This window comes from Megalops cyprinoides, chromosome 11, assembly GCF_013368585.1.
Source record: "Megalops cyprinoides isolate fMegCyp1 chromosome 11, fMegCyp1.pri, whole genome shotgun sequence".
NCBI classification, from domain to species: domain Eukaryota; kingdom Metazoa; phylum Chordata; class Actinopteri; order Elopiformes; family Megalopidae; genus Megalops; species Megalops cyprinoides.
Window position 1 is genome coordinate 35,039,890 of NC_050593.1, and position 72,089 is coordinate 35,111,978.

Here is a 72,089-nt window from a genome sequence, read left to right on the forward strand (position 1 = left end):
TCAAAGTGGCTTTCAAAGCACTATGGGTAGACTGATGTTTACATTGGGCTATTAGTTACCTGTACCTACAAGTATTGCATGTTGTAGGCCAGCTTTTATTGGCATAAGCTATGCTGACTTAGTGTAAAAAAAAAACAAACAAATTATTATTTGTTTAAATTCTTATTAATATTTATGTGAAATATCTCAAACCATTGTGTAATGATCAAATTTAGATGACGAGTATTCAACAGAGCCAATACATTTGCGAGAGGGGACAAATGAATATATATTTTGGAAATTCTGAAGGCAAAAAAAGAAAAAGTTGTCTCTGTTAAGCTTAATCTGTCATAGCTATATTCTCTCTTGAGGACAAGTGGCTTTTGTGTAAATATGATTTTATATTTTTACAGCTAGGTGAGAAGAAATTGGATTATATGGGCTTGATGCTGGACATGATAAGGCCTCTGTGCAGCACCAGTTGGGTTTGCTGCTGAATATTACTGCTACTTCAGTTCTCCCAAAGAGCTCTGTGTTACAGAGGCTGAGATGGAATGTAATGTTTTGTGAGAAGCCGATCTCACGGTGAGAGTGAATAGGAACACCTCCAGTTCACTTCTTATGTCTGAAACCAGCGGTTTTAGTGCCATAAAGCACACATATTTATAACGTCCATAAATAACATTAAGCATCACCACAACAATTTACAACTAGTAGCAGTAAAATCAGATGTAATCTTTTCTTCGGAGTTTCTGGGATGGAGATGTATTGGATTTGGACCCACACAGTCCGTTCTGATAAGACATTTTATTTGTACTTTAAAACATACCGTTTTACCAGAGTGAACCCTTTTTCCACCCCATATGAAAAGTGAATATATGGGATCTGTCTGTAGCTTTGGCATGAATGGTTCATACACCTCATTGTGAAGTTATTCCAGCATGGAGCATCTGGCAGGATTTAGAGGGGGCGTCTCTGGGCCGGTGTAAATGCGGGTTTTCGTAGGAGCGTCTGTTGCAGAGATGGAACAGGCCCTCAGTGCTTCATGTTCATTGTGTTCTATTCAGTGACCGGAACTGTGAGACTAGACTGTTGTTCTCCTTGCGTTACTATGGAGAAGTGGAGAGTACTTTTCAAATGATTAAACAGGCTGTGTTTTCTAGTATCCTCTCTCTGGTCTTCATTATCATCATCCTCAGTGAGAATTCAGGATGGTTATTTGTCATTAGTTTAATTATTTCTCTGTGTTGTGTGACAGGACAGTGCCATCTGGGTCCTTTTGTATGGCAGGAATTAGGAATTTTTGGGCTTGGTTGAAATGGGAGGAGCTTGGCGCTTTGCCTTTGTTTTGTATGTGTGTGGTTTTCAGAAAGCAGTTAACAACACAATTGTTCATGCTTAATTTATTTACTCTGGGGAGTATATGGCTATGACTTCAGGCTTTCCTTGTTAAAAAAAAACAAAAAAAAAAAAAAACAGTAAAACACAGATCAACACTGCCTTTGCTGATCATACCATGTCTGTGGTAGATGTCTATAACTAATGTCCCCTTCTGATATAACTGAATATATATACAAAAAAGGTTAATTTGACCACCGTGAATTTCTACAGTCATTATATCAGTAAAGTGAACAAGAAGTTAATTTGATTCGATTGAAGTGGGCTGAAATAAGTCTTAGTTATTTAAAGATTTAAAGAACACAGTTTTTGCACTGGAATTCACACTGATGTTAAAGTGGAAAAAAATGAGAAGTTTTTTTTTATATATATATATATATATATATAGCAGTTAAATGTGTGTTAACCTTGCTGCCCCCCCCCCCCCCCATTGCACAATATGTTAACAGTAGGTCAGCAGTAAGGTTCAGTTCGTAGATCCATAGTTCTGTATGTTTGGTAAGAGCTTTACTGTAAGCTCAAAGATCTGTTTTTTTTTTCTCCTTTCTGTTGTTGTAAAAGGTAGTGAACGGTAGATTTCCCAGCAGCTGTTGCTCTCGCTGTGCCTTAGCACGTCGCTTGTCCCTGCATGCGCGGTATGGACTGGCTCTCAGTCTGCAGCAGAGCGGGGTGCAGTCTGTTGCGTCTCCGTTTCTCTGCACTTCACAGGCTTGCACACCCGTCCCCGTTCTGTTGCGCCTTAATCAGCGGCGAGTAGAGTTCCGCAAACGGTCACGCTCCCAGGTGGGATCGTTCACAGTTCACCGACAAAGTGAGAGAGAATCTCACCCAGCCAAGCAAGTATCGCGAGCAGTGAATCCTGGCAGTCTTGAGTCAGGGCTGGAGGCGTGACTGGCTTGGAGTTTGGTAGAAAAGCTCTGCTGTCATTTTGAATGTATGAGAGGAAACGTAGCTCTTTCCTCTTTCTCATTTGAATGTCCCGTCCTGAGTTTCAGAAATTTAGAGCTGGTGCGCACAGAATCCTGCACTGCTTTCTCATCTGCGACCCACATTTGATGAAAGTTGTCCTCATTTTAAAGAGGGGAAAAAGCAGTTGTGTGTTATTGTGAAAAGGTCTGTAGTGTTTTTTTTTTCCTTTCTGAGGAGCTGTAGCACTGTGTTGGACTGGTACAGAGCTTTATCAGTTCAGTGACTATTGTTGCTGGCACATTCGTCTGGAATATTCACTTAAAGCCATTGCTTTCTCACAAACAAAGCTGTCGAGAAAAGTCTTTGTGATAGAAAGGGAAGCGGGAGATGCCCTTCCTTGTATGACTCCCTGTCAGGCAAAGTGCTGAAACTTGCCAACTTCAGACAGTTTGCTTTGAAACTTAAGTTATAACAACATAAAATTTACAACTTGAAGATGGTAATTTGTTCCATGATATATGGTTGAACCCTGGAGAGATGCATTCTCTTGAAACTACTGGCAATCACACAAAACATTTCAGTAACATAGTATAGAAACATATCACCCATATTTGATTTTGAAATCTCTTCTCTTCCCTTCCTCCACTGAAATGAAAGCAAAATGTTACAGATAGTCCAGTTTTTATTTTCACCCACATTTCATTGAAGTAGAAGAAAACACTTAGGCTGTATCTCACACTATAACAGCAATTATACATGCATGTGCAAATGACATAGCCTGCCAATGAATGTTGCAAATGCCTTATGAAATGTTTCTGTTTTCTCCTATTGTTTTCAGACTGACAGCCACCACGTTGCGTTGGGCTGTCAGATTATTTAAATCCATTTTTTAATGGGTTTCTTCTAAAGTGCAATTGTGTAATTACATATACATATCTTTTCATCAACACTTGTACACTGCTGCTATATAGTGCTTGTTCGAATAAAAAAAAAAAAAAAAAAAAAGCATCTAGTCTGATGGTCTTAATGTTTGCAGATGAATGAAACCCCGGTAAGTACATCAAAACTTTATTCAGGACTTGAGTTTGCTCCTTTGTAAGGTTTTATAAACAAAAGCAGAATGTTGGTGACTTTATGTATATTTACTACGTGAATAGATCACTTGTTCTCTGTATGTGTAACATAACCATTCCTATATCAGACACAGCAATTCTTTGAACACTTATACAAATGAGAACATTTGTGCATGCTTCTTATCTACTCTTAATGCATCGATCAAATATGATTTTCAATGTATAATTTTCAGTTTTCTCAGTGAATTTAAACACTGTGGTGAAAGTTCTATTCCAGCATTTGGATTTCGTGTTCCGGCAATTGGATATCTCAAAACTTTTATAGCGACATATGAATTGAAATACATGAGTAAGCCAAAGCAGGACTCAACACGGAGTTTAAATACCCCTTTATTTCAGAAATAAACACTCGAACACGACATACTCGGGAATTACCTTGGATGAACTGTAAGCCAAAAATCACCTTTTAATGAGCAATTTCAACACAGCATTCAGAAGGCCTGGGTGAAAGCCATTGTTTGTGCTTCAGAAGAATTCACCAGAATGATGTAACCCAGAGGAATGCAAGAAGTGCACTTGGGTGGCAGCGGGTACCGGAAAAGTATTTTGCTTAGTTTTGAAGTATGAGTATACTAATATCGAGCCCAGTATCGGAGTATTGTAAACAAAACAATGTCCTCGTACCTAGTCCAAACATTTTCCGTAAGGCAGTATAGCATTAGCTCAGACTCAATTACACACAAATCAGAATCACATTTTGTAAGGTAAAGTGCTTTCTTTAATGTGTTGGATGAAACTTGAAAAAGGTATATGAAATTACAAAAAAAAAAAAAATAGGCAAATGAAGGAATTTAAAAAAAGAAGGAATTAATAAAGCAGTAATTTAAAGTAGTAAAAACTGCTAATGCATGATTTAGTGTTTTTAAGGCATGTTAACATGTTACTTTGTGACAGTCAAATTACACATATCTATCTTTAATAGCAATATGATTTTGTATGTTTTTTACTAAAAGGGAGCTGATTTAAACCAAATTATGATCAGTTTACCCAATATGGGTAACAAAGTATAGTCTAGATCTATTTATACATTCCAATATATATACAAATATAAACAGTGACACAAATGAACTGAGGGCTGGAAGACTACATATCTATTGGCTACAATCAAAAAGATAGGGTTGGCATTTCCAAACATTTACAGCTGAAACTAAAACTGAAAGACAAGTCCGATTAAAAAAATCAACCAGGAAGTAGTTGTCTGATTAATACCACTATATCAAAGTGGGATGCAATGCCTGAAAATGTCTTGTGTTGTTTAGCAGTAACCATCTTTGATTTCCATAATTTATGTGCAGGGTGCTTGAATGAATGATGGATTAAAGGTGACTTGCTTGTAATGTAAAGGTAGATTTTGCTGGAATCATATACTACCTACTTGTTCCAAGGTAAGATTCACATCAAACCTTCCCTGACACACGGTACCCACCAAAACCAAAGGGATCACCATACCAAAAACATAACCAACTTTCAAACAAACAAACTTCCACTGTAAATCATGTACCTAAAGTTACTTAGCTAGCAGCAGTTACTTAGTCAGGTAGCTAGCTAGCTAACACCAGCTGGCAGGTGAGGATTACTTCTAGCGTTCCTTTCTTTTTCCCTCTTTTTATTTTCTTCGCTGACAAACCCGTCTAAGTGAAAGTCTAGTTGAACTTTAAACCTAATTATGTACCCTGCAGGGAGTTTTGACTTGTGTTTAAGACAAAACAGTACCATGGTTATGTTTGCTTGGAATGCAAAAATCTATATTGTGACACAAGAATATTCTGTTTTTTTTAAATATCCTATGTTTTTGAAATGGTTCTGAATATCTGGTTAAATCCACTTTTAAAAGCAAAGCAGTTAAAGAGTGGTGACATGAATAACGACACAGCTTTGAGGCTGCAGGGCCTCAGCTCTTTCTTCATGTTACCATATTCCTCACCAAGCAAATATTCTTCATGTATCATGGCTTCTCAGGCCTTCATGTTTGATAAAAATCAAGTAAAAAAAAAAAAAGAAAGAACTGAACTGTTCAGTGGCTGCAGTTGCAGAGGTTCCAGTCCTCTATACTCTCTAGCGCCCTCCAGTGACTGACCACCATTACTGCCGGAGCAACTCAGTCCGCAAGTTAGTTTGGGACACGACTGTTCCTGGGGCTCCTCATTAAATCAGAGCCGAAGTCATATCGACATTAGGATAATTAAAATACATTTCGAATATTTAAACTGGCACTTCAAGATTATTAAAAAGCCCACAACGTGCCATCAATAGTACCAGTACTCATTTACTGGAGTATTAAAGCATGAGTTTATACGCAGCACCTCTGATGACACTTTGTCTCCTGTGGCAACAGGGCAGGCCTGAAATTCTACGCTGGTAATAATTTCCTAAAATAGTGTTTCTCATTCCTAGTACTGGGGACGTATGCTGTTATTAAATTTCATATGAGCTCTAGATTAATCAGGTTTGACTGAGCCGTTAACTAAATACTGATCTTTACTTTTTTGATCTTCTGTAAATTCTTTGTGAATGAAATGTCCCGTTGGAGGTGCGTCTTTGCTAGTATGATGATGAAGTAATGCTGTATACATAAAATGGTGCATGTTAAAATGCCTCTTGCACAAATTCACTACAGCTGAGTTACGTTTAATAACCTAGTATATAAAACTAGCACATAAAAGTATTCTTAGATTTGAATTTGCATCCATAACACTAATGTGTCTTCAGAGCTCACATGGAAGAAAAAACAGCATACAGAGGAAGTTTGAGAAAGTGTCATTAAGTTCAAAATTCTAGTTCCTTCAAATTAATTTCATCTCACTACATCTACATAAAGTAGGACATATTAGCCTCATATTTTAGTTATGCGTGGTAACAGCAATGATCCTAAAATCAATTTTGTTTAAATCAGTGCACTAAGATGCATAGAGGTAAGCAGCAGGTAGGCGCACACACTAGGCCAGGACTGTAGGCCTCAGTAAGGCTTGAGTGATGTGGTACTTCAAAGCACTGGATCTTTAACTATCTGACTGTAACTCTGGTCCTTACTGCACTGTTTCACACGCAACAGTATTGTCCAAAATGAACTTTAAAGCAGCATAGCCTCGACTTGCTACACACTCTGAGCCGGAGATGCTGCATCAAACTCGCTCCAGTCTCAAAGAGAAAAAACGTACGAGCCCCTCTGTGCGTATTACTATACCACCCCCCCCGCCCCCCCCCGCACCTCAGAGCGGCAGCGAGGGGGACGAGATGGCGGCGCCCGCAGGAGCCGTCAGGCCTCCGTGTTCCCCTCTCCGTTCTCGTGTGGCTGCAGCTGCTCCTTCTCTATGCAGTCCTCCTGGGGGGGGCGCACGCGCTTGAAAAAGCCCATCTGGGGGGGGGGGGGGGGGTGGGATTGGGAGTGGAGAGCAAGCACACATCCTGTTAGACTCCGCAGCCTCCTTCCACCAGGGGGAGCCGGTGAGAATGCAGACCGCACGCAGGAGGGACGGGCTCACCTTGTACATAACGAAGATCAGCAGGGCCAGCAGTAGGAGTCCCGCCAGAACGGCCAGGGCGATGACCCACCCGGGAACGGGCTGCTTGGAGTCCGTCTTGACCCAGATCACGGCCGTGTTCACCTAGGATCAGGGCAGACAGTTACCATGGATTCCGTTTCAGTGTGTCTGTAATGCTAACGAGGCGTCTCGGGGGAAAGACGCTCACCACTGTGGAGTTGGCCGGGAGCTCTGACACCAGCTTTGTATAGGGCATTTCTATGACACTGAAGGAGGCCATGGACCTCACCATGTACGAGTGGTTCTGGCTCTCAGCCTGGGGAGAAACGGAGTGGGGTTAGGGACAGGTTTTCACGGATGAGCCTCCGAAACGTGGCTCTGTTAGCCTGCGAGGACGCAGCAGATGAGGTGTGTCAGCCGGGTCCAGCCTCACCGCCAGGAAGGTGGCCACGCCCAGCCTGGCGCGGATAAACAGGATGGCACTTTTGCCCCTCTCCAGACGCCCCACCTGGCACTTGATTTTCAGACACTCGGCTTTCACGCAGTCCTGGATACGAAAGGAAGACACACACACACACACACACACACACACACACACACACACACACACACACACACACAGACACACACACACAGACACAGACACACACACACACACACACACACACACACACACAGAGACACACAGACACACAGACACACAGACACACAGACACACATACACACATACACACACAGACACAGACACACAGACACAGACACACACACACACAGACATAGACACAGACACAGACACACACACACACACACACACATAGACACACACACACACACACACACACATAGACACAGACACACACACACACATAGACACAGACACACACACATAGACACAGACACACACACACACACACACACACACACACACACACACACACACACACACACACACACACACACACACACACATAGACACAGACACACACACACATGCCGTGACTCAGGGCTAATGGCAGGTCATGGACACACAGACACATGAGATCATTTCTTTCCGTCTACAGAGTCAGCATTACTTCATAAGAAAGGGCGTGGCTGCACTTACAGAGAAAACATACAGTACCGGTCAAGTTTGGACACACCTGTTTAAGATAATGGGAAACATGCATTCAAAGACATTTTGGTCTAAAGACTTATGCTTAAATACTTGAAATACTTAAATACTTAAAATTTGTTTCTTAGGCAATTATAAATAGTGAAAGTTTCAATTCTAAATTTCTTGGCTACGCTGAAGAATCTAAAACATAACATGATTTTGATTTGTTTTTTAACACTTTTTTGATCACTGCATAATTCCATTTGTATTATTGTAGTTTTGATGTCTTCACTGTCATACTAAAATGTGAAAAACAGTAAAAATAAAGACAAAGTAGATGTGTCCAAACTTTTGACTGGTGCTGTACTTATTAAACCTTTGACTACTCATAACATTGAGAAAGAAACAGAGACACACTGAAATCCAGCACTGCCAGGTTGTGTTGAAATCTGATACTTAACCTTTCCTAGATCTTCTAAAAAATCACAGTACTCCTTCCCTATGTTCTGTCCCTGTTGCTGCAGACTTTAACTGGCCTGCAGGACACCTTGCAGGCAGGGCTCAGTGCATCTGGGGGTCAGACTGAATGGGAATACCAGAGTCTCCAGGTCTCCCTCCAGCTGCTTCTGCTTCTCCTCCAGGTCCCGGCGGTGTACGTGACTGTGGCTTCGGCCATCCGTCCTGTCTCTCCTTACTGCCGTAGTATTCCTCACAGCTCTGGGATTCTGGGAAAGAGGAACATTGGGCCAGGCACCTACATTACCACACTGGATCATCTACGTGGTGTGGTGTAGGGTGCTCAGCAGTGTCACATCACTAGCTTTCTCTCCCTGTCTGTTCCATTGCAATGCATTACATTACTGTCATTTAGCAGATGCTCTTATCCACAGCGACTTCCACAGGTTACAGTTTTACACATTACCCACTTATACAGCCAGATATTCAACTGAGGCAACTCTGGGTTAAGCACCTTGCCCAGGGCTACAGTAGCAGTATCCCAGCGGGGAATTGAACCGGCAACCTTTTGTTTACGAGCGCTGCTTCTTACCACTACGCCACACTGCCGCCCACTCCTACGACACCGCTGTTGCGTTTGTATGGGTATGTGCAGATTGCATGTGTGACTAACGCACAGTAGCATTATTGTTAGCGGTTTATGCAATGAAAAGGAGAGCGCTGCTGAGGACGTACAGAGACGTTGAGCGGGTTGATCTCCACGTCCGTGCTGCACCTCATGGGCCCGTCCACCTCGTACTGGGTGATGTAGAGCAGGGAGCCGTTGCGGAACTTGTAGGGCCACTTGATGTCCAGGATGGCCTTGCTGAACGTGCTCGGACCGTTGTTTCGGAGCTGGAACGGAGACGGCGGGGGGTTATTCTGTGGCTGCCTGCGACGACGGGTCTCAGAACGAGCTGCACGGCTGTGTGATGCAGTGACAACAGACTGTGCACTCACACTCATTACATTACATTACTGGCATTTAGCAGACGCTCTTATCCAGAGCGACCTACATTGGCCACGGTTTTTCCACAATGTTATCCATTCATACAGCTGGATATTTACTGAGGCAATTGTGGGTTAAGTATCTTGCCCCAGGGTATGACAGCAGTGGCCCAACAGGGATTCAAACCAGCAACCTTTTGGTTATGAGTCTTGCTCCTTGACCGCTATGCTACACTGCTGCCGTCATCCGGCTGCACTGAGGTTCGGAAGGAGCGGGGTGAGAGCTGACCTCGTAGATGTGCTGCACCAGGGGGCCGATGTCGTCCTCCAGAACGGGGTTCTCTTTCGGCAGCCAGTTAGCGATGGGCAGGAAGACCTGGTCAGGAGCGGACACTCTGCACGGGGGAGAGAAAACAGTCACATGCGGATAACTCCACCAGTTCAACTTCAGGTCAGGCTCACACTGGATAATTGCCTGAGGTCAGCTTCAGGCCAGTTAGAGAAAGGAGAGTTATTACATATTACATTACTTGCATTTAGCAGACACTTTATCCAGAGCTGCTTACATCAATTACAGGTTTTTACAACGTTATCCATTAATACTACAACAGCAGTAACCCAGTAGGGAATCGAACCAGCAACCTTTCGGTTACGAGTCCTACTCCTTCACCGCTATGCTACACTGCCAGTGTAGCCTAAGATTAAATTCCCCTTGGGGATAAATGCTCATAGCTAATCGTCACAACATTCATACATTTACAAAGCTGCCTTTATGTACATACCCTCGAATCTCCACTTTGGCTAAAACTGCAAGCTGTGTGATGCTGGACACCAAACTGCTGGTATTATTAAACTGGTTGGAACTGCAAAAAATGAGAAAAATAGCAACAGATCACAGAAACAAAAGAAAGTTTAAAACAATTGTTAGGTGAATCTTCATCACTGTTCAGTTCTATGCTGTATGAAATTCTAACAGAGGGTGGCGCTATTGCACTGTAACGTGCTTCCAGCAGTTTGAACAATGGCAAGTCTCATTTGAAACTCCCCTTGGAAACTTCTCGTGTGTTAGAACACAGAGTACAACACATTTCAACTGTTCTCAGCAAAAAATGAAAGAAAACAAATGGCTTGGTTAGATTAACCTTTAGTTCTTGACAGAGCAGGGCACAATGCCACGTTCAAAGCCAACATCCCTTCAGATCTCTGCAGACGCAGACTAAAGGTTAATCTGAAGATTAAGCCCACCATCGCAAACAGAAACATTCAGTCTAGCCCTGTCTCTTACCTGTGGAATAGACTTTTAAAAGGTGGATTAGGTAAAGGCAACCTGAGATCTGGATTTGCCTGTTTGCCTGATTTTGGGCAACTGAACCTGGTGTTATGCCGTGGCATTTCCGATACCATGAACATTCCAAGTAGCAGATGCAAGTTTGGAGAAGCACTAATGGCTGAATGTTCACATTTTTTACAGAAAGTGTTCATAGCTAGTGTACCCCGTATTGACAGTAGCCAATTTACTACAGGAACCGTATTTATTTCTAAGCATGCCTTAATCACATACTTCCCACAAACAGAGCACACCAGGAGACATTCACTCCACAGCACACGAACCCCCTCTTGCGCCCCCACATCCCACACCCCCCCCTTTCTTTGTACCTCTGGATCTGCAGGTCGAACTTGACAGAAGTGTCCTGCTCAGACAGCTGGTGCACGCTGAAGCGCAGTCCGGCCAGCAGCTGGGAGACAGGAAGTGACACGTGAGGGCACTGTCTGCCACACAGGAAGTGGGAGAGGAGTCTGGGAGACAGAGCATATCCACCCTGTCTCCAGCTCTGCAGCTTGAGGAACCTTCTCTCCACTGCTCTCTTCTGTTTTCAAACCCCTCCCCAACTCCCTGCTCTTTCCCACTCTTCCTCTACCGCCATCATTTTTACTGCTGTCTGGCCTACATAACAACCCCACCCTCTGACCCTGTCTGTCTACTCCCTTTCTCATTGGCTCCTCACAGCACTCTCTCCCTTCTCTTCCCTTCTCCAACAGGAAACTGGCTGGGGAACAGTCTACAACTGGGCTGGGTCCTGCACTTAAAAATTATTTTTTTTTTTTTTTTTTGCACTGTTTCAGAACTGTGAAAATAGACAGTTGTCTGCAGATTAGCAGTGGTGCTAGTTTTAATGATTTCTTTGCGATTCAATTCGCAAAAGTGCTTCATTCATGTGTTGACATTCATCTTCCAGGTATCCCTTGTTTTCAGTACTGTAGCATTCTGTACAATCAGCCCCACAAAATCCCTCTCAGCAAGAGAAGGCAAAGAGAGCAAGATCCCTCTCTGTTTTTGAAGATACTGACATTTTTCCATTTCTCTGTGAATATGAAGGACACGCAGACTCACTTTAGTCCCCCCCTTCATGGGGTTCCCCAGGTCACACACCACCATGCGGGTCTGGTTCTCTCGCTTGTAAGCACAGGACAGTCTAGACAGCGTCTGTGAGAGAGAGACAGAGAGAGACGCAGAGCGGACATCAGCTGACCCGTCATCACACGGACCCGACTCTTTCTCACCCTCCAGCACAGCACCAGGAAACTAAACCCCGGCGCAAGACCACAGATTTATGACGTGGGAGTCACCCTGAGCCATAAAGTCCCGCCACTGACTGCAGGCGAATGCTACGCTCGAACCATCGGCGCATCTCCCTTTCCTGTGAGAAAATCCCATCCCCTTCCCTCCAAAAATAGAAACGACTCGGCTACTCCAGTCACTGACAATGCGCCATAATTTAAAAGTGTTTTCGAGGACAGCTGAAGTCATCTGAGGAAAATACACGATGTCTAGACCCTATCTGTCTCTGATCCAAAGCTGTTTCACCATGTCGTTTTCCATGTGAAACAAACAAAATAATTTTTCTCGGTATTACTGGATTCTGTTCTTCTGTTGTTAATGAAGGATGTAGCACTGTTGGCTGAACAGACCTTTCCCTCCACAGTGGAGCCACAGCATACTTCCTTCCAGCCTTTGCCAAGAGACTTAACCACCGTTTACATGCAGTTTAGACTTTTCTCACTTTGGTAATCTTATTGAGCTGCTAATGCTTTTTGGTTATTACGTAATAACGTCCTGTGTGCTTGTTTCAAAGTTGAACAAAGGGTTTTTGACTTCCAAAAAAAAGCCCTAAAATGTATCCTAAACCGAAGGCATGGTGGGGCGTTTTGGGGGAGTTTTGTCCCACCGTCTGACCTCGCTGTTGCGCACCACCCCGATGAAGTCGGCCTGGGGGGGCATAAGGACGTTGAGCTCGGCCTCGTAGGCGCCCTCCCCGCCATTCTCCGCCGTGACCTCCAGCGTCAGCGGGTTGTCGTCGCCGATGTAGATCTGCTTCTGGCTGCTGCTCGAGATCGGGGGAGACACACGCAGTGCCGTCAGCACCCTCACGGCGGCAGCAGCGAGCGGCCAGGTGGAGACAGGTAAACTTTCGCTCACCTCACGACGGACAGCTTCAGGTCAGGCTTGCAGATGTTGTCGTCCCCGCAGTCAAGCAAGATGTGGGCCTGAGAAACCAGCCAGCGTTCAGAGCATCTCAGCACAAATCCTTTCTGACTTTCTGTCTGAACCTCACACGGAGGTCTTTTCGCCAAACTAAGAGTGCTTTTATCCAAAAAAAAAAAACCTCAAAATCTGTTTTCATAGGTTCTTTAGCTCTGTGGCTTCATGGTTTAACTTAACTACTGCTTTTGAGATGTATGCAGCATCTTTAAATACTCAGTTGTCTTATATATCATATAAAGTACTTTTTCTTTAACATGCCTCTACACAATGTATTTTTAATTGTCCTTTAGCATTGCTTTTACCATATACTGACTAACAATAATTCAACAGCCCATAGTGGTGTTTGCAGTTGCCCCATGTGTTCTCAGTCCATAAAGAACCTGCTTCAGGCAGGAGGAAACACACAGCCCTCAGGCTCAGTTACAGTTCACATCCACAATCACTGAGCTTTGGGCTCAGATTCTGGCTGTGTGCTTCCCCTCCAGGCGGATCCAGGCTAGGGGCGTGCCTCCTACCTGCTTGGACACGTTGGCGGGGGTGAACTGGTCCAGGATGGGCAGCAGTCCGGTCCGATCAGCGGCGGTTTTGTAGTCCAAACTGTACCCCATAAAGATGGTGATGGGCGTGATCTTATCCCTGAACTCAGAGTCATCCTGCACAGCAAGGATCATGGTGAGTTCAGGTGTGGGGGATATTCCAACACCTTAACAAATAACACAGCTATTCAAATGCCTTTACAGATCAACACAGTTATTCAAACACCTTTACCAAATAACACAGATATTCAGACACCTTTACAAATCAACACCGCTATTCAAACGCCTCCATCAATCTGCACAGAATAGCCTCTATTCTACATACAGTCTCATAGACAGCCTTTTTACATAGACAGTCTACACAGCCTTTTTATTTCAAAGTAATACTTCTGAAAACTATATTATTTTATATACAGTACAGCAACAGAAATTGTGAAGTACAAAGAAGGGTGAAGTGATTAAAAGTAAGAACAACACTACAGCAGAAAACATGATTTTATTATTGATATAAGCTATGAATATAACTGACACACCATTTATCACGCAACATGCCTTGAACGCCCTTTAAGCTGTTAGGAAGAGCAGTTTCACGGGTCACTCACGATTAAGAAGGCCTCCAGCTCCTCGCAGGCCGGGCCCCTGTCGTTGCTGACCGTCATGTTCTTGGCATACTGAGACAGCCTGCTGTGCAGGAACAGAACTCTCTTTATCGCCCCCTTGTGTTTGAGCCTGTCCAGCACCAGCTCCACCTGGAAGTCTGCAGGACAGAGAGCCAGAGACAGGCGCCACCCATGACTGAGAAGAAAGGATTAACAAGCAAGGTGCACCCTCTCCTTTTAACTGTGCACTTTCACCACAACGCTATGCCACAATGGTCTTGTACTTGTGTAATTACACACGTACCTATTATGCACAGTGCACCTTGTTACACAGTAACTGCACCGAAAAACCTCAGCGCAAACACATGTATCTTTATAGTTATATATACTAACGCTAATACGGTTTTGGGGCCCAGCTGTTTTGACAGCCTGGAGAAAGGCTGTCGGCCTGGCCAGTACATCTGTGGAAGGCAAAATTCCATGAAGATATGCAATTGGCTGACCATTTTACACAAAACATTTCCTACCCACAGAGTTAGCCAAAAACTATCACTTATATTGGCAGCAAAGCTGAAACAATCAGAGCTTAAACTCACGCAGTGCTGAAGGAGCCCCCTTTCCACTGGCCTTCAGGCAGTACTTCACTTTAAAACTGACGGGAGAGGAGAAGCAGATCAGCGCGGTAGAAACATGACTGTAGATCAGCAGAAAATCTGCAGACATTTACATTTACATTTATTCATTTGGCAGACGCTTTTATCCAAAGCGACTTACATAGGTTACAGTTCTTTACAATGTTATCCGTTTATACAGCTGGATATTTACTGAGGCAATTGTCGGTTAAGTACCTTGCCCAAGGGTACAGCAGCAGCGGCCCAGCGGGGATAGAACCGGCAACCTTTCGGTTACGAGTCCTGCTCCTTAACCACTATGCTACACTGCCGCCTCATGTCCATATCAGAGGAGTTCAAGCAGACTTCAAACACCACACTGTAAAGCTTCCCTACTGCCGCAGGCAACACACAGTTTGATCCCCAGGACACACCCACTAATGACCGTAATTACAGCTACTGCTGTAAAAGACGTACCCTCAGCTGCATGGAGCACATCATGTGTGTCATGCCTTCTTATTGTTTGCAGTGCATGGGATTACGCAGTATGTCCGCAGGGACCTGCTGAATGGGTATGCTTTGACAGAGACCTAATGGAATGGCTGATCCCGTCCTGAGATGCGCAAACACATTTCTCATGTAAAGTGAGTGCCAGGCTTCATCTATTCCGGTCTACTAAAGTTTTGACATCTAAAACAACCACACACTGGCCCCCCCTCCTGGGCTCACATAAATCACATCGGCAGTGTTGTGACTGTTACAGCGTCAGAGCAGAGCCAAGAACTGCTCTTGCGCTTGCGTGCAGCTTTGTCCTGCTGCACAGCCCAATGCTTCCCTATCGGTCTGATCACTAAAGCATTTCATGCCGCCTGCAGGCAAGATGGCAGTGTCTGTGAGGCTCCATTGTGCAGCTGAAGTTCTGCTTTGTGTAACAGATTCAGGAGCAAATCTCAACTGGCATGTAAACTCTTAAAACGATCAGTCAGTCAGTCATTCACTAAACGATAACCGTTGATAAATCATTCCAGTTTTGTCAACGATAGCGAGAGATTTTTTTTTTTCCGTCTTTGCTAAAAATGAAACCCGTCCGTTTCTGGCCTCTGTTCTTGCTGCAGGGCGGGTCCAGACACAGAGGTGGGGACAACAGAAGAATGTCACCTCTACGAAACGACGAAAAGCAAACAGCAGCTCTGACTCACAAAGAGCAACAGCCTCCAAACAGATTGGCTTTGGTCGAATGGGCACAGGTATGCACACTGCCGTCAGTATGACTGTTAGTAGCCTGTCAGGCTCAGAGGGGGGGCAGAGCTGCAAACTGCCTTTGATCAATCTGAGCTAAAGATACTACCATGCACAGAGCAGATCCAAAAATACCATTTTAATGGTAGGGTTGTAAAACAGTAACATTTCATTCCATGGAGATTTTACTCCATTTTCTTTGGACATACAGCTTTTGTATAATGGAATAATGAGCAGGGGTCTTTGACTCTTACTGGTGAAAATATGTGTTTTTTTGAGAGTGAGTGGTTAAAACAGGCGGATCTGAGTGAGTCCTGAGAGAGACCTGAGCCCTGGATAGGCACGCTCTCTCACCAGGACACAGAGGAGGAGGTGCCAGGCAGAGCACAGCGCTTATCCTCCGGGTTCAGGATCTGGGGGCTGACGTCCAGGGTGGCGTTCACACTGATGACCGGCCGAGCCCTGGGGTCAGAACACAGCAGACAGGGGTCAACATCTGGCACCGCACAGGAGAGCGGGGGAAGCAAGGAGAACAGCTCCCTCCTTACACTGTATCTCTGTCTCATACTGTATCACTGTCTCACACTGTATCTCTGTCTCACACTGTATCTCTGTCTCACACTGTATCTCTGTCTCACACTGTATCTCTGTCTCACACTGTATCTCTGTCTCACACTGTATCTCTGTATCACTGTCTCACACTGTATCACTGTCTCACACTGTATCTCTGTCTCACACTGTATCTCTGTCTCACACTGTATCTCTGTCTCACTGCAGAGCCCGTATGAGATCAAAGGCTGGTTTGGCTCTCAAATGGGTCATGACTGCTTATACATCATAATATAATTATATTATTTTATGTCACTACCTGTTAAGCAGAAAAATTAAAATGGATAAAAAAATAAAATATCTCCAATGATAAAATCTATCTCCTGATTATGCTACTTGATAACAGCTAGACAGGTACGCACCTGTATAGAACAGCTTTGTCTGCTCCAAAAGCACCAACAATCAAGTCTGCAGGACAGAGCAGGAGAGGAAGGAAGACTCCATCATCATCATCATCATCCATTTCCAGTTCAGTACAACTCTCACTGTCCTGCTATTCAGACACAGTGGTGTTCAGTCCTCTTAAATACGACCAAGGTTTTGCCCATATTGTCCATACTGTAATCAAGTCACACGACAGACATTCTTATCCAGAGAGACGTGCAGGGCATTTAAGAGGGTCACACAAAAAGCACAAACACTGGCAGACCGTCTGAGTGTGTGTGAGTGTGTCCCGCAGTGCGGTGATACCTGGGTAGCCGTTGAGGTCGACGTCGGTGGCACCATGCATGGCGTAACCGAAGCTGGGGGGCATGGAGCTGGCAGCCCACTTCCCCTCCAGCACCTGGGACGCCGCCGGGTCGGGACCCGACGCCCTGCCGTTGTGGATGTACACCAGACCCCGGCGCTCCGGGCCTCCGTAGGGGGCTGCGATGGCGATGTCTGAAACAGAGCGGGGGTGGGGGGTCGGTCACCACATGCGGGTGGGGTCTCAGCCACTCCAAGAGGTCACATAGGTTACAGTTTTACATGTTATCTACTTATACAGCTCCATATTTACTGCGGCAATTTTGGGTTAGGTACCTCGCTCAAGGGTACAACGGCAGTGTCCCACTGGGGAATCTAAACGGCAACCTTTCAGTTACAAGCCCTGCTCCTTACCACTATGCTACACTGCCAACACCAGTTGTAACCTTAAATAGGATCAACTGTCAGCTCTGATAAAAAATGTCCATGGGCTAGTTATGGGCTAAAAATGACTGCCACACTGCTGCCCAGGTCAGGTAACAGGTGGCTGGAGGTGAGATGGGCGGGGTCAGCAGGGTGGGCGGGGTCAGCAGGGTCGACGTCCTGTCCTACCGTTGAAGCCGTCCATGTCTAAGTCTCCCAGCGGGGCAAGGGAGCTGCCGTAGCGGGAGTAGATCTCGGAGCCCGTCAGCCTCTGTGGGGGGTGGAAGGAGAACCCCCCCTTCCCCAGGTACACGTACACCTGGCCCACCTCCCGCAGCTTCCCGTCCGAGCCGCGATCCATGAAGAGAGGCGCGCCCACGAAGAGGTCGACCGCTCTGGGGCGGGGACACAGGGATGAAAACAGAGATATTCACACTGTTGGAGCACAGGGCAGGAGCAGAGATATTCACAACGCTGCAGTCAGGCCAGCGACGCCCGCAGGAAATCCTCTTATCTCTTCAATGAAGTCACATTTATCTACGCTTGCCTGAGATAAGGGACCGCTTTCGGTTCTGAAGCAGAATGCGCTTGCTTTATCAGATCGCGCAATCTCGCTGTTTACAGAAGCTGACTGGAGATCAGTTCCACTAAGATGTTCTAAGGGGCATATAGACCGAGTGGTTTCCAAGGAGACCACGTCAGCTTGCCACACCAGGTGTGGACTATGCTCACCTGGCCTGGTGCCAGGCCATCTCCACTGGCGGTCTGGTGGGGAACAATCTGGCTGCATGCAGTGAAAGGCATGATGGGTATTATGACACACACTGTCAAGATTTATTATATTTATCTGCTCATGTTCCAGCACATTAAGTGGTTTTGCCAGTTTGTTTTGATCAGCTGTTTACATTCTCAGGAGCTGACGTTGCCAAATATCATACCCAGTTCCTCTTTATGGACTGTAACTGAAACAGATGTATGTAATAAATGCCTGAAAATAAATGTCTGAACGTTCTTCTCAGATCTGTTTCATTCCTTTTGCATGTGTAAAACGTGATTAAAATACAGCACTCAGAACTGTCTTTTGTCTGCTTGCTGTTTGCTTCACTTCTTGTCCTCCCAAAGAATTTAAACAATGAGTGATGCTTCTGAATTCACATGAGAATTCATCATCTCTCCTATGAACTGAGTATTCACACGAACAGATCGAGCCAGACAGACAGAGTGCTGTACCACCAATGATGGGAAAAGTTCTTTTTTTTTTTTTTTTTCTTACTGCCAATAAATTAACAATAACAATTTCTACTACTGCCCCACTAAAACAGGGAAATGCCTTGTTAAAACCTCAAATAGATTAATACAAAGTTAGAAATGAAGTGGCAAGAATGTGACTGATAAAAAAAAAAAACACTTTTTTGGGGGAGTAGGGGGTGGTGGTGGGGGGTTTTGTGATTGCTTGCATCCAGACAGATCAGTACATTCTTTGCTGACCTTTGAGAATCTGTAAACAGCATTCATCGATTTCGGAAACCACTTACGCTCACTAAATCCAGGCATCACACGCAGCAAAAGCAAGCTGAAAGACGCCTATTGCTGACTGGTAACAATGAGACAGTTTTTCTTGCCTCGTCTTCTTTGCTTGTCCATTCAGGTGGTAGATAATAGCAACGTAAACACAATTACATACCCGTCATTATTGATGTCCACTGCTGCCACGGAATGGCCAAAATAAGCAGCCATCTGCCAGAGACACAGAGAGAAAAGGGGAATGAGCAATCCTGTCAGGTGACAGCATTCAAGCCCTGTACTGACATCACAACACTCCACACAGAGAGGACAAAAAAAAAAAAAAACAAGCCAGAGTTTCTGTTCAACCTCAAATTCTCTCAACTCCACGTCTCCACATCACAGAGCGTGCAATTACAGTCCAGTCCGGCCTCTGAATAATAACCACAATCCCACGCAGCCTACGGGATACCCACAATGCACTGCGGCGTATAGGATAAGCCCCGCTGCACTCAAGGGCCGGGGCCTGGCTGCTGTGTGGGTTTCCTCCGCAGCCTCACGGCCTCTCTGTTTACCGAGCGCTTATGAGAAAAACTCGGGCAACAATAACATTAACAAACAACATATCAATTACATAAGCATTCCTGCGCTCCCGCCCGGGGGCCACGCTTTGGAGATCTGTGCCGTGCCTCCCTGCCACCGCAGAGGGGTCAGGGAATGAAACGTTGCAACTTTACGAGCCATTAAAACGACTGTGTCTTTGTTGATTGAGAGGGAATGTACTGTAAGCTTCAGGTCAGCACGTTGCCTGATACCAGATTAAGTATGGACACACAGACACAAGCTTTGAAGAGCGTGAACCCTGACCCTTTTATAGTCTGTCAATGGCTGGCCATTAACTCGCACAGAGAACACAGACCTCTGTCTCTCTCTGTGTGTGTTCTGATAGAGAGGGGCAGCGTGAGCTGAGTCAAACAGTGTGTCTACAACGACAAAGAAAGCTTCTGATATTTATTAACTGTACAGCCAGTAGATCTGTAAAACTCTACTCTCTATTTAGATTTAGACTCTGTTCAGATTATTTCTCTATTTCACACTTGAATCTAAAACGGTAACCTCTGTAAATCGCTCTGGATAAGAGCATCTGACAAATTACAGTAGTGTAATGTGATATACTCTACTCATTTCAACGCTAAGACTGAATGACATTCTTCAAGCCTTTGAAGAAGAACTTCAACTATATTTTACTGTCAGTAAGTTCAATTAGCATGGCATTTTTAGAGCCTTCTCTTTATATAGGAGCTACGATCACTGGTACAGAATCTAACTGTCCTGTCAGGGGTGACCTGGAGTGACCTCATGACCTCACAGAAAGCAGATAAAGATCAGCTCAGATTCCATCTAGTAAACAGAAAGGATGTGAAAGATCACTGAACATTCTGTGATGATCACAGTATAGGAAATGTAACCATGCTCTGACTACAGCCCCCACCCAAGTCAGTTACATTGAGGAACATGGGGAAGGATGATGTATAGGGATTTTTCCTCCAGAGGCAACAATCATGTGAACAACAGAAATGTTTACAGGGTGTCTGAACACAGCTTACTCCCGATGGCATGGCCTTCCCTCTCTGGTGTTTGTAACTCCCTTCCCACTCATATACTACTGTCACCGGGCCCTGATTGGCTGAGGGAGCTGACCCCACCCCTTTTCCTCCTTCTCCCCTCCCACTACCATGACACACTAACAAAGACAAACCTGTGAATCTGCTCCAGATGCAGATTCCGGACACTAGTTCATGGTGTGAGAAGTAAATACCAAATGTAACAGAGTCCTGACTGCAGGGACACTTCTGCTCATATCTGTGATGTGTCACTTTACACATGAAGAGCAAACAGAAAATCTGATTGGACACAACAAGAACATCATTAAAAGGACAGACAGGTAAAAAAAACGGCCAATCACAACATCAGAAAGCCGAGCCTTGACTCCAGACAAAACTCCTTCTGCAGTTTACCTGCATTCCGGTGAAATTGACCATGGACTCCATGTTCTTTCCGTTGAAAATGTTCACCTGTTCAACCATAAGCAGATATTAAACAAGCTACTTCCTTAACAAGATGTACAGCGTGCTTCTTTATCTAAAGGGCACGGAATTCTTACATAACCAAGGGCTTTCTGTCCTCTTGGAACCCCTGTGATATAATCTGTGGAAAGAAGCGAGGAGGATTACATGCTAGAAATTGTTCTGTGACAGCATTTGAAATATTATCATGACTCCCATCTTGCCCCACCAGTGTCTAATATATCTGTATCTAAGTAAAGGATAAAACTGAAGGAAAATAAAGTTTTAATGTCAAAGGACTATTACGACATGGTTTTATAATGCTAGGCACCTGTGTTGAGGTTGACCTGGAGAGGAATAATACATCTTCCCGTCCTGATTCAGTGCATTGAATTCAGCATGAAGAGCTAACAGACAGGGGGGGTCCACTTTCTCCCATAAGAAAGCAGGGTATCTGAATGACCAAGGGCATTGCTGTCTAACTGGAGCTAACTATTAGAAGTTTCTGTCTCCCAAAAGTGTATTTGTATCTACAATTCAACCGCATAAGGCAAAGAACAAACACTCAAGTAGAGGCAAACTGCTCTATGTCACTGTAGAGTACAGATGGTTTTTTTTTTCCTGTCTAGACCTACAACAGTAGCAATATGGCCTAAATTGAAAAGCTTAAACAGTGGATTGGGGACAGAGGGATTCACAAGGAAACACCATGTGGACCATAGACCAGGTCTCACCGTCATCTCCGTCTCCATTGAAGTCCCCCACAGTCACAGAGTAACCTGCCAGGTGGGATGAAACAGGTAAGAGTATTAAGGTAGAGAGGAGGTGAGAATGTAGCAGCACTGAAGGTGGATCCTCTGTATGTTCATGAATTACAGTCTGCTGCAGACTGCTGCTGTGTACAGTTGGGCGTGTACGCAAAATTATCGACTACATAAATCCCCTAATCCAACTAATCGTTCCTAATGATAGCCCAGGGTGCTATTTCACAGGGACAGGAAATAAAATGTGTAAACAGAAGTTTGGAACACGCCACCGAAAGGGAAAAATGCAGAGCTAAACAGAAAGACCGTACCCAAATAGCTGTCATCAAACTGAGCGCTGGCTGGCTTGGTGGACAGCTGGTTGCCATAAGGGGTGTAGAATTTTTTATTGTACCGGCTGATAATTTCAGAAATGTCATCGGAGATCAGTTGTCCTGGTGAGAGAATAAGGAAGCAATTTCAGGCTTAAGAAGTCTACATTAGAATCACGAAGCAATCATCACGAGAACAACTCTTAGAAAACTCCTCTAATTGATCTTACAATGCCAGTCATTTTCTGAATGAGGGGAGACCTGTCAGGAGATGGATTTTTTTTCTGTGGGCTTACTTGAGTTCAATCCTAAATCTTTGTTAAGGGTTAAAGTGTTTCTCATATTGCTGGGTGGACGTCTGTAGCTTTAGTATCTTTCCTGCTTGTTCTAAAACTGAGCAAAAAAGGTCACACAAACTACACTGTAAGCAGCCCTCTCATGAGTAGGTATAATTATACTGGTACTACAGCAATGCAGAGCAGCATAAAAACAAACATGCACACACTCCTTGTCATTTACTTCCTGCTCTTGCTGTTGCTGCTGCCAAAATAGCACAGGGCCCACTGTCAGCTCCTGGGAGGTGCCTGCTGTCGAAGGGCAATCAGACTCCAAAAAGATCCTCTGGATTACCCTCCAAACTGTGCCAGTTTGGTGTGATCCATGTCCAGGACCATTTTTGAACAGTCCACTTACTGAGAAAAAAACAACCTGACCCATCTCTGGAGTGTTCAAGAGGGACTTGCATGAAAACCCTGTGGTCACTTACAGTAGAAAATGCTTTTTGAAAGGAAAAAAAAAAAAAAAAACCAAACCTAGCTACTACCAAATGAACTATGAATTGCACGGTACAAGCTATAAATGATTGACATTTTATTACTGAAAGGATAATGCCATGTTTTACTAATGCTTTCCGCTAATTATTATTAATACCGGGATCCTGGGATCCTGGCGGTGGCTAACCACAGTGCACTGTGGGGATTTACTGTGGTGAAGTGTATCTTTCCTAGCAAACGCCCACCCACGACGATGGCCCCCCTGGCCACCTGCCCAGCTATAATCTCCTCAGAACCTCCATCGCATTCTTTGTCTTGGGGTTCAATTCAAAATAGAAAAAAAAAGAAAAAAAAAAAAAAACGTAACACCAGCAAGAATCATGGAAGCGAAGCTCCAGTTTCAGAGAGAATAGGGTGCTTCTTAAATACCGTTCTTTGTGAACTTACAGCCCCCTAACAACACACAACAGACACGACATCGCCCTCTCTCTCTGTCTGTCCGAGCTCTTCTCTCTGCTGCCAGGTCTGGGTGTAAGGTGTCCTCATGGCGGAGCCAGAAGCTGAGCTTGAAAATGTTCTGACGCTGTCAGCTAACTACCGCAGTACTACGCACAGCCTCACAGCACTAGACTGAGCTAATGTCCGCACTGTAAGACATGTGTACATGTCTCAGACTGAATTTTACCCTCAGTGGAATTACATTATCTTAACCAGGAACAGCACAGTCTTTCTCAGACTCCCTGTATAGCAGGTTTCTCTGTAACATGTCCAAATAAAATAAAGTACATTCATTTGCTGTTGTACAATAAAGGTAATCAAATATCAAACTTTATACAGTTTTAGTTATTACATTTATTACCTTGCCAATAAAAGCTTCCAGGGCCTCCAACCACAACTCTGTTATTCTGTTTGAGGAAAGAAAAAAATCTTTGGATTTTCCTTGCAACAGGTTGATACAGTTGATAGGTAATTAGCACAGATGTGATCCTCTACATTGAGTTTATACATTACACTGCATTACATTCATTTAGCAGACTCTCTTATCCAGAGCAACTTCCAGCACAATAGAACATAAGTGTATCCATTCAGGCTAAATGAACAACAGTGTCAGACCAGGCTAACAGCACTCTCACACCAGTGAGTATGAGCACAACGCCATTCAAACCCTGCCCGAGGTTAACTTAAACTTGAACTTTTCGTAGATCACAAAAAGTCCTACCGATCAGTACCAGTATGCATGTGGTAAGCGGGGATATGGCTTTTAGTGTATGAAAGTAACCCTTACTTTCACAAAGTCAGCGCTGAATCCTGCCTGGCAGAAGCCTTGTCCTTCCGGAGTGTTTGAAGCTGGAACAGAGGAAAGCATAGACATGGATGGACACGTACACACACAAACACACACACACACACACACACACACACACACACACACACACACACACACACACACACACACACACACACACACACACAAACACACAAACACACACACACACACACACACACGCACACACACACACACACACACACACACACATACACACATACACACATACACACACACACACAAACACACACACAGACACACACACAGACACACACACACACACACACACACACACACACAGACAGATGACAACAGGATTACATCATAGGAGCAATCCTCTAATCTCACAAAAAGCAAAATTAAAACTAAACAGTAGAGAGAAGGATGCAGACAGTCTGCAAACATGCATCATCATTTCCATGTGTACACTCGTCCCTTGATAAATACCTCTTACTGACATACTACACTTGTGACTAGCCTCTGTATGTGTGTGAAGTGACTATCTCAGCTCTGTCCTATTTCGCATACTGTATCTTAAGAATGAGATCAAGTAATCAAAATGAGGTACCTGTAAAATGTCAGAAGGTTCCTGATCTCACCGTTATTACTCAGTGTAATTAGCGATGTGTAAATTCAAAAAGGTAGCTATGTCAGCGGTCACTATAGCTGGCACTACAGGAAGTTAATGAGATGAGGAAGCTGCCCTTGAGTTAGCTATTCAAGCCCTTTACAACAGCTAGCAAGGACATATTAACAACAAAGCAATTCCATGCTTCACATGAGGTGTGTAGGTGTGTGTGTGTGTGTGTGTGTGCGTGTGCGTGTGCGTGTGCGAGAGAGAGAGAGAGAGAGAGAGAGAGAGCGTGTGTGTGTGTCTGAGAGTGTGTGCGAGCGTGTGCGAGCGTGTGCGAGCGTGTGCGAGCGTGTGTGAGCGTGTGTCTGTGAGCGTGTGCGAGCGTTCAGCCTGGAGTTTCTTATTCCGACTCTTATCCCACACACCTGTCCGACAGGGAGAGTATTCCACTACATCTCCTCCTTTCTTCAGAAAGCAGGTTCCCACAGGTTCCCTCTCTGTGAACGTGAACGTACTCCACTGGTAAAGCGGAGCACATGCCTGATTTAAAAAAAATAAATAAATAACCATTAGACTGCCACAATGAACCAGTCGATACTCAGCAGACAGAAGCAGAGAGATGACATTTGACTGGTAATGTTGTGAATCGGTACTTGAGGTCAGTGTCTCCGGTCCCGTTGAGAAAGCTCAGAGAGAGGCCTCACCAGTATGTGTTCACCATCTGAACGCACTGTGGCCCCAAACCACTGCTTGGACTTAAACTCCATCTGCTCCCCTTTCGGGTCGGTCCGCTCATCTGTTTGTAAAAGAAACAGATGTAATCTAACAGAGACATCAACCTCAGACAGGCAGACCTCACAGACATACTCACAGCCTTTTCAACTGATGGAAAACTATATTGTTGAGAGCTGATGCAACAGATTCTATACAGTGAAGCCTGTGGGTAGCCATCCACCCACAAAGCTTTTAAGTTTTAGAGATACCACCTATTGAAAGATGGGGGAGGAAATGTCACTTGGAACAATGGAAATAGTACTATCTGTAAAATCTAAACTCTTTAAACTCTTTAAACTCTTGCAGGTATGATATTAAACTGTGTTAGCAGCGCTAATTACAGAGTAGCATCGCTGTTTAATTTCAGAGATGTGACAAATTCTATGACCAGAGGATGATGCAGTTAATTAGAGTCAACAATTATGGCAGTATGGTAAAAATACAGACGGTATGGTAAATGCCTTAGTAATGCTTTGCAAAAAATGTTTTTTAGTGTGATGTGTTCAGACTGTGTCATTACAGCGCAGCAAATTTCAGGGACAGACCTCTAAATGACTTATTTAGTGACGTTGCTCTGTACATTAGCCTCTACCAACCATGGTTTTTCCCGCTCAGATGAAGATGCAATCCTGTAAGTGCCTAATCTCATAATCCAATCAATCCCACCGTAGCAATTCTCTGACTACATGCTGATCCCCACATGGTCTTAAGAAGACTTTCAAACTGCAGCCCCAGGCTTGTTTTATGTGCCTTGTTCACCACACAAGAACTGCTCAGAATTACTTCTACAGACCTGTTTGGATATTTTCTACTGACAGCAGGGCCAATAAAAGAGGGCAACAGAGCTAGAGCTTCAGAGCTAGACAGTTTTCAAAGCCACCATAAATAAAGACATGTGTCATAAAGCCTCTCCCTCTTCTTGTCTAGACAAACTGTGCTGTGTGTTCACACTGTTAACTCACCTGTGCTACAGTGAGACACATCTCTCCCAGGAGAGCAACAGTTTGCCATCAGTAACATTTACAGCACAGTAACCTCCTCCAGTTCTGTTCCAGTGGCCAAGAATAGCAGATTGTTTCATCAATTCACTAAAAGTCCATGTTCAGGACTCTACGTTGAATAGGGATGGGCTAAATATTAGGTGTGCCCTCTATAGGTGCTTTTCAAAGGGGCCTGACATCCAACAGCCTACCTCTGTTCTTGTCATACCTCATCTTCTACAATGTCACTTCCTCTCTCATTCTCAGCTCAGTTTACATGCTGCCACATAGGGAAAATGACATTTCCAAACAGGTCATTACTAAACCGAACTGATGAAAATATTATTCAGTAAATGCAAGAGGTGACCGGGTATATCATACTGTTCCAGTGTCAGAGGTAGGTCAGATATGCGTCAGTGATACTGTGTGTGAATTGGGGGCACCAAGCTTGTATGTTCATGTCTGCAGAGAACACCACTTCCAACATTTTTTGGCATAATCTTCACCCCCTAAGGCAAGCTGCTGGCTACTCCTGTCTGGCCTTGGCTAGCCTGAACAGCTGTTAGGTGATGCTATTTACTTCAAGGGAGAGTACACCTGCAGAGATCCATGCCTAGTCAAATAACACCCTCTGGCTCATTTACACTTGAAAACTGTACATGAGGTAGAGGTAGTGAAGCATTTTCAGTTTCTTCTTGCCCACCTACATACGCTGCATGCAAATGGGCACTGGACAAACAGACAGAACGGCCCTGTAACCTGGACAGGCCAATCAGATTGCAGTTATTACCCCACAAACAGAGGAATTACACCGGATAAGGAGCCAACTTCGCGCGCGCTCAGTAATTACAGCGTTTCCCCTCTGCTCCCTCGCTTACTGTAATCCGGTGCCCCCCCCCCCCCCCGTGTGGGCCCCGGGGGCCGGCCGGGACAAAGGCCCCCATTGTGGGGAGACTCGGTCACTCACCGCGACCTCGTAAGGTGCTGCAGCGGGAACACCGCGAACCCCACGGCCGTGACGCGGGCCTCTCACACCCCACCGGAAACAAGCAAGACCAAAAAAGGATTTGTGATTAAAGAAAAAAAAAATCCACCGATGACAAGCACAGCAGTGCACTTTCGGCTGGTCTTCTTCACCTCACGCACTAGTAAACCACCAGACATGGAAGTGACTACTTCCTTTTTCTATTTAGCGCTGTCCAGGATCACTCAGACGGAGGGCAGCTGGAACTGAAACCACATCCAGTCACATCCAGAATATTACTTAAATGACTACTCGGTATTTCTTAGATATCAGTATTGTCTTAAATGAGAAACCGATGCTTTCAGGTCTGGTTATTAATGTATAAATCTTTTTTTTTTTTCTAGGACAGACAACACTACACACGAAAAAGTTAAAATGGTCCTCAGCGGAGCGGAGTTTAAGTATGAACGAACAGCCCTTCCTTAGAAAAGAGCAGAACACACCTGCTGATTTGTTTGGAAGTTCAAAAAATTTTTTAAATTTCAAAAATTAGTATATTGGGCTTCCTTATAAGCTAAACATACAAGCAAAATATCAAGTGACCTATCTGTACAGTACAGAAGTGGTATAGGTGCTGATGAAACAGCTGCAGAAGAGCTGGATTTGGTTTTCGTGACAGCTCTGAGCACTGTAAGACAGGCCACATGCAGGCATTTGCGGTGGATTCCTCTGAGGATCATGGTTTGGCTCGTGTCATTTCAGCTAAGTTGGGTCAATCTCTGACGGCCACAGAATGCCAATGAGGGCAGGGACAAAAAGCCCAGGCCTGTTTTTCCTCTCAGATAACAACAATGCTCAGCTGAATGAATGCTTACATTGAAGGGGATTTGTATCTCTTTGCTCTGTCCATAGAAGACTCACAGAGGGGAGCTGTCCTCATTAAATATTGGACGGCAAGATCTTCACAAACACAAAACGACAGCACACCCCTGTAAAATACTGAATGATATGCTTGGATTTTTGTGTGCGCTCTGTGCACAGAGGAGTAACATACAGAAGGTAAATTAATCTGAACCTTGATACCAGGGGAAAAAAAAGCTTACAAAATCAAGTCTATTGACGCAAAACAGAATTAAAATTAGCACATCATTCAGACGTTTTGAGAAATCTGTTATTAGTGCGTAAGGGGAAAAACACGTGTCGTGACATTTACCGTCTCATCAAACCACAAGGTTGTGAAAAAGCATGACCTTTCAGATCCCCCCAATCTGCAGGATGTCAACAGAAACACGCAGTCTATTCTTACTATAATGAAAATCCCCTACTATATCTAACTGCTCTGGCATAAGTACAGCAGCGTAACATCACCTATGTGTCTGAATCTGTACGTTGTGTGTCTGTACGTTCAAGCATGATTTCAGACAGGCGCACAATGTCCCTCCTCACTGTTCTGCTACGCTTCACGCAGACTGAAAACATTTGGAACAGAAGCGATATGCAGGATTTTTCATACCGTGTAACTTGTTTCAAGCAAAAGCTACTCTTACAAACCCAGCACGTCTAAACCACTTTTACAGTGTTTGCTCAATTCTAACCCTGGGCTAAACATTTTTTTCTGTCGTTTTGTAAGACACAATTCGTTAGAGTCCGTACATTGTTGTTCAGTTAAAACAGAAAACTGAAAATCCTTCTTTTCAACTCCACATGACTCTGCATCCCTCCGTCCAAACGCGATAATCCAGCATTGAAATGTTTTTTTAGTGGTTTGCTTGTTTTCCCCCACAAACACAAATAATTAGCTGCCACTGAAAATAATCGTGACTGGAGGGCATGCTGGCAAATTCTACCTGTACTGACAGCGGTTACACGGGATACCACCCGGTCTCACCTGTGTTATCAAACTGTATCTGCCGGCAGCCCGAGCTGCTTCGCCAGGGGCAGCTGTACACCGCTCCCGACTCCAGGACCGCCGACACCGACGTGTTGGCTCTGGGAGCGCCTATTAGGATGTTTGATCTAGGGATGCAATAAATATAATCAAAATAAGTCACTTTGCCTATTCAAGATAACATCAAGCATGAAGTGCCACTTCATCAACCAAAGGCGCCTGTTATATCGCTGACATTTAAAAGAAAATATCCCGTATATTTTTTTTCTCAAGATTCCATTATGCTACAACAGTGAAAAAATTATGGCGTGTCCAGTTAACACCTTTACTGAAACTGACACCAGTGTTGGAGAAATATGGCTGTGTTACATTGTTCGCTGTAATTCTGCGGAGTAAATGGTGCAAATATCCTCTCCTCTTCCCCAAAGACCACTCTGCGAGAGCATGATTTACTTCGCGCTGAATTCAGCTGTAACTCTCTAGATGGCTAATTGGTATGCTAGTGAACATTAAGTAAACATTAAATACATTACTCACTCTATGTCATCGGGTTTGAAAAAATCCACTGAAAATCCAAAATAACTCCCTCCTGGGCCAGAGTAAACGGATGGCTTGTCGATATCCAAATTGAAAAAAAGTCCGCAATTCACGCACGACGAGATAAGAGTCAGTACTGAGAAAAGTTTGCGACGTTTCTCCATGCTGGAAGACAGATAAGCGCAGACTTCGGATAGCGTCGCAGCACAGCGTTGATGTTGACAATGCCGCTAAAAACGCAGTGAGCAGTAGTTATGAAGCAGTCCAGTCACTATGCCTGCTTGCGAGCGTATTTACTGACCCACGATAATTTCACACTCCCAGACCATGGATGCATAACTCCGCCAGGATGACACACAGCAAACAGCCATTTTAGCTGGCCACTTCTATAGTATCACATACTTGCAATTAATAAACGAAATGCTCTCCTCTGAGCTTCTTAAATCATCTGAAAATCTTTACGGACTGAGGCTATATTGAGCTCAATGAGAAGACGCAGGAAAATTGCAAATCTTGTTAGCTAACCCCATTACAGGAAGTAAGACAGATTCTAAACCTCAAACCAAACACAAACTTCCGCAATCCATTTTTATCAATGGAAAACTAGCCGACGCGGAATTACTCGGGATGTTTCTGAGCTCGAAATAATTTAGGATCTAGCTACATACAGTAGGTCAACAGATATGACAGCAGGAACGATGCGGACGAGAGAACATAACTGTATATAAAAGTGAAAATAGAGTCGACAGTTTTTTTCTCCGCAGAATTCCCCGTTCGACATGTTCGGGAACAGCTCCACCGTCTGTCAGTTCGTTTCGGTGGGAATGTAGTGACCATTTTAGTGAAATCTGATGCAAAAGTATATTTTGGATTGAAGTAGCACGAACTATACGACAATGTGTTTCTGCTTTATTTGCATGCAGTTTATCGGTGAGGGTCAGGCATTAATTATCTATATATACTGCATAGGCAAGGAAGAAGAGTACTTTAACTTTCTCTGACTCAGAAGCTTCTGGGTCTTTGTCATTTATGAAATAAGACCCATAAGGCAAACGAAAAAATTAAATTAAGTGATTTTAAGAACCCATTGCGAACCCATATAGGGCAGTCATTTAACGCTGGTTCAGATTGGTTGGCAAACGATTGGTTAGCTGCAGCTTTACTCGAAAAAATGTATATTTCAAAAAGTATACCCATTGTACACCAATAATACCCGTTCGCTATTGCTAACTACTGGACATTACAGTACCAGTTTCACCCCAGACAAACTTTAACCGAGGGAGTGACAACCCCAGCGTCTTAACAATTTCAAATTTTGTAATTAAAGCAGGAGACAATACGGTCAGTCTGTCACTCGGCACTACACGGCGTAGGCTGTTATGAAGTTTGTTCAGAAGAATGTTAGATGTAGGCTACATCCCATGGGTATTTTTGTGTACGTGTAGCGCAGATTTAGCACCGAAAGGAAACGTGGATTGCCTGTTTTGCTTGGAGCGGAAAAGACGATCTCAATCCCAAAACCTCCCTTTGACTCCCTTTCTTTTCGAAGAAGAGTTCAGTAATTCACACGGAGGACCATCTTTAAATACCAAACTAATCCAGGCCACTAATCAAAGCTTATAAAAGTACAACTGAATACATACATAAACATATTTCATATTACATGGTCTTGAGTCATACAGTACTTTATGCGATCGTCCGAATGGCCCATATCTGTGACCGTTTCATATAACGCACTTTTGGATATCTTTCATTGTAGTTTCAAACACAAAGTAAACACGGGGAAAAGTCTACTCTAAGTAACACAGAAAATTCTCTTTTCTTTCTTAAAATGGCAGTTTAAAAAGGACTCATTTCTTTTGTTCTGTTTTTAACTCTCAGTCCCTTCGCTTACAAACTGGATGTGGCAATGAAAAGCCTTCTGCATTTCATGACAATAAGCAGCAGAGACAATTCAAACGTAAAACCGGAGCTCTTTTGCGCTTTAGCCGGAAAACAATTGTTCTTTTGTGTCTGCTGCTGAAAAGTCTTGCATGTGGTCACTAGGGTTTTCATCATGTGACACAGCAAGCATCTGAATAATTGCATTTGTGTCAAACTGAACGGTACAAACGATACAGCATAAAACAGGCTTTGGATGAGAGTGGGGGGGCCAGATCACTATTTATGTGGACACTCCATGCTATCAAATAGTACCAGCCACAGCGTGTGTAACCCAGGGAGGCAACAGCTGGAAAACATTAATGCTCTCCTGAGATCAGGGACATTCCAGCAATGTAAGCGAATCTCCTGGTCGTGTCAGTGCAACGGTTAAGTTTTTGATCCACCTTTAATCTGGGGGTGCCAAAATTAGACCCCCCTATAGGACCCAACAGTTGTTCCAGGCAGCAGTGTGAGTGAACCTAAAGCTGACTGTGCGTTGACCGAGGCGCCAACTGCATACAGCAGCTAGGAACCTGAAAGAACCGTCATGGAAACATGAGATATGCATTGTAACACTTGGATTTTTTTTTTTTCTTTAAGTAACCAGTGTTTTAACCAATCCTTAGGATTTAGGTCTACAAGTCGCCATAGTTAGGGGTATAAGCCATTCTTGTGCAACATTAAAAGAATAAACACTATTTCACACTTGCACTACGAGGGTGAGAAATGTAAAGGAATCTAGCTGTAGCAAAGCTATATGATGCAGCTGAACAAATAGCACTTGTGTTTCAGAGGGGATTTCCCCAGTGACATAGGCCCATTCACCGATTCCTCTGTAACATAGTCATAGAGAGGACTTAATTTAGTTGTTTTTATGTACTGTATGTTTGCAATAAGGTGGCATTCCAAAGGAGGACCACAGCACACCATTGTTTTTATTTGGTTTACTTTCCTGTAACTGGTATACTGATGGATATTTTCAAGTGTAATACTTAAATGCTATCTGCTCATTCCTTTTCAGAGAAAATACATATCTTAAGCCGGTTCTGATTTTTTTACACCATCAAAAAGGACAATACATTATGAACTCATATATATTCATTCTCCCACAAACACACAATTATGTGTAATGTCCAAACTCAAGAATTTTTTGAACAGTGATTTTTTTTGCTGTTTTTGTGCAGTTGTGTCAATGCAAAAAGACCATACATGGTGTGGATGCAATCTGGAACTTGTGGTCATTAACAAGACTGATCCCAGGGGAGCGGAGCAGAGACACACACACATACTGCCCTCGAGGAAAATGGTGAACATGCATAACTTTTAATGCAGATCATAGGAAATGCCTTTGTAATGACATAAGGACACGGCCCAGTGAACCTCTGAATGCGTGATGCCACACATATAGTAATACAACATTCATCTCTGGGGAGGTGGCTAAAGATACCTTCTTTGTCCAAAACAGGAAAAGAATATTGTGTTTTTTTTGTTGTTGCTTAGATGCAGAGTGGCTCTGGAGTGTTTAGGAACTACATGAGCACAAGCAGAGAGCATCTGACCGTTTCCTGGGTTGCCAAATATTTTTATAAATCCTTCAGCGTAATCTACTGGTCATGTCAGGGTCAGGACATGTTTACATCACTGCTGAAATCCAAGAAGTCAAAACTTCCACTAGAATAACACACCAATCAGCAATGTTTTTCATTCAATGTATTTATAGAAACTTACAATTTGGGTCTGAAATATTCAGCAAGATGCACTGTGGGAAAAATGCATGGAATGAATTTCCCCCAGTTTCCTTAGTGTAAACTGCATCTATTGTCACTGGTGTTCAGTAATTCATATTGAACATGTACCACCCCATACTTTTCACATGCATGCGGTTTAGCCACAAATCATTTTAAGTGAACTTTAAAACAAGGAACAAGAGATCACATCAGATTTTTTTTATTTACAACTCATCTTGGCATATTGGTGAAAGGGAAGTTAAAACAACCAATTACACAAGGACAAATGGGCCTTAAATGACCAGGCCTTTTTTCCCGTTTCTGAAATGACATACAATTCACAGCAGAGCAGCCAACTCTGCGGCCATGGTATTTACCCCTTAGACAGCCTCTTGCGTTATCCTTAAACGGCTCATCAAAGCTTCTTTAATGTGCAGAACAATGATTTGTACAGCCATGCACCAGTGTAACCTTCCCCTTGAGAATGTCCCCGTTTGAGGCTTTTAAAGACGTGAAACTGAGCACCCTGTGCAATTCATCCTGAAGTATTTGCATCCTGATACAGGCATTTTGCTGCTCACAAACTCCCTGCTATTCCACAAACAAGCTTCCATTTCAGCAAGACAAGAAAACCCATATTTGTAAAGACTGAGTTCTACTGTATTGCTCTGAATTTGATAACGCCATCAAAGCTTATTCTCATCAGCATTTTTGGGACATCATAGGCATTATATTGCCAAAATAATCAGTAAGGCATGTGAAATTTAATTAGGAAATATCTACCTTAATCCATTCTAGCCAATAATATTTCATAAGTGTTCCCACTGAATGTTCTTTGAGATTTCATATCACATACAAGCGAATGGGAAACAGGCAGCCGTGTCCAAATGCATGGAATTCATACCCTTAAACAGCACTTTCACAGGGCCAGACCACTGTAAATGCCATTCACTGGAATAAGTTAAAGAAGCCGAATCAGATCAGAGATTACAGAACGCAAACTCGGCATCGTCCACGCCTCTCCGTCCTGCTGCATCCAGGAACACACTGTAGGGGGGAGGGGCAAAGGAAGCGCTGGCTGCCGGACTCCAGAATGAAGATGTTTACTGTTGAAAGGCTGTGGTTCATCTCAGGCCTTCGCACAGCCCGCCAAACGCGGCTTCCCCCCCACGGTCCCGGTGTTATTCCTCCAGGTCCAGTGTGTGGAGCTCCTCCTCCAGCTCGTCCAGGTCCTCCCCAGTGAAGAGGTTCTCGTCCACGGGCACGGCGTCGCTGTCCTCCCCCTCCGGGTCCCCCCCCTCGCGGTGCTCCCCGTTCTCCTCCAGGCCCCCCGACGCCTCGCTCAGCTTATTGTCTGCAGATGGCACAGAGTTGGGAAATGATTGAAATCAGCAGACGAGAGGCCATGTGGTCAGTTATTATAGCGCTGACAGAGATTTACGACCCAAATCTGAAACCCTCTCCATGCGTTAGAGATAAAGAACGATAAGATCATACCGGCTAACTGAACGCTACTCTGTCATTCACACCAGCCAGGCAGAGATACAGAACAACTGCAGAGGTTAAAATTATTCTCAATGAGGATGGCAAAATACACTGGCAAAGATGCCTGGGATTCCAGTGCTTGCAAACAGAAGTTGACAAGTTGTTCGCTGCAAGTAAACACAAATCAGACCGGCCGTTTGTAGGTTGCTTATAGATTGGTAAGATTTAAACACTTAAAGCAGAACAGCCTGTGTGACCTTATTTCCATAAACAAAATTAGAAAAAGCTGATCTGAAACTCTGTCTGCTCACCGTCGGTTTCGTTTGCTGGCTGTGATTTGGAAGTAAACCGGTCAGCAGACGCCACTGTGATCCCAGCGTTGTCCACTTCTTTCGGAACAAACCTGGCCAAATCAATGTCCTGACATTCCTGGACATCTTCAGCCTGTGAAGGTTACAAGTAATTACTTCTCCTGCAAACGTCAGATTAGCTTTAATGACTTCACTTGATTTAATTTCACTCAGGTAAAGTGATAAAGTGAAAGAATGTCCATTTCAAAGAATATTAGACAGAATATTTCAAAGAATATGAAATTTAAGTCTAACTACTGGAAGTAAAGAAAAAAAGTCATTGTAAATATAATAAGCATTTCCATATGGTTATTCTTACAGACATCTCATCACCTTCTCAGCTGAAGTGTGACTGTTTTGTTACAGGAACAAGCAGAACGCTAGAGTATTTGCACTTTTGTACGTTGCTTTGGATAAAAGCGTCTGCTAAATGAATAAATGTAAATGCAAACTTAATGGTTTTTACCTCCTGAATGGTGTCATTGTCATCCTCGGCATATCTAGTGTCGTCAGCCTCCTCATCGTCGTCATTCACCAGATCAGGACGGAACTCAAACACCTCACGACCGCTGACCTATATGAGCAAACCCACATCAATGCCAATATCCAGGGAATGTGTACAACCTGAAGTTACAGTGCAATTGTTTTCTTTCTCAATGTATCCCAGTTAAGATCACTTTTAACTTGCATTTGTTTAAGACAATACAATACAGCAAGGCCCTGTTCTCATAGGCTGTGACACTCTGATTGTCTGAACTGTGGAAATGGGAAAGGTCTTGCCGCTCTTCACAGCTTTTAAAAATAAATATTAAGATGCAAAGCATAAAACGAGCCATTTGAGTCAAATATTGCTCATCTACATAAGTACTACATATTTACAGATACATTTCATCATGACAGTTTTGTTGACAGGTCATGAAAATTTCAAAACCAACACTGGAATTACCTTCCAATTACCAATGTTTCTTATCCTACTGTACATTGTACTGTATCAGCAATTTCTATTATGGGAACAGGTTAACAATTTAAAGTCACAGCCAAGCTTTGGTGAACATTTGTCACCACCTTCTGGTAAGAAAAGGGAGTAGAAAGTTCCTAAAATGAAATATTGACATCAAGGAACTGACTGGCCTTCGTGCCAAACAACAGCTTCTGCCACATGTGTAATATGATACTTTTCCCAGCAGGCTCCCTGACCTGGCTGACCAATCAGAGTGCAGCTAGCAATCCGACTAACCCCCAGTGCCCTGCCCACTCCGAAATCTGACCAATCAGAGCGCAGCTGACAGTCGGACTCACCCCCAGTGCCCTGCCTGCTTTGAAATCGGCCCTCTTCCTCTCCATGTCCTGCTCCGCTTTCGCCGCCTTCTCTTGCCTCTTCCTCTTCTTCCAGGCCAAGAATGTCTCCAGGGTGATGCGGGTGACGTTTGGTCCCAGCGCAGATCGCTGCGGACGAGGTGAGAGGAAACGCTACAGAATCACCCGAGGCACCCGCAGCGCGTCTAACATTGTACGCAGCGCGTCTAACACTGTACGCCGCGCGTCTAACATAGCGTCTAAGATTGACTCCTTGTATGGCTTTTGCTTGTGTTGTGCTCTGCCTCACTTGTAAGTCAGTTTATATAGAAGCACCTGCCAAATGAATGAATGTAAAACTTAAATGGAAATGGAACCTGACTCCAGGCTCCTCCCGGGGTTTATTATGAAGGGGGGGTACCACACACAAACTCGAGACGGCCATGTTGTTTGCTTGAGGCGTCAGAAAAAAAATGTCTTTGATGTTAAAGATCCAATTGAAAAAAAACCCAGAAGGACACAGGCATTGTAACTACAGGTTTTTGCCCCATTTACAATACTGCATGGTATATTCTAGCCTGGTTCAGAGCCAGTCTACATCCTGCATGGGCTAAAGTGTGCAGAGGTGCAGAATCTGTATTTACTGTGATATTGGGAATTGGCATTTTTCATTTGCACATTGTAGCATGTGTGTCCAGTAAGTAGCAGGAAAGAGAAGTTGTTCCATTTTGTTATATTGCATTACTGTGAGAGACACTTTAAAACAGGGGGAAGATCATCAATAAAAAAAACTTCACTTTATAAGGGCAACTATTGCACAAGTGATGCTATAATGGATGACGTGTGTCTGACTGAGTGAGAGCACAATACCAATAATCAGATGCATTTGCATGGTCAAACCCTAGAAGAACATGGTTTCTTTAAATTCTAGACTAATTAACTGAAATTAAATTAAAATCTAAATTAACTGATTTCTTCTAACTACATTAGAATGGTAATTATATGCAATTCCACTGCTACCAATTTAACCAGAATAATAACCAGAATTTCATTATGGTAGCAATCAGTTAAAACAGAGTTTGTGACAAAAGAGTACACAAAATATAAATATGCCTCAACATCATCACTTCCTCTTCTTAGGACTTCTGATTTTGTATGGACAACAAGTGAACAGCACAAGCTCAGAAGACATTCTGCACTTGTATTCATTTCTCTGGGGCTATTTATCAGCTGTAACAGCTGTAAAGTCAGGAACAGCTGCCCCTGAATGCTGCTGAAGTGGACCCAAGGTCAGGTGCACTCCAGAAGTTAAAAGCATTACCATCTTCTATGGCACAGAGCCAGGGTGATGCGGGTCAGGTACATCTCAATCTTGGCAGTGAAACCAAGGGATTCTTCACCGACCTTCTCACCCTTTAGCGCCTCTGGCAGTAAAATCTCATTACTGCGGGAGTCAGCGAGTGGACACAGGACCATTTCTGAGGCTCTAATTCAGGTCCTAGCCAACACCGAGCTCTTCAAGTCCCCACCAACAAAATGCTGTCACCAAACAAATTCTCAGAGTAGGTGCAGATTACAAAATATCTGACAATCAGAGAACGGAACATGCTGACATTTCAGGTATTTTCTAGAACTGAAAATATTCTAGAATTGTACTGTATGGTTTATTTCTAGATGCCTACTGCCTCTCTGCAGGCCTCGTTATACAAGTTTCAATATGTACGCAGTCACTTGCTTTGTGTGTTAGCATCTAAGCATACATTTTTACCATCCCTAACAAGCCAGCACTGATTTATCATTATTCCCAAAACAGAACATGGACTCAGACGTGAAACTTCACCTCGTTCTCGATCAGCTCCTCCAGTGAAATCTGCTCCTCCTCCGTCTCTTCTTTCTTCTTGTCTTTCTTGAGCACGAACCCAGGAGGGAGCGCATGGCGGTACATGCAGTTGTCTCCCCCTCCAGGACAAACCCAAAACCATCCATACTTGTTGTTCTCGATGGCGTCAAGGAAGTACTTGCAGACCTACAGGAGGCGACAGAACTGCCATGGAACAGGGTATGTGTTCCAGACTGATATTTTCCTTGACTTTTCAATGTCTTGACAAATTTAAGATGTTCAATGTCCATTTCCACTGTCGCGATTGTCAAATTCACACCTTTTTGCCTTGCATGTCACATTACTGACAAATGCTTTGTTTTCCACAGAAACATGTGCAGGTACAAATACTATTCACTTTTGATCGTGGGCATACTGTACAAAACAGCAAGTGAGCAAAACTGTTGATAATATCAGGACACTGACACTGCAAGACCTGCTAGGAAAATCCACAAAAACAATGAGTCAGCAAAGGTATATGTTGACAGCTGTGAAAGAATTTATTGTTATTACTGCATTAGACTTTGCGACTTTTCTGTAATTGTTTAAGGACAGTATTATATTCAATCAGTCCCCAGGACTTTTCAAGTTGCAAATATTTTTATGGATATCAAAAAATGTGGGAATTATGGTCCAAAAAAGACCCTCAAGAAGAAATCTTACAATCTGAGTTTTCGCCTTCTTTTTCTCAGTCTCGCCGTGTTTCTTGTTTACAACTTCCTCCAGCTTCTTCTCGTCCCAGTTCTCCATGGTATCTGTCAAGAGGAAGCGAAACAGCGATAAAAATGTACAGCCTTCAGACTCCAATACAAGGAGTTTTAAAGGATGTTCATCACATAACTACCCACACTCCTGTTAATACACTCCATCTTTTTTCAACAGTGCTATTCATTGCTGTCTTATCAATTACCAGCAGCACACACATTGGAAAAGAGGTTTCCGGTTGGAGCAGTGAAGTCCTTGAGAGACACACACATGCACACATAGGCACACACACCTTTTTCGAGGTCTTCATCTCGGCCATCGATGTAGACACTGCGCTTTTCACATTTCCTCTCGAGCGAGAGGTCATGGGAGAACTTGCATTTGTCTCCTTTGGTACACTGGCCTTGCTTGAAGAAGGCACACAGCACTGACTTAGGGTCCACACCTGGAGAGAGATCGCATATTAATGTGGACGCAATACATTCACACTCAAATATACTCAAACATTCTCGTAATCACTGCTTTCAGCAGTTCATAGTATAAGGTCTTGGGTGCAACTCTAACTATAAAAATGCTCTTTGCTCATTTCACCAGGTAGGTTAGTTGAGAAGACATTCTCTTGTGCAATGCTGACACGGGTGACTCCCTCTGAGCCATCACTGTAAGGTACATTCAGAGGAACTTCTGATGAGGAAGATGTAACCTGCATGTCATCATTAATCCGAGTACCTTTGCTGACTTTCTGAGCAGCCACTACCGGTTTGAAAAGCTCATTCAGCTCAGACAGCTCCTTCTTCTTGTCGGTCTTCTTGTTCTTCTCGGTCTCAGCTGCAGCGATCTACAATACCATGCATGTACAACCACAAAGTGACACTGTGCCACAGCTCCAAATACAACACCTTACTAATACTTTCACATTGCTCATCATTATTCAGTGTTTCAGTGTGAAAATACCAAAACAAATGCGATATATGACTTGCACATTACATTTTTAACAAGCGAATAGATAACTTGTACAGTAAATAAAATGATCCACCACGCCAAAAAAAACACTTTCACAGAAATGACAAAGTGGATCACATACCTGGCGAGCGTTTTGCTGGCCATACTTCACTTGCTGTGTGACAGTCTTGATGAATTTCTGTTGCTTTGCTCCCTTTTTATTCTTCAGTCCAAATGTCTTGTCCTTGAATGAGAAGTTGATTAGTACATTAACACCACTGTCGTATAAAATCTACCCAGCTGCTAGTGGCCACATGTGAGCAACACCCACTTACATATATTTCCTTAGTAACAGTGAATCGTGGAACAATGTTGTAAAGTTGGGAAACAGCAGCTAGCCAGCCATGCACAATTGACACCGTTATACTTCATAGGAAATAACATGAGAACAATGAATTAGGAAGGGTATATTCTGATAAATTATCTACCTATATTTTTTTACATTATGCCACTTTTCCATGATTTTTCAAAGAGAGCACCACATTTAACTTTATAGGACTTTTCAGGTTGCCAATTTTAAAGGACACACCAGGAAATTTTTTAACACACATGGTAACTTACCATACCTATCTAGTAGCCAGCTGCTGGTTAAATAGTTCGCTAGCTTTCGTGCTCAGCTGAGTGATAACATGTAAGAAAGTCCAACCAGCTACGTCTGACGGCCAATTTCACAATGCAAACGTTGAGAATTGCACAAACACAATCATTAGCTAGTTAACTTGCCACCACCTAACGCTATCCTCTTTCTAGTTTGCTTGGATAACTAGAAGCACGTAGTCCAACTAAACAGGGTAGACAGTATCCGCTAGCCAGAGAGATAGCTACCAGTCTTTCCAAACGTTCTTTGAATTGCTAACCCAAGACAGCTAGCAAGCCAGGCCACAGATACCTTACAATGAGCAGGTAGCATGCTAACGTTAGCCAGCTATTTAATGCTCTACATAACAGGACTGAAATTGTTTCTTTGTAGTAAAATTACGGACATCAAACTTATCGGCTCGTTGACGACAGGTAGGTTTCTAAAATTCTCATTTTATTAAGATCAGCCTTAAAACAGAAAATGCTGACGGCTGTCACTCCTCTACAGAGAGCAGCCGGCCGCACAGGGCCGAGTGCGGCATGGCTCAGATCATTTCCCCGCAGCAGTTTAACCTCCAAACAGCCTGCTATTTAAAATGACACACGCGTCTTTACCTCGATAATCTTCTCCTTCTTCTTCTCCTGAGTTTTCTTACTACCTGCTGCAGCCTGAGCTGGCTTCTTCGGAGGCATATCGATACGAATGTGCCAGAACAAAACTCCGACTCCCGCTCCGGCTCAAGGCTTCAGGCCGCTGAGGGTCTGGGAAAATAGCAGCGCAACGCATTGTGGGTAATAATGTAGTACACATGTGCGAGGGCGCCTGCAACGCATTGTGGGTAATAATGTAGTACACATGTACGAGGGCGCTTGCATATGTGTGGAAATAAGTTTTATGTGGATCATATGGGCAGGTCAGATTCTATTCAATTATGATAAGTACTGCTAATAATAAAATTAATATTGCAAGAGCAAATTATATAGCTGATTTATTACATATGTACTTAAAAACCCAGAATAGACACTAGTGCTTCACGGTTTACACTCCTGCATTGTTTCAGCCTTCTGAAACAAATCTCAAAACACTGCGGGAACTTTCTCATAATTGTGATCAATGCAATTGATTAATCGGTGAAATTAAAGTATAACATTAAAAAGATCCAATAGGTACAATTTTCTTTGATAGCATGTTTTTATTCCAGTTAGGGATGTGAATAAATATGGAGGACAGTGTAAACTCTTATAAAGAAGAAAGAATAAATGCAGAAACCAAAAACAACCATGTAAGAGAATCAATTCTAAGGACAAAAATGCAAGAAAAGCTCACCATATCCTTGGGATAGCTTCTCTCCAGTAGTGTCCAATCTCACACTGAGCAATTCTGATTTTATAGAAAGTAAAAATTAGGTTTGGAAAGCAATCTTCCTTCTGATTATTATTATTATTATTATTATTGGATTTACTGAGAAACAAATGTATCAGTAAATTGAAAGGAGCGACATCATTTATAAGTGATTTGATTTATCAGCAGAAGGTAAATGTTTTCTGCTCATCGGGGTGATGGAGTACAACTAATCACAAATGGACAGGCTCTGTTTCTGCACTTAAACTCAGCTGCGCCAAAAAAGCTGTTTACGCTTACCACAAATGATGTAGTTGTTACCCAGGTAGGAAGATGTTTTTAGAACCAGTAAAGGACGAAGTAGCCAGGTACAATGCCAAGTGCATTGTGCTTTCTCCCACAAACAAAACTGATTTTGTAAGTAAGCATTGAACATGTCCAATTCCAACCAATGGTGTGTATGTATCTAAGTATCACCAGACGGAGTCTTTGCTCTCTGCTTAGGAAAAGCAGATGTTATTTATTTATTTATTTTTACACTGGCATGATTTTTGTAAATAGCCAGGTGCTACGTTTGTAGCTAACTTGCCAGAAGTTGTGCAGATCAGATGTTTGCTGTCAACTTCTGTGAGAGAAGCAGGGAAGGAAAGAAGACATCTGATATCACTCTGAAGCCTACCACACCTCGCAGTCATGTAAGGAAACAGTCTGTTTTTTAAATGGACCCATGACTGCTGCAACCATTGACCTACAAGTCAATATGGGGAACTGAAATGACCTGTAGGCCAAATTTGCCTTGGGGCTGTTTAAGAATAAATTACAACGTAGTAGGAATGTTTATCCTATAATCAACTTGCATGCCCATTTATCCAGAGTGGTCTTGTAAAGAAAGACCTTAGAAAAAAACTGTGGTCTTCAAACCCAAAGTGTGATTGGTCTGCAACGAGTAATGAGCTCAATAAATCTCAGTTAGAAACCTAAGGTCATTTTGTTAATCTATTTTCACTGTGCCTCACATTATTAATCTTATAGATGAAAATGAGATAATTAATGTGTTTCATTGATCATAATTACGTGGAGTTTTATTGTTATGTTTATTACTATTTTTAATTAAGATGGACACCAGTGTTGGTAACAGAAGGTGTTTCATGTTGATAGTAGCAACAAAAACTAAAAAGTTACTTGAAAGAAATGTTTTGTTTTTTTGAATTACAGTGTTCTAAAATAATTGATGAGAAAATCTATCATTCATTTTGCATCAAAGAATTATAAGTAATTAAACATGCAGAATTAATGTCCTGCATTATTGCACCATTGGCTGGGCTGTGGCTTGTAAACAGTTACGCATACACTGAGGACCGTGCAGGCTTCTTGTTGGCTGTGTTGCCCTCTAGTGGAGCCGGTCAAATACAGTTCTGTTTCTTGATCCACTGTGTCTGGAAAAATTCATAAATAGGTTCCACACTGTGGTACAGAGATCAGAGGGAAGACACTATGGTTCAGGAATTGACAGCTGACCATTTAATGAACATACTTCTGTTCCTAAAAAGAAAAAAAAAGAATGAGAAATAAAATTGCCATCTTATTTGATTATGCTTTCCTTTAACGATTAAAGGTCACTAGAGGGCAGTGTGTATTTTCTTTTCTGAAGATTTCGTAAGGGCTCAATGATGTGTAATGACAATACGAGGACCACAATCAGTAACTTTGGAGACAAACATTTTTATTTAAAAAGTAAGAAAGGCCTTCAAGCACATTCCTTTATTTATTCAATGTAAGAGCAGTGATTTAATGAAATAAATAATATTTTGTAATAAATCACACTGCATACATATTCTGATGAATGAACCATCATGAGAATTTTTACAATTCTTCTCACTCAAGTAATTAGGTGCTCTGGTGCATATCCGTCTATCATGATGTTAAATAATTCAACTATACAATCAAATAAGATAATGCATTTTAATTGAATTTTGTACATTAGCATGTGACCACAAAGGCACTGAAATGAGCAGTTCAATGAAGGCAGTAAATAAAGATTTTCTCTCTTGCCTTTATGGCATAATAAATGATCTTTTGTCCTGAACACACACTATCTTTGGTGCTTTAGACAGCTCAGATACACAGCAGTTCTCTTGGGTTCTGGTCCCCATTATCTGCTGAGAAGTTAATTGAGAAAAAAATCCAAAGTTCTTCAGGTGGAAAATAAGTGTGAAATGATAATACATGAAAAAATTACATGCACAATAATGTATAGCTCCTAAAAGAAGTTAGTTTAAGTTCATGGAGCCAGTGAGAAAACTGCTTTTCCGTGGTAGTGTGAAAATATTTCCATTAACTATCATCTCACACAGAAGCCAAACTCATTATAGATGAATATCTTTATTTATATTCACAATAGCCACTGCAGAAAATACCATTGTCTTGAGGCATGTAGTGGGTACATCAGCATGTGCCTTTCACACAACGCTCTACTTTTAATTTCTTTCTCCTCTGACTTACAAGAAAATGTTTGGTGACTGACAGCATGTGGTACAGAAGGTGAATTTTTTTACATTATATGTATTAAAGTCACAGGAGGTGTTGAAAAATAGTGTATGAACAACTATGTTTACGAAAGACTCTCGGCAAAGAGGCAAAGTTTCACCCTGTTATCTTCAGCTCACTGCAGAGGCCTGGATCATCAAAATTCAGGGCTGTGAGGGGGGATCTGTGGGAGTGCATATATCAACTATTTAAGACACTGTCCTCTCAAATTTCCTGTGCGTGGCTGAAGGAAGACATGGAGCTCCAGCCGCACCAAAAATGCAGCGTCTCTTTTTGAATTAAATTGACGGCCGAGTATAGAATCCTGTCAAAGGCGATCATGTCACGGCCAGTCCAGGTAAAAAAAAAAAAAAAAGATTGCTTGATTGAGTCAGGATGTTTCTCGTCAAAAAGCATTAACTTGGACTATGCTTGGATTATTGATAACGTATGATTGGATTACATGTCTTTATTGTAAAATTTAAAGGCATTATTCTGATCACAGTGATCAAAAGTGCTCTTGAAAGTAGCCCTGAGTCATATTTTGTTGCTATTATTCCCCATTTGGCATTTTAATTAGATCTGCTGAGTAGGTATGGCTCTGCAGGAGTGGGGCGAGTCAGAGCGAATGAACGCCGTTGTAGTGTGACTCACCAGGCTTCCGTTATCTTTCAGACAGCTCATTCAGAAAAAGGAAAGGCCATGCTATCCCATGAAATGTAGATGCAAAACTGTTTACAAGTAACAGTAACCAAGTGCTTCAAATTACAAATTTGTTCATCATAATTGTCAGTTGAAACTGAAATGTAGAGGATAGTAGAGAATATATCATCTAAAGCTGTAAAGGTAATTAGCAGTAGAGACAGTATAAGGCAGTCAGCATAAGGAAAAGAACTGCCACTCTGTAATATATATATATAAGAAGAAGCCATGCATGTTTCTTACAAGTGAGTTCTTCAGCGAGAAACAAGGGTAGGGCTCCTTCTCCCAAATGTCAATCACACAATCCTCAATGGGTCTGAATCTTCTGTGAGAACCTGGTAGTAACCTGCAAACCTGTAACAAGGCAGTGCCCCTTGCTGTGCATACTTTTTTTTATATAAAGAAAGGGTTTACCCAAAGTAGAATAAACAACAAATAATGGTGATATAATTAATGTGCCTTTTTTTTTCAAGAAGATGTGATTTCTGCTCATGATGCACCCATGACACAGAGACCGGAATGCTCTGGGCCACCGGAATGTTCTGGACTACCGGAATGTTCTGGGCCAGAACTTCAGCTGCAGATTATACTGCTTTTCTGAAAATGCAGATCCCACATCTGCCAATCCTGAAACAAACCTCATGTAGTAAGGTAAATCTAGAGGGCGGCGCTTCCCGAGGAGAAGCTAAAATGGGCATTGGGAATGCATTGGGAATAAGGGCTCCTCACAGTGAAGACAAACATCCACCAATACTAAGTCATTCCACCAGAATCCAGTCCTCTCATCTGCAATGATATGATGATTTAAGAATGATGGGGGCCAACCAGGCTTCAAAAATTGTTCTCAGACAGACAGGCGAAATTACACATGAACATGATCATATACCATTTTCACAGCATGCGGGCAAAGTGGCACCTGTTAGTTAACATCAATCCGGGTAGCTGGTAGAAGGGCCCATCATTTGAGGATTTCCTGCTTTTCTGTGATCTGGCTGCCATCAGTCCATCTATCAGTTGTCACTAGTTTGTTAGCAGTAACTTTAAGCCAATGGCTGCAAACATTTTCTGTGGACAAAATTCTAACAGACATATCTGGGGATGGAGCTCCCATACAAAAGCCATCATTTAAAATATATAGATATATATATAATATATAAAATATAGGCATGTGAAACATGCAATGAACATGTAAAAATCTAGGATAAAAGAATTGTTAAAAAGACACGTGAGACCATAACAGTGGTCTTGTATTTTTAGCACTGGTCTGTACAAGTTGGTTTTTGATGCAAACAAGTTTGCCGTGTAAAGTTAATTATTTTTCAGCTTTAATCATCTCTTGCCACATGTTAATTGCTGGAAATCATTCCACAGGCAGTTCTACATCATTATGTTCCCAGCTGGATCTGCAGTTTGAGAAAAACTCGGGACCTCCCAGGTAGCACAGATGTTCGATTCCCTGAGGTTTCTCCAGCTGTTTGAATTATTCCCCCATATCTGTAATGGTAATAAGTAAAATTACAAGAGTTTTTTTAGAACGGTACATATGAAGAATCTGAATATGAAGATAAGAATACGTAGGTTTAGTACCGAGTGTAAGCATGGTATTTTTTTTTATCAACAGAGATGATGGTATATGTAAATGTAAAGTAGTCAAGTTCATTTTGACTATTTTTATTAAGATGATTATAGAAAGTCTATTAAAAAAACGTTATTTACAATTTGATTACACAGGAGTTACAGTTCAAATTGTGAAAAAAGATGAAGTTACTTTACACTTTTCTGCTTGTGCTGCAACACAGTCTTGACAGATTCCATCATTTCTGAAAGAAGAAAAGACTCATCTCTGCTGGTGGTACAGCCAAAATGCTCAGCTCAGGTGCAGATGAACACATTGAGCGGTTTCTGTGTACTCCGCAGAATCAGCACCCAATGAAAAATATGCTTACCTGGACACACACAGGCCAGCATACACACAGGGTTTCAGCTATCCAACAGGAAAAGCTCAACAAAAAAGAATGAGATATGTGTCTGTATGAAATCGAATCCTGCTTAATTTTGGTAATGTGTGCATTACCGTGACATCTGCCTATGAAACAGATATCCCCAGAATCACTGCATGTTGTGTAATTTTCAGTATTGGGGAAGCTACTTTGAAAGCATAGCTTTGCAAGCTACCAATTACTTCACACTGGAAAAAGCTGAACTACCCTAGGGAGAAATGTACTTTGGTTAACTAAAGCTACTCAGAAAAAGTAGTTCAAACTACTTTGTGAAAAAATGATCAAATTGACAATGTACATGTGATACGAAATTATAACCAAATATAATACAAAAAAGTCACATGCCAGCAAAAAATGCCACTCAATTGAGTTTATTGCAAAAAGTGCCCACTTGTTCACAGGTCATACATAAACCAAAAAAATAAAATGCCCCACTATTCGTGGGAAAGAGCAAGGAATGTCAGATTTTTATGACCCAAAATTGTTTGTAGTTTCAGTACAACTACACAAAAATGGCAAAAAAGTAATTTAACTACTTGAATCGCTATGCAAATATGAATGTAGTTGAACTACCAGCAAGCTACTGCAAACTGTAGTTAAACTACTAGTTTAAATACATGTAGTTCACCACTCCCCAACACTGGTAATTTTCTGTTTGGAACCCACAGCTTACAGCAGACAGAGCTAGCTGTTTCAGCAGCAGGACATTTTGAGGGCCGTCTCTGACTGAGGCAGGCGATGCAGGGCAGGCAGGTGCTGTTTGCTGACGGGGTGGGTGGGTGTTGGTAAGCACGCAGGTACTCTCTCCAGCAGGCTGGAAGTGTACATCCGTGTCAGGGCTCCTTGGCAGGGAGTCTGCCGGAGCAAACCCTGCCAGAGGTAAGGAGGGTTGCTGTGGGCGACGTGCCACGAGCGCTGCCTCACTGCACCTGCACGTTGCCCAGGTAGAGGCCAAACCTGTGACAGGCGCGTCAGGTGTGCCGTGCCGGGTGTGAGGGGTGGGGGGGCATGGGGCGGGGGAGGGGGTAAGGGGCAGGGTAGCGTTGCCATGGTTTCTCCCTTTCTTGCCCGGTGAACACATTCGACCTGACAGGCGTCCCTGGAGCCGGCCGTGGAGCAGATGGCAGGGACACGTTTTTCCGTCAGCGTAAAAACCGCGGCGAAGCATCCGAGCCTCCTGTGCTTCGGCAGCGAAACCCACCATATCAAAAAATATAATCAAGATCAAGTGCAGTGCCTCTATACACCGTTACCAATCTGCATGAGCATGCCGTGGCATACCTGGCCAATGTAAAGGTGAGCACGAACCGCACACTCTCTCCCTGTTTGGCATGGCATGTGTCTCCCCTACGGGGGCTACGACGGGAGAAGAGCTTCCATTTCACAAAATGTCAAGGCAGAAATGACGACCTCTTGCGCATCACCAGAAACCTGCTGGCATGCTGGAGTGAGTGACAGACATGGAGGAGCTGGAGGAGTTTCCCTTGCATTCGCTCACTGCGGCTTCTGCTCCATGGGAAAGGCCACAGTATGGTGCAGTGGTAAGGAGCAGGGCTCGTAACCGAAAGGTTGCTGGTTCGATTCCCTGCTGGGGCACTGCTGCTGTACCATTCGGCAAAGTACTTAACCCAGAACTGCCTCAGTAAATATCCAGCTACATAAATGGACTGTATGTAAAATTGTAACCTATATAAGTTGCTCTGGATAAGAGCATCTGCTAAATGACTTGTCTATCCAGAACTTTCTCTGCCGTTGTCCCCCAGCGGTGGAATGAACTTCCACACTTCATCCGTTCTGCCGAGTCCCTCTCTGTCCTCGAGAAACATCTGAAGACACAGCTCTTCCGCTCTCACCTGAGCACCTGAAACACGGCCACCTAAAGGAATTTCTGATGTCTCAAAACTGTTTCCTATTAAACTATTAAAAAAAGTAATCTAATGGTTTAATTCACTCGTTATCTCTAACAGCTAGCTTGTGCCTTGTCTGGCCAACCACTGAAACCTGGTCATGCAGTGCTTCTATTATTGTTGACTCCTTATGGTTTTTTGCTTGTGTTTTACTCTGCCTCACTTGAAAGTTGCTTTGGATAAAAGCATCTGCGAAATGAATAAATGTAAATGTAATATAAATGACTGAAATGTAATGTAATTTAAAGGCTGCAGGCCTGAAACAAGTGAAATGTCAACAGCAGAAGGGAAAGTAGAGTGGAAAATGGAGGTGAGCACAAAGACCCTCCCATTGTGGGTGCTCTGCTGATGAAGACACAGGTGTGGCTGTGCTGTAAAGGAGAGTGCAGGGTTCACCCTCTCTGGTGTCATTAGATATCTCTATGATAACCGGAGAAACAGCTGTAACCCCCATTGTCCGAATTCATGCCATGCCATCAAGTTAACTCACCATGGAGTCTGCCCTTAGATAACTCCGCCCACAGTCCTGGTCTCAGTGAAGCAGCACCAGAGAAGCTACGTGACCAGAAATTTTGCGGTTCATTCCATCTCGGTGGGTCTGACCAGCTGCGGACACACATCCGAGCTGACGTTTCTTCACGGTTCTGGTTGCTAGTGGAATAGGGGTTTAAGTGGAGGATCAAAGTGTTTTAGACAGTTCTAGAGGTTTTCACCCTCTCAAAATGATAATTAGGAGCACTGAGTCGAGTCCTGTTTGCTAGACAAGGTGGAATGATAATTCAGTCATGTGGAGCCTATATGTTTGTGCAGCATGCATTCTGATAAAGTCTATGTTTCACATCACCATGAAGACGCCTATCAAATTCAGCTGGTGCATACTCAGAGAGTAAAATAACAATCTGTCATTAGTGAACACACTAGGTTAAAGGACTATAAAATGGTGTGAACAGCATGTTGGAAATTTGAATCTAATTTTACATTTTAATGACATGAATAGAATTGATACATACGCTGGTGAGCATCAATGCATTTTTCATTTTGAAGATACTAAGTAAGTGTCGCTTGTAAAGATAAGTAAGTGTCGCTTGTTTCCTGTAGGAAAGTATGATCAAGGTGAACTATATCGGGATAACGAGCTGTTCTACATTATAGTGGTATCACACTTAATTGGCTCCAAGCATATTTTGTACAGGCAAACGGCCTCAAATACCATCTTTTCCAGGGGTAGGTGACATGAAAACACAAATGAATTCAGAGTCCTGAATTTCATCACTGCTCTCTTCAGTGGTACCGTTAACGAGCATTAACAGGATTCACAAAGCTAAATGTAAGTCTACATTACATTACATTATTGGCATTTAGCACTCTTATCCAGAGCAACTGACATCAATTACAAGTTACTTTTTTTAAACAATTTTATCCATTTATACAGCTGGATATTTACCGAGGCAAATTGTGGGTTAAGTACCTTGCCCAAGCGTAGTGCCCCCGTGGGGAATCAAACTGGCAACCTTTCAGTGATAAGGCCTTAAACATTATGCTACACTGCTGCCCACTCACTGCAGTCTACTCATGTTGGTGAAGTAGCCAAGGTTTCCCTATAGGATAAGAGTATAGTGATACTAAAATGCCATACCTGGCTGTAAAATACACACAGAGGGAGTAAGATGAGATTAGAGTGCATCTCTCACCATGTCAAAAGGAAGGAAGACAAACTGCTTCACATCTGTACTAGTAATGTGTTTAACTGCTCTTGGTTTACCTTGTAACCAGGTTCTCAACAGCATTTAGCTTCATACAGGCCTGGCCTGGCGGTCTCTGATTCCCTTTGGGAGTGGTTACTGTGGCACTGACACTCCGGTCTCTGCAATGCTTTCACCTGCTCTTACATACGTATGGCACCTGAACGTCAAACTTCACTACCCCAGCCGCACCCACAGTGACAGGAAATAAACCTGCTTTGTACGGTCATAATCTTTTCTCTCTCTGAGTTAAATGCGAACTGCATGCTTTTATATGCACATCTCTCTATTTCTCTCCCACTTTGCTGTCAGTGACTTATCCTCCGCCTGTCTCTACAGGAGTCAGGTCAGGCCAGTAATTTTTTGCAACCGAACCTGCATGTCTCAAGCCATTCAAGAAACATCTACAGTAATTCTCCTGTTCTCTCTAATCCTCCCAGCTCAGAGACCGAGGCAGGCACTCCAGATGTTAGGTGGATGCTGTTGATCTGATATTTTAGCATCACTAAAAATCACTCTGGTCTTTTCAAACTGCTGTCCAGCGTCAGGGAGGAGGGAGAAAAACAGGTCTGACAAAGAGTCCATCCTCACCCCCCAGCAAACGAGCGCGCGCGCCTGCGCGCACACACACACACACACACACACACACACACACACACACACACACACGCACACACACACACACACACACACACACACACACACCTCACGTCTCTGCCTCTTTATATCAGTAATCATTCGATTAATAACTTTTCTCACATACTAATTACTGTAATTAAAGAGAATGACATTCACTTCCTCCAGTAACAGTCAGCTATCACTCAGCCATTGCTGGGTGCCAAATACAGAAGCCAGCTTCGAAATGAGCTGCCTCATGAATTATGTTATGTTATGTTAACGTTTCTAATCAGCCAGTGCTTTCTTTCTCTCTGTATTTTTCTGGCCCAGTTAGGCTAATACACAAAAACAACAAATTGTTGACCATCGCTAGTGTCGTAAAGTAAGCAAACTCATTTCGTAAAGTTAATCTATGATCTGTTCCAGCCCGACTCGGTCTGTGCCGCATGACGGTGGAAGACTTTACATTCGTCCCTCACGATGCAGCTGTATAGCGCTCTCTCTACCCGTATGCTGCAGTCTGTTAAACACAGTTTGCCGTAGTACTATAAAGCACACAGCAAATCTGTTTTGTGTCGTAATCACAACGCACGTCGGCCCTCGCCACGGCCTCACCTCTGTCGGCTTCCTGCGCTTTTCAGCGCAGTGTTGAGAATCATTCTCGCACCCGTGCAAAAACTTATTAAACAAGCCAGCGATGTACCAGAAACTGCATACGCTATTCGGACATGCACGAAAAATACTCTCCCCGGAAAACCAAATGCCCCCAGCAATATTTTTATTCCTTGAATGTTTTATTTTTAAAGTCTGAACTCATCACACCAAGGCGCTAATGAATGTGCCCCTCTCTGTGACCTCTGACTCATGCTCTCTGCCAATCGGAGAGGAGATCAGTAGTGACCACAGTGCATGGTGCACTACACTGGCTACCCAAGGTACTCATTCCCCCCTTAAAATAATATGGCACAAAAGTGTAAAATAACTCCATGCATAAATTCCACTTTTTCAAAATTTATTAATAATCATTCTATACTACTGTACGGGCTCTCAGTCGTATTTTTAGGACACAAAGGACTCTTTGGACTGTTATGTTTTCTCGTCATAAAAATGTATATTATAAGGGGGTCCTACCCAGTATTAGAGAGGTGTACCTCATAAAGTGTTCATTGAGTGTATGTTTTGCAGGTTTGGTAATTAAAGGTGTTTCTTACCAGAAGTGGGGTTGAAACCCATACAGACATGCATCTGTTGTATCTTAAGAACCAGCAAGCTTTTGGCTACAAGCCCTGCTCCTCACCACTACGCCACACTGCCGCCATTTTCAGGGTGATGAAACTTGAAACAGGTTGGGCCACTGTTTCTTCGCGCCTACGGTTAGTTCGGTGTGTTCTGCGGTTTTGTGTATCCAATTTCAGGGATACGGCGGTTTCAGAAAACTTGCCTGCTGTATGATGATGGTTTCCCCATCAGCCCTGGAAGAGCGCAGAGTGCGGCTGGTGCTCCCTGCACAGGCTGAGATGCCTACAGCCTCCTCTGCTTTGCCGTCTGCTGCTGGCTGGATGGGGCATGTTTCCCTCCTGCTGCTGGCTGGACGGGGCATGTTTCCCTCCTGCTGCTGGCTGGACGGGGCATGTTTCCCTCCTGCTGCTGGCTGGATGGGGCATGTCGTCCAGCCTCGGAGAATGCAAAGCAGGTTGTGTGATGAAGAGGTCAGGGGAGAGAAAATATGGGAGACATCGCTGCATCATGAGATCGAAGACGACCTTGTGGATCTTAACGGAAATGCATCCGTCATCATCCATGCGTGACCATGTATGCAGGTTTAGCCTTGGGACCCGGATGTCTGATTCACTGGGGGGGCGGGGTATGTCTCTGCCTTACTCTCTGACATAAGCCTGCTGGAACAGGCAAAAGGCAAGACAGCTTCTTGGGTCCTGGCCTGTTTGCTGTGTAATCTTGTTTGTGCTTTTATGTGGGATTAAGCATGAGAGCATGGCACAAGTTGACAAGTGTACAAACAGGTGCTTTTTGGTGCATTTGTGATTCCCTGATTGAGATTGGCCAATTCAGCAAACCTGCCCTGGGTAACAGAGCTGACATTTAGCTGCTCCTTTATAAAAATATTTTGTGGCTTTGTATGACTTGCCAACCAATGTTCTTTATCTAAAGAAAAAGTTCTGTGTGGAATACTACTCTACATGAGTCTAGATCAAGTGCTTGTTTGGATTAAATCTTACCTATTTTACCAGGTAGCTGTGAGTTTGACTTTATTTTAGCGTTTGTAATTGAGTAGATAAAGTGTTGGCTAGCTAACTGAGGCCTTCTATTCTTTTTTGTTTGTTCTCTCCAGATCAAGAGTATGGGTATGGGGCCACTGTGCAGTAGTATTTTGGACTGAGCTTCACAACGGAAATTCATCATTCAGCTTGATAAAAAGAACCATCAGATTATATTCACTTGCTTCCATTCTCTACTTCAGGTTACATTTGAAGGGTTTTTCATTATTATGCTTTCAAACCATCACGCTACAGCTCTGTCTGAATATAGTGTCGGGTTGGGTTGTGGTGGCTGTGTATTTCTAATTAAAGTTTGTGCATGTTCTCTTTGTAATCATGCCCTTTCATCTCAGTCTGAGCTGGCATTGACAGAGGCTGTCAGGGGGATGTCAGCCATGTTGGTATTAAGGCCTCTGATTTATCAAACGCACGACTAGAGGCACTTCACCAATTTCCCCCGAGGCGATCCATCAGTGCGGCTGTCAGCTCCCATCTTGGGTCGCCACCCTGGGCACTCTGCCCTAACCCATCTTCCCAGATACTTCAAACCATTACGGTCAATATGCAACACCTAATCTCTCGAGTCGGGTGCAGAGCTACTGTATGACCTAATAATGCAGCAACAGCCACAAAGTAAAGATATGCGGGAAGGGTTTTATAAATTTGATTAACACATGTCAAAAGTGTCTTCTCTTCAAATTCAGTTGTACCCTGTCAGTCAGCTTTCAGGATAGCCAAGGAAAGAGGATTGTTTTTCTTTGCCTGGATTGGGGTTCTTAATTGATTTTTTTTTACTTTTTAAAAAATTTAAAGTAAAATTTGAAGTGGAGCTGCTCAGACCTTATTCGAACTCCTCTAGGTGTCCTTCCAGGTAACCGGCAGCAGCTAACTCAAAGCATAAGCCTCCGAAACCAACACAAGTTTTGACAAAGCCAAGGCTCGGATGCTGAGGAGAAAATGCTGTATTTATTATTCAGTTTATCATTCAGTTTCAGATTAGAAACTGTCTCCTTTGATTGGAAACGCTTTCTAGCATTAATAATAGATTTAATAATACATTCGAATCTATGTGCATTTCTTAATAATTCAATACATGTTACATTTACATAATGCATTTAAACATGAGAGAATAACATTGCAGACAAGACAAATTCTTCCTGAATGTAAAATTAATTTCCCTCAACAGTGGAGGCAGAGTTAATCTGATACTGAGGTCTGTGGATCTGTAAGAGAAGCATACAAGGAATCATGTAACACCAGATACTTTTTATATTAGCGTACGATGCATTTCAGCTTCCGTAAACCAGCAGGCCTTTAAACAATACCTATTTTCAACTATAAGTGTTGTTCCCTGATCAAGTCAAAGTGAGACAGACCCTAGCAGAAACTCCAAAAGCACATATCTAAAGCAGAGAGTGTCTCAGCTGCAGAGCATAGCCAACTATGATGTCAAATGAATCATTGCAAATTGTGCCTCTTTCTTCCGAAAGGTAGTTCTGGGGTTGAAAACAGAACTGATAGAGGCCCAGACAGATATTCAGCAATGTGGTCATTACATTGTACCGCTATGTCATGAATAAGAGAACAGTTCTGGTCCAAAGGGAGGTTTTTAATGCATAAATCGTGTCCAGTCCGTGTTCATATGGGAAGGGGAGCACAAAAATGACAGCATTTCTCAGAAGAGAGGGTGCTGGCTGCCACAGTCAAGGCAATTATTCTAAATGTGTGTGGCTACTTTAAATAGCTACGCAACAGTGCACATTTTCCAGATAATAAAAAATGATTTCATGCAGAAATAAAGTATGCCAATGTGTCATCTTTAAGACCTTGGAAATAATTTACTGTGTATAACCATATTTTAGTAATGTGGAATATTTTTGTGCTGGTCCTTGTAGGTTCCATGTTTGATACTGAAAAACAAAGCTCAAAGACAATTCAATTCCCTCCATTTCCCCCACTTGCTCTTACATGGGTTTTAGAGATATCTTTTTTCCTCTGGGCAATTTAACTCATGAACTGGACCTCTAACACAGCCCAGTCCCTCTTAATGTGTCATTTTGAACAGGTTTAATGTGGCTGGCCTGCGTCAAAGAATTTGGCTATAAAAAGCCGCAGACTCCAGTTGCAGAAGTCCGCGGTGATTCAAGCGGTAGTGGTACAGAAGGGATGTGGGGAGCTGAACACCAGTGAACACCTTACCTGAGCAAAGAGAGGTCTGCTCTGCACTGATGTACATGATACAGACTGGAGCATCTGAGCAGAAGCCTCATCTACCGCACCTGCATCATCTACTTACCGGGAAGGCGCTCATCTGAGCAGAAGCCTCATCTACCGCACCTGCATCATCTACTTACCGGGAAGGCGCTCATTGTGCCTGCAAACTGGTTATGAAATGAAACCGTTAAGCACATTAAATAAAACAATAAAATAAATGTAACAGTATTAAAAACATAAATACCCTACCATAGTCAGAGAAAGAAAATATTTAATATCTCTCGATCCATTGAGAGATATAAAACCATAATGCTGAGCTGGGGTTTGTTTCTTACAGAGACTTGCTACATATGTGCTTTCTGTGCTATCCGCCATGTAATAACATTCTCGTTTATGTGTTTCACAGAGAACTAACAAAATTTGCTCAAACATTGCCCCTTAAAATGCACATATTGGTAGCTTGTTAATAATTCAAATTCCCTGACACTGGCTGTTTACATGGCAGAAGTACAGTGAACATAGTGAACATGCTTTGAAATCTCACACAGAACATAACTCATTTCATATTAGTGTTTGATTTAATAAATACAGGGTTGCCAGCCAATCCAAACACAAGCTCTTGATTATTTTTCCTGTTAATCTACAGATTGCAACTGTGTACATTAGTGAGTTTAGACGCTCTGAAAAAGCATTTCCCTTTATCAACAACATTTTGTTAGTCATTTACAGCTCTAACTTGCTGGCTAGCTACCAAAACTGTACTTATCTAGCAATACTGGAAAGATTGCTCATTGATATATGAAGTTATTATTATTTATTATTATTATTACTTAATTATTATTATTAAGTTATTATTTTATTAGAATCCAAGATCAGCTGTTTGTACATATGTTCTATTTTCATATTTTCTCATCAATATTACTTTTCTCACTATTCCTTGAATGTTGCTATCAAGTTGACAAACTTTGTTGTAAACTACAGCTTCAGTTAATCAATCAGTGTGATTAAATTGGTACAGCTCTACTTAAATCAGATCTGCATAGAAAAATATGTTAGGATGAATCTAGATGAATATTGTTTTGCAGATGTCACTTATCAATTCCACACCCAGTTTACAGTGAAATATAAATTATGGTGTTAGGTCTCAGGTGTCCCTGTTCTTAATGTTTCTAACATACACCACCGTTGAGTAAACATGGGCAGTCCCACATTCCTACATTCCACTGGGGATTCACTATGAATAGGCAGTCATTCATTTAGCACCATAAACATCCAATCAATGTCAATCATTTAAAGACGGTTAGAATATCAAGACAACTAAACTAACAAGGCAAATAAATCAAATATTCTTCAGTGATATTGCTGTTTTTACTGAGTTTCAGATGCTCTCTGATCTGTGACTCTCAACTCAGTTATACATGCCCTTCTATGTCTCTCCATATGCATGCAATAGCCAGCATACACGTGGGTGCTCAGTCTGTTTGGCTTTATATTTTAAATTTAGCAACTTACACATATGTCAGATTCATACTTTCGCACGTGACTTATTCCTGTCTCATTTATCTTCAATTTCTCTTCCTCTTAACAAGCAACAGGGGTGCCATGTTATGAGCAAAGATGGCCCTGCAGTAATTTTCGACTGTTCAGTAATGTACTGCCCAATTTCAAGCTTGCGCGTCGAGTCACTTGAAACAAAACAAAAATTAACCTTGGTGGTGACTTTGCATAAACCCTAACTTCAGTAAAGCTCACACAAGCAAATCTGAAAAGTAGCCCTTCAGAGATTTTATCATCTACAAGGAGGGACAGTTTTAGGTCTGCATTTCTACAGGAACCTGCTAAAATTTCTCAAAGGAGGAAAGACTCCCCCATAGAGATTTTAAGAGGTATTGGAAGTAGGACTTTCCATATCACAGAAACTTCCTCACAGATTGAGGTGGTTTGTAAAAATAAGCACATTACACATTCGGTAATTCAGGATAACCTACATATAAGAAAGCAACTTCAGGGATATCAGCCATGAAGCAAAAGACTAAATTACAACTTCTTATAAAGCCTATAAATTGCACTAGTATAAGTGGCTGTTCTCTTGTCATGATATGACTGCTCTGCCTACTTGCAAAAAAAGACCAGCGCTCAGACATTACCAGGATTAAAGTACGCTCTGTATGTGTCACATGTCTGAACTGTATACTGCCTTCAATAAGGGAGGTAATAGGCTTAAGAGTGTTGCTGTATAACATAAATGCTGAGCATTTAATTTATCCATTTAAGTCAGGTAAAGGGAAAACAAGATGATTTTCATTGGATAAATGTCACAGAAACTACCTCACAAGAACAGTACAGCTAAAAGACTGTTCTGACACAAAGCTGATAATGTTTTATGAAAATGGATGGATATGACAGAATTTTTATCATATGTTTCTATAAATGGTGTTACTTCTGTCTCCCACCTACAGGCAAAACAGACTACACCAGCTCTAATGGATAAACAGATTATGAAAGAGCAAAAGTACCCTTTGCTTTGAGAAAGACACGTTCATAAATATTATTCTCCTCCCAACTCTCCAGCAGAAGCAAGCAGACCTCAAGCTGCCATTCAAAAAGTGTAATCTTAAAATGTCAGCCTCATTTGAGGAGTGTGACATATATGAATCATAATAACAGAGTGACACATTCTACATATGAAAGTATAATATTGGCTGCTAAATACAAATCTCAGCAGATGGATGTGGTGCAACGTTCTATACAGTTACTGATCAAGGTCATAATCATTTGTATTTGATCATAATTGATATGCAACATTAATATGGTCAGTCAGCATGCCTCCCTGTCTGACAATGGAAGGATACACAAGACCTCTGGTATTTATGTCTGTTGTGTCCCATATGCTTTCATATGTATATGACATTTTAATATGAGATGAGGAATTCAAGAATGAGCATTGTTATTAACCTCAATAAATACTGTTTACGTTGAATTGCATTGATGGACTGCTCGCACAGCAAAGGGAAATTTTTGTAGCTGTTCCCTTGACACTGGGCAGAATTGTTATAACTGCATCAACTGAAGTGGAAAGTGGGACTTTTTAATTTAACATTTTATGCCGTGGTCTGAAAAGGTGTTTCTCTCAGTGTTGGTCAGTGTTTTCAGTTCGTTGTAGCTGGTAGAGTGAATCTGGTAGCCAACAGAGGGCAGTCTAATCTATGGCAGTGTCTGACAAACTTGTGACACCTTTTTTTAGTGCAAACACGTAGACTGTCACCATGACAAAGTAAAGTACTGTATTTTTATGATTTTACCATCCACTCATGCATATTATGTATGCATATCTTGAAAACTGAGCCTGCAATTACATGCTTTTTTTGGTCCTCATTAAAGTGAACAGTTTAACGATGCCTCTTACAGCAATCCCAGACATCATGTAAGTTAGAGTTACAGAAATAAAAAAAAAAAAAGTGTCTGGCATATGATTCTAACGTTTTTCACTTTTTCCTCACAATTCACTCTAACTCTTCATTTGCAAGTAAATTTCCAGAAACTAAAGTTTTGGCGCAGTTCAGAGTGACAGAGGGCCTCATGTGCGCGTAAACCTAATGTAAACGTACAAGGATATTTTTCCATAAGAGCTGGGGCTCACTGGTGCATGCCGGAGGCGGAACAGTGGGAGTTTTCTCTGCAGTTACAGGGAAGCGCTGCTGCCGACCTGTAATCTTCCAGTGGGTGATCAATTTGGGGAGTCCTCTGTGATGTCCCCCGACAGCCTTCAGTCCAAAGCCGTTTGGATGCGGAGAGAAGGCAAAGCCTGTTAAAGCGGAGCTGCGTATCGAGCCGGCGTGCTGAGGCAGGCCTTATCTCCTGTGAGGCTCAGCTCTTAACTTTCCCCGGCAACTTCCCGCTCTGCTCAGATGCTAATAGCCACGGCTGCCTAGCCGCTTATTGACTTTTATACATCAAGCCATTATACTGAGGGGGATGGAGTCAATCATTACTCAACATGACTGAAATAGTAAACCAGAAAAAATCGATCGGGGATCAATTCATCAATTAGATTATCAAGTGATCTGTTGGGAACGGACATCATTTAAATTCATGACTCTCTCCCCGGGATAAAAATGAACACCGAGTTTCTGAATAGTAATGCGCTAGCAATTTTTTCGGGGTGGAATTCCTGAGGAGGCATTAACGTTTGGGCTCTTTGTCTTTCAGAAAATACCCCTGAACTCTCACTGCTGACGCCTGAATGTGCATCTCCACCACCACGACGCTCTTCTGATGCATCAGCCCACCGCGAGGTGGTCTCTGGCTGCAGGAACACGTGAGCTACTGAAGACTGGCACAGACGACCCTCTCTTTTGGCGCGTGGCAGGAGGAGAAAAGCATATGTTCCGGACACAGTGCGGTGAGCAGGTGAGAGAGGGTCTGAGTTTAGGGGCCGGCCTCGCCGTCCTCGCTCCCTCCAGCTCTCATTATGAACATTATGTCACTTCCTGTGATCCTGCTCCCCCCCGCCAGTGTCCATTTGTAAGCCCTGAGCTGCGGCCAGACGGCCGGCCTGCACCCTCCGCGCCGCTGCGGCCGCGGCCAAAAATACCTGCACTCTCCCGCCAACCCCTGCCATATGGCCGCACCGATTACATAACACCAGGGGTTACGTTGGGCCATTCAGCGCAATCCCGTGATGCAAAACATAAAAGCGTCTTCATCTCTTACCACCGAACTGCAAGGTGAACCCTCCACGTGGGGAAGCGTATTCATGTTATCTGTATCTGAGCCAACGGAAAGGGAAACGGAAAAGCCGCCGCTGGTGTGATTACAGGCCGCGCCGGCGTGTGGTTTTACCACGGTTTCCGAAACGGCGGGCTTTGAATCGTCACTCCTCGCTGGGAGAGGAAGGTATGGTTACCGTCACCGTGTTGTTGTGCTACGCGGCCGAGCTGTTATGACATCCTCGCTAAATGTGGCGAGTTTTCCAGTAAAGTGCTGATGGAGTCTCCACCCCCCCCCAGGCGCCCCTCTGTCACAGGAGACAGTCCTGCTGTCAGTCATGCCTCAGAGCCGAAAGCTAACAGACCTTTCACTGAGCTGTTTCAAAAATCAGCCCTCAGCTCACAGGATCACCCTCTAAATTCTGTTAATTCCTTGTCATTGTTTGTAAATTGAAAAGTTTGTGTGTTACAGACTAAAAATGCACATTGTCCAAAATGTGCAATTAAGAAAACTGGGTGGATGGAAATCAATTAAGAGAACATACTTTATAACTGTTACTACTGAGAAATTTTATACATGAAAGACAATACCAAAGTGAAAGAGACAGAATATCACATTTCACTAATAAAATAATTCAAGGTCTCAGTTCTTAAACCTACACATTAAGTTTTTTTTAAATAATGAATGTCAGATTATCATCATAATTTGAAATAACAAACAGCACAATGATGACATTTTAATAATTTATATTTGATTACTTTTTAGGATTTTGCACAGACTTGCCCTGCTGTGTGCTAATGTTTGTTCTTCTCCTTTTATAATCACTCAAATCTTTATGAAGACTCTCCACAAAACAAAACAAATGCAAAAAAAAAGCTTTCAGAATACAAAAATGACAAGTACAAAACTCTGAAAAGGGCCCAAATGCCCTATGAAAAAAAAAAGAAAGAAAAAATGTGTATTTGAATAAGCTACACATCTAATCTTATCTCTACTGCAGCTTTCAACCTCAACTATACACGTTTAGCGTCAGTGGGAACAGTGAGAATTGCTTGGATGAGAACAGCCTTTATGAAGAGTACTATATTTGGAAACACCCTGCAAGATGATCTGCAAATTAATGAACAGAGCTCCTAATGGACTATTAAAACGCATATGCAGTTAAACACACTTTTAGATTTTGACAGTATAAAATGTGGTATAAAAAACTGAATGCTTAAGATGGTTCATTGCCATACCCTTTATCAGGAGGCATTACAAAAATAACTAATGATTCTGCTTTTCAATGAAAAAAGATGCAACTAAATTCACACCTACACTATGAGTAATTGTGTGTTTTTTTAAGCAGAGCATAAATCTCCTTGGAAACTGATTACAACCAGCATTCAGCATTACACAGATTCAGAAGAAGTAGACTCTAAAAGAAAAAATACATGATAAACTGAACCCTGAAAAAATATCCTCTTGATTAATATCTCCACCCCCTCATGTCTGATTATATACATTATTTATGCAATGTACATACAACTCTACACACATACACATACATTGCATATAGCTTCTCTGATGAGGCAGTTCATATTTTTTCACAAAATGGCACTCCTCCATTGCGCAGTGCAGTCATAGGAGCTTATACACCAGCACAGAATATATGGATGATCATGGCATCACAACATTTATGTAGCTAATTTGTTAATGTTATTATATATAAAACATATAACATACAGCAACAAATATTTCTTTATATGTAGAATGAAGTACGCAAAAGGAATATATTCATTTCCGCTTTCCCTCACGTGATGTCATAGGAAAACAGGAGAATTATTTTAGCTCAGCCCTCTAAAAATCCTTATGTTTCACTGCACAACAACACATATAGGAGGCTATAACATGGGTTCTAATCAAATTCTCAAATCAAGAAAAAAACCCCAAAAACCTATTCATCAAATGATCTTTGAGGCCTGAAGCAGATGACAACTTGTGTTGCACAAATAGAAAAGCACTCACAGCTCAGAAAGATACACTAACTTCTTATATACTCTCCCAGAAGCCTATTTAAGCTTACATTCCCAAACGATCACATTCTTCAATAAAGATAACACCAAAGAGGAATCAATAAAGATAAAGCTAAAATTTCAGTGAAATGATGTTGCTCTGTTGGCATTTCATCTTTAATGTGTCACCACAGGTGTACCAGTTAATTAGAGAGAAATAGCCAATCAGTAAACGACATATTGCAGACAAAAGGCAACATTAAGCCTGCAATATGTTGTTTCTTGATTGGATATACCTCTGCAATTAACGGGTACACCTGCGGTGACACTTTAGAGATGAGTATAAAATGTCGCCAACAGAGTAACACCACTTGGATTCTATGTACCCTTGATTTATTAAAGGCAGTTTTGTAGATATTGCAGAGTTTAGTAAGAGTACATAAGAAAAATAACAAGCAAACATATCTTAGCAAACTGTGAGTGCTGGATCTTCTATTTTTGTACAACACAGGTTACTCTATCTTCTCCTTTTGTTAACTGAAAAAAATTTTTTTTGTTAATTGAAAACAAAGTAGTTCCAACCCCATACTTTTTCCAGTCCTCTCAAGAGGGATCGGCTCTGTCACCTGCTGTAATAATATGTGCTGCCCTCCCCAGCTCATGAACGGGCAGGCAGCATTAATCATGCCCGGATTAAACTCCTCATCCATCACCCGTCATTGTCCGACAACAGGGAGCAATCTTCATTTTGGATAAACGCTCTCCACCTCTTCACTGGAGTGCAGTTAACTCTAGCCAAGTGCTCTGGGGGTTTCACCAAAACGAGTGAGGCGATCATGATAGACCACTTGACCATGCCACCTTGTTGTCCCTCTCAACAACTCCTAAACAACTCCCATACAGACCTACACTGCACAATCTCCTCTGTCAAAGAATAGTTGCCACGGCAACTCAGCCAGGAGAGCTGCCTCAGGCAAGGTCAGTATCCATAAAGTTTATGAGGTCCATTTCAGACACTAAAGCCAGCGCAGATGGCAGTCAAGGTTATGAGCATGATTCACCAATGATCATGCGAAACATAAAAATGTTGTTTTTTGGGTTTCTGTGAGAAGGCTGTGTGCTGATGGATTGGGTGTTCGGTACCATGTCTACTCCAAAGACTGCCTCTTGCCTCTTGCTTCTTGCCAATGTGTGCTGGAGAACTCTGTGAGAGTGCTAATGAGTGAAGAATCCCCTTTGGTGAGAGTCATACATCATATTCCTTTGCTTTTTTAAGTGCCGTGGGTCCAGAACATTGGAATACAGAGAGGAATGTGATTTAGCTCAGAGCAGACAAATCAGTTATTTATAGGCCTGGTTAGAAGTGGCCTGAATAACATTAAATAGACACAAATTTTGGATTTTTCATATGTGTAGAATTGCAGCATTGATATCTACATACACCATCGGCAAAAATTAAGTAACCACATAATAAATGGTCTAGCTTGCTAGTTAACTAGTAAATGAGTTGCAACGGTAATGTCTTTGCTGAGTTCTCTTGCTAAAACAACAATTTCTAACACTAACAAGTAAATGAGTTGCAACTATTTCACTTTTACCCGTTATCTGTTGGAGGTCGCATCAACTCAAAGTCTTCTTAAACCTGTTAACAGCCAGTTTTGATTGGCTAAAATGAACACGAGCTGCATGCAACTCTAGCAACGTTTTAGGTACATAACAAAGTTTACAGCCCAGCTGCTCACTGCAGTAAACTGCGCAGTGTTACTGATGTACATGTAATTAGTTTGCTATCACATGACTCAGGGCTGTTCAATAAAGATCTGAGGCTAAAGCCGCGAAGGCCCGTGCTGATGTCACTGGCACCCTTGCCATAAGCCGCTGCCACCAGCTGGTATACGTTGTGTATAATAAACATGAATGCAGTTCATGGACTGCAGCACTGTGTACTTTTATGTCCATAAGCAGTCAGTTACTATGAGTGTTAGGTAATATTTCTGTGTGTCTTGTATGTGAAAAATCTTTTCATCTGTTACCAACAACATTAAAGGTTGTAAGGCACGCAAAACCAGCTGAAAATTGTTTCTGAACGCTTGTGAATGATCGTTAATGCCATTAAGTAGTCTTTCGATTGCTAATGAATTAGTGTAAAAGTCACTGTGTGTCTACACACAGTATGCTGAGCGTAATGCTTAGAAAACATTATCCATGGCCGTGATAGAATCCGCAAAGTGGTGCTGAACCTTTTTAAAAAATTACTTTTATGATACTTCTCATAACTGCAGGAAGGGGACAGTAATATACCCACCTTTCATTACACTCTCTGCTCCCATCTGTCAGCACCTACTGTAACTGGCACCAGTGCCAGCTGCAATCCATCACAATCTGCCGGTCTCTGGCATGAGGCATACAGCAAGAGGTGTTCTGTTATTGTGCGGTACATGAGGCACCACACACAGTGTACTTACGCTACCTACCTGCAGTACCAACACAGCTCACTGCTTCTGTCGCTCTGACGCGCGTGGCATTGTGCGTTTAAAGTGCTTATAGTATCAGTATGATACACGTACACATCCTGTCTCCTTTGCCTCCTGCCTCTCCCTCTGCTTCTGCCAACTCGGCCAGCTGCTCTGGCTGCAGCATCGAGCTTTTACTCGCTCACAGCTGAGGTAACTCCTGCAGAAGAAGTGTAAGATCTCCCTTGCCTTTGTCTGTTGGCGTAGAGGGCACGCGTCCGCCGAGTGCCTTCATCACAGCGAGCCACCCTCATCCGATAGGCCTCCTCGTCTGACAGGAAGCTGGCCCTCGTGACACGGGGTTTTTTTTTCATACTTAACCACACGCCGAGCGCACCATATGTTTGCTCCACCCTCGCTCCTCATGAATCATGAATGCTACGATACACAAAACATTTGGAGGTGAAAAACAATTCAGCGTGACAGTGATTACTCTAAAAAAAGAGGTTTGCTTGAGTCTCAGGGGTGCTTAACATAGAAAAGGCTTTTATTTCTAAGTGACCTGGTGATTGGAATGGTCTGCCAGCCCACCTGAAAGCTGTCAGAAATGTAACTGCAGTTAAAGAAAAAGAAAAAAAAAGAAACAAAATCCCTTCTTACATTCGCAGACATTTGGTTCTTGATTTTGAATGGAAAAGTAATTGGCTGAGCATGTCTTTTTGCTGTTTTTTCCTGTGAGTTTGTTTATGACAGGACTGTCTTGAAAATGAGGTGTTTCTGCTCATACATAAGGGTTTTATCCTGTGGTCCATATGTCTGAATAAGTAAATAAATAAATATGCCTGCTGTCCTCCTTTTCGACTTCATAGTCTTATTAATTCAGAGATTTGCTTCCCAAAGGTGAAGTTTTGATTCACAGGAGAAAGGAAGGTGCTGGTGGGGGGAGGGGGGGGGGGGGGCATGACACAACATTTTCTTTGTTGCCACCACGAGGATTAATATTTAAATATATTCATATTTGCACATAACCTCAGCCATGGCCAGTCACTATGTTACATCAGTTTGTTGCATGTTATGCTTGAAAAGTTGGTTTTTCCTCACAATATGTGGCAGAATGAAGATGCAAACAGTCACTGTTTAACCATGTTGATAAGTATGCATCTGTCACTGCCTCAAAACACACACACACACACACACACACACACACAAACCTGACCATTCTGGTTTACTCAGTTTTCTTAAGGAGGTCCCTGACTCTGGGGTCACAGTCACAGATTCATCAATCTGTTCCTAGCCCTTACGTAGTGAACTCGTTTCCTCAGCTTTATGCAAATAAAATGGATTCATAGTGGATATGAGAGCTTATTTTTCTGCACTAACCCTGCTGAGCATCTGTGCTGCTTGAAGAGTCTGCACTCTTCCACACCCCCTCCAATTAAACCCATGGTGCTCCAGCTGGAAGGACTTTTTTTGATTATGAACTTTTTCGGAGCCCGTGAGAAGAATGGTTCAAAGTTTAAAAGATGCAAAAAAAAAAGCCAGAGAAGACATAACTCTGGGTCTATACCCCCTAAACTGGAGATCGCCATAATTGTTTGAAGCCTCTTTAAGATCCTTCATGCTGACTGTACTTTGCAAAGTGATTTATATCACAGAGAGAAATGCATGTACACTATACCCAAAGGATCTGGAGGCTTTGCACTTTCTCTCCTCCCCTTTGCACCTTTCTCTCCTCATTGTCAATCATTTAAGACAGAAAAGAGGCAGAATTTCACTCTGAAATAAGCAAGAGAAAATGGGTTGATTTTGCTATATCACTTGAAAGGTCAGAGTTCTGTGTAACATAAACATATTTGAAAACTAGGAACAGAATGACATGCATTATGTCACAATGGAGCACAGATTTCAGAAGGGAGTTCAAACGTGCATGTTTGTAATGTATACTCAATATTTGGCAGGAGGGCAGTGCAACAGCCCAGCCAAAGAATAAATGTGTCAGTCACACATAAGCTTCCATGAATATTTTACAATTGTATAATGGATCTCTTCGGGATGTATAGGCTTGCCATGTATAATTAATTTGATTTAAATTTTTCATTAACATTGCAGCTGAATTTAGGGCAGAAGGAGCTTCAGTGAGGACACACTTGAGATTGGGGGACCAGGTGTAAATCCCAAAATAACTACACCTGTGCTGCTCCAGTGTAGAAAAAAAAAATTAAAAACACAAATTTTGAAAAATTCACTGCATTGCAAGACAGAGAGGAGTCATGAGGTGACAATGAGGTGACAGAGGAGGACACACTTTGGCTGTAATGGTATGTGTCTGTGGAATGACGAGTGAGTACATGGATGTGTCAATCTAGGATCTACTGCCAGCTTGTCGCCATGACTACTTTACAACCGAATCAACGAGCAGACCCCAAAAAAGGCTGTGCAGCAGCATGAGAAAAAGGTCATGCAAGACCATGAGAAAAAAGGCTGTCTTACATCATTCTTTAAATCTCCAGCTCAGAATGACAGAATGACAATATTCTCAATGTTAAAGTGCTTTCGAAACAGTGAAACAATGACTAATTTCAGAGTGGGACCTGGCAAAGTGATTTTTTTATTGCAGCAGAAATAGTGATCACTTTTCGAATCACAGAAAGCTTTCATTTCTCCATCTCACATCCTGCATAGGATACGATTGACTCTCTGTGCAGGCTTCTCCATTGTTTCTTAAATAAATCCCAAAGTTTGTTACTGAACTGCAAAAAGGCCTAAGCTTTGCAAAGCGTGCACATTATGAAAAACTACCAGCAAGGTTAGTCTGACATGTTTTTGGATCAATAATGCATCCTCTTACAGAACAAAGGTCTAGACCTGTGGTCCTAATGAAATAAAAACCCTACTGGTGTCATATATACAACGTTGAATGTCACAGAGCAAACATTTGTATAAAGAACGTCACTGTGTTTGTCTTTGTCCTTGCAGCTCTATCGATCAGCTCGTTGTGGCAAATAATCACGGCGCAAACACTGGTATGAATTTGACACAGGCTGCTAGCTCCTTTCTCAGAGCTAAACGCACGTGGGGGTGCACTAAATGATGAAGCTGTTGGAGTCATTCGGAGTTTGAGCAGATGTTTACTGCAGAGGAAGACTGTATCGCAGCACTGAAAGCCTTCTTAAATATTGAAGTGTTTGGCCCGTGTGGCTGTGAGTTGTGAGGGATTTAGCTGTCAGACCTTTGTGGCAGATTGTTTCTGGCAGTGGGTCAATTCAGCTGAGCCATGCAGCATAGCAGCCCCTATCCTGACAGCTGTCACTGAACGACGCTCCTCCATATTTGACAAACACATCCACCGTGCGCTCAAACAAAATAAGACCTTCAAGGAGGACGTGGATGTGATGTGGTGTTAAAAGAGAGTGAGAGAGTCTGAAAACTGGAGGGGTAACCGTGCCGCGAGCACGCTGCATGCGCCCGTGATACTGTTTTACTCTGTCCTGTCATCAGATCATTGGCTAGCTCTGTGGAGAACGGGAGTCAGTATGGGCTGAATGTACTTGTGGAAGAAAAGATTTTGAAAAGTCTGCAATGATCACAATAATTCCAAGATCACATAGAGAAACAGCTCTGTCAGCTTGATGCATTTTGAACACATTTGAGCAGAGTCACAGAGCTGTGTGTCTGGAACTACAAGCATTTTAAGAAAAAAAGCATTTTAATTTTTTATGACAGAATGAGTGTATGCCCATTCTCCACCGAATATTTGCTTGTTCTTGAACATGCTGTTTTGCATTATCTGAGGAAAATATCTGGGTTAAAACAGTCCCAGTTACAATATTGTGCAAGTCCAGAGCACTATGTTTATGGACAGATAGCCTGTGCTGGTTTACATAAGAACCACTTCAGATTTTATTGATATGGGTCATTTATTTAAATAACCACTCTGCTTAAAGAAAAATAAATTATCAATGGTAGTATGATAACATATTATTGTTCATGTCAAAATGTATGCAGAAAAAATAAATTAGAATACAGAGGCAGCACAATTTCAGTCTTTTCAATAACTGTACACCTTGCCTGTATTTATTTTACAAGTAATTTTGTAGCATAGGCTGGTCTTTTGGGGATTGTCAAGCAGCTGCTTAATTCACTCTCAGCAAGTGGAATAATACTGCATGCTTAAGTTTGCAAGTGTCTCACTGAATGTCTTTGGTTTGGTTTGAGTAATATCTGGACAGCTTCAGTCTTCTTCTTTCACACGACCAGTACACCGCGTTTTGGAAAATACCAATTAGTTAATAGCAAAATGTGGTAAATGTTTTGCCTCTCTCATCATCTGCAACCTAAAAACATGTGTTTACTGCACTACAACTCAATGCTATAGGCTTCTATAACTTTGACCGATTTTAATGATATGGTATTCCTACCCACTGTGCATGCAGGAGACACAGAATCAGTCATGTGAAGATCTCTGGTTGGTGGCTAATGGAATTTTGGAGATTTTGGTTTAGGATCTGCTGCTGCTAAGACGTCCACGCCAGGATCATGTGACGATCAGTGTTGGGAATGAAACCAAAGGCATCCTTCTGAAGAGAACGTTAGGGCGATTCGTACCTCTGCAGCTCAGCGTCGACGATGTGAGGCCAGCAAAAGGAGACCCTTAATAAACAGAGAAATAAATATCACTGGAAGAAAAGAAACGGCTTAACGCAAAAAAGACTCCCAGTAAAGGCAGCATAAGGCTAAGAAAGGGAATATTAAAGTAATCCGTCCTTTATTGTTCCCATGTTTCTGCCTGTCTTTGCCCTTCCTGCCGTTTCTTTTCTCACGTGGCATTTCTTTTCCTACTCTACATTTATTTTCTTCTTTTACCAATTTGATTCCTCTTCTAACCTGCGTCTTTTGAGTGAAATTACCCTCCAAAGGACGATACATAGTGAGCACAAATTAAACCCAAGACTACCCTGAAAGTCGGAGGTTATCCATTTTTTCGTTTATACACACCACGCAGGTGTTTGGCCTCTCCCAAACACTCCGCCTGCATCATGAAGCTCACTGCTCACTGAGAGAGATCGCCTTTGAAAGTGTGCAGGCTTTGAATGAAATCAGCTCTGCCCCAATGCAATCTAAAAATAGCTTTGTCTGTTCTTCGTTTCCCGTTTTATACAGTTTTATTAATGTATGATAGCGCTATATGATGGAGAGATCAGAGGATACCCACCAATTAATTATACAGCCCGTTTTTTGATGTATTAACCTGATGGTTGTCAGGCATGACAGTCTTCAAGGGCTGTAAATGTATGTATCAGTGTTAGTGCTGCTTGATCACAATGCTGTCACATGTCACAATGAAAGAGTGTAGAAGAATGGTCTGAATAATTGCATAGTAATTTTAAAATGAAATGAAATGAAAAAAGAAAAAAAAAAAACAGCACTGTAATTCCAATGCTTTATCGCACACTTGTTTGGAATGTAATTTTTGGTAAGCATTATATTTTACTTTTCTAATTGTCTTCATTTAATTATTATAGTCATGAAGCGTTATATAAAAATCTCAGTGAAAAGCTGTTATTGCACCTTCTCTCTCATCTATAGTCACATCAATTTTATCTCTCTTAATACATTCATAAAGGCATATAATTAAGTCATGAAGTATACAGACACACTATGCTAATGTGCACGAGGGAAGTGATGACCACATTGCTATACGTAGTATTGCTCATGCACGTGATCTTTCCACGTCTGGCTCTAAAACAGTAAAATGAGTTTTACAGACAAGGAACGGTCATGTGTTCCAGGTGCTTTGCTACTAGAAATTTATGATAAAACATTTGACTGAAAATTTTCACACATCTTAATTTTAAGCTTTCCCACTCTTAAGCATTTACAGTGTTATTCAAGTCACGCCCCCAGCCAATGAACCGCCTCCAAATGGACATTCAAACGGAGAGAGTCCGGCTAACAGTGTCTACTGGCTGCACCATGAACAGCGACTCTGGGCTCCACATTCATCAGAATTCTCCACCTCACAGGTGTTCAGCGGGATTAGATTCTGTTGGAAGGGGAGTCAACCGCTGAAATATCACCCCAGCCCTGCCAGAGATGAGCAGAGCATCTGAATATGGATGCGGATTAAATTATCTTATCCAGCAGGGACTGCCACAGTGTATTGCAGTGACTTTGCTCTGGAGTTCAGAGCACTCTTTGACATCATACAGTCAGAAACTTGACCTTATTTCGACCCTATTCATTTGGAAATGATTTTTTCCCAACAGTCCATGCATATCATAGCACTGTCTGTTTATTCCAAAACCCAGCCTGTGAGGACAGAACGGCTGAATGTCTGTATGCCTGTGTATGGATGTCTGTGTGTCTTACATGAACCAAGGGACTCCTCATTGAAACTCGGGCATAGACAGAGTTCAGTGGTATCTGGTGCGCTGAATATGCACTTTTATCAAACTGATTCTGGTCTGTTGCCACTACCTGCAAATAATTCTCGCAAAACATCCCCATATAACA

The 72,089-nt window shown here is 42.5% G+C and overlaps 2 protein-coding genes across 2 annotated transcripts; both read right to left on the reverse strand.

Moving 5' to 3' along the window:
• Positions 1–6,622: 6,622 nt before the first annotated feature.
• Positions 6,623–30,851, reverse strand: LOC118785692 (integrin alpha-V-like). The gene is made up of 30 exons (XM_036540558.1): positions 30,147–30,851; positions 29,610–29,737; positions 25,708–25,799; positions 25,429–25,543; positions 24,388–24,449; positions 23,962–24,007; positions 22,330–22,452; positions 21,989–22,033; positions 21,353–21,396; positions 21,207–21,263; positions 19,370–19,422; positions 17,875–18,080; positions 17,266–17,457; positions 16,938–16,983; positions 16,321–16,428; positions 14,713–14,768; positions 14,120–14,274; positions 13,497–13,634; positions 12,916–12,983; positions 12,673–12,820; positions 11,830–11,922; positions 11,094–11,173; positions 10,220–10,300; positions 9,727–9,832; positions 9,186–9,344; positions 8,591–8,719; positions 7,335–7,448; positions 7,110–7,217; positions 6,902–7,024; positions 6,623–6,774 (listed from the first exon to the last, which is right to left on the reverse strand). Exons 1-30 carry the CDS (start codon positions 30,308–30,310, stop codon positions 6,676–6,678), a joined length of 3,138 nt encoding a protein of 1,045 aa, XP_036396451.1. The 5' UTR covers positions 30,311–30,851; the 3' UTR covers positions 6,623–6,675.
• A 3,149-nt stretch (positions 30,852–34,000) lies between these two features.
• LOC118786311 (zinc finger CCCH domain-containing protein 15-like) lies at positions 34,001–41,858 on the reverse strand. The gene is made up of 10 exons (XM_036541448.1): positions 41,708–41,858; positions 40,596–40,697; positions 40,241–40,349; positions 39,804–39,956; positions 39,470–39,561; positions 38,768–38,953; positions 36,931–37,077; positions 36,098–36,205; positions 35,593–35,725; positions 34,001–35,150 (listed from the first exon to the last, which is right to left on the reverse strand). Exons 1-10 carry the CDS (start codon positions 41,783–41,785, stop codon positions 34,978–34,980), a joined length of 1,281 nt encoding a protein of 426 aa, XP_036397341.1. The 5' UTR covers positions 41,786–41,858; the 3' UTR covers positions 34,001–34,977.
• Between the last annotated feature and the right edge of the window lie 30,231 nt (positions 41,859–72,089).

Coding starts and splice junctions, on each gene's coding strand:
- LOC118785692 (XM_036540558.1), bottom strand. CDS start 30,310: ATGGAGAAACGTCGCAAACTTTTCTCAGTACTGACTCTTATCTCGTCG. Junction 21,264..21,352: donor GACAGAAAGCCCTTGGTTAT/GTAAGAATTCCG, acceptor ATGGTTGAACAG/GTGAACATTTTCAACGGAAA. Junction 16,984..17,265: donor CGACCTCAACGGCTACCCAG/GTATCACCGCAC, acceptor TCTGTCCTGCAG/ACTTGATTGTTGGTGCTTTT.
- LOC118786311 (XM_036541448.1), bottom strand. CDS start 41,785: ATGCCTCCGAAGAAGCCAGCTCAGGCTGCAGCAGGTAGTAAGAAAACT. Junction 40,698..41,707: donor AGAAGGAGAAGATTATCGAG/GTAAAGACGCGT, acceptor TTCTCATTCAAG/GACAAGACATTTGGACTGAA. Junction 38,954..39,469: donor AGAAGGCGAAAACTCAGATT/GTAAGATTTCTT, acceptor CGCCTCCTGTAG/GTCTGCAAGTACTTCCTTGA.